At 35.2% G+C, this 72,089-nt stretch overlaps 2 protein-coding genes across 6 annotated transcripts; both read left to right on the forward strand.

The window, feature by feature from the left end:
* Positions 1-5,417: 5,417 nt before the first annotated feature.
* Positions 5,418-7,636, forward strand: LOC115987394. Of its 4 annotated transcripts, none has more exons than XM_031110923.1 (4): positions 5,418-5,452; positions 5,791-5,833; positions 7,065-7,289; positions 7,396-7,636. In XM_031110923.1, the coding sequence occupies exons 1-4, from the start codon at positions 5,436-5,438 to the stop codon at positions 7,417-7,419; spliced, it is 309 nt and encodes a 102-aa protein (XP_030966783.1). In that variant the 5' UTR covers positions 5,418-5,435; the 3' UTR covers positions 7,420-7,636. The 4 variants fall into 4 exon arrangements, with proteins under 4 accessions (XP_030966783.1, XP_030966780.1, XP_030966781.1 ...); XM_031110920.1 differs by having other exon boundaries at positions 7,406-7,636; XM_031110921.1 differs by lacking the exon at positions 5,418-5,452 and adding an exon at positions 5,486-5,531 and having other exon boundaries at positions 7,406-7,636.
* Positions 7,637-13,861: 6,225 nt separating this feature from the next.
* Positions 13,862-47,287, forward strand: LOC115986652 (carnosine N-methyltransferase-like). Of its 2 annotated transcripts, XM_031109878.1 has the most exons (18): positions 13,862-14,139; positions 15,036-15,108; positions 15,660-15,703; positions 27,957-27,999; positions 29,250-29,474; positions 29,590-29,706; positions 32,359-32,430; positions 43,829-43,873; positions 43,972-44,051; positions 44,223-44,287; positions 44,372-44,438; positions 44,615-44,728; positions 45,895-45,968; positions 46,379-46,476; positions 46,561-46,620; positions 46,743-46,811; positions 46,902-46,955; positions 47,036-47,287. In XM_031109878.1, exons 1-18 carry the CDS (start codon positions 14,018-14,020, stop codon positions 47,105-47,107), a joined length of 1,494 nt encoding a protein of 497 aa, XP_030965738.1. In that variant the 5' UTR covers positions 13,862-14,017; the 3' UTR covers positions 47,108-47,287. The 2 variants fall into 2 exon arrangements, with proteins under 2 accessions (XP_030965738.1, XP_030965739.1); XM_031109879.1 differs by lacking the exon at positions 29,590-29,706 and having other exon boundaries at positions 13,863-14,139; positions 47,036-47,286.
* The last annotated feature ends 24,802 nt before the right edge of the window (positions 47,288-72,089 follow it).

Below are 72,089 nucleotides of genomic sequence, written 5' to 3' on the forward strand. Positions count from 1 at the left end.
CGCATGCACAAGTATGCCTACGCAGCTAGGGTTCTAGAAACTATGTAAGGAAATTTTTTTGCACTTAATTTTGGTTTGGAACAAATCCCACATCGTCTAGGAGCCACCCTACACCCTTATTTTACCACTATAATAAAGCCATAAAAGGTACTTTTTAAATAGAACATAAAATATACGGAAACAGATGCAAGATTCACTAGTGAATCAAAGGGGGAGTTTTTCGAAAAATATCCTTAAGTCAAGTTTTATTTGATTGGGACCTTTTTTGGTCTTGATCTTCTTGTTCTAAAGTTTGCTAATCTATCTAGAAGTGTGCATACACATGCAGTTGGGATGCACACTCATACCCTATGTATGTGCACGCATACTCGTGCCCAGAAACCCTAATTCACTTCTGTTTGTTCTTTCTTTTACATGTTTACCATTTATTCAACCTTGCTTTCATATCCTTAAGTATCTGTCTTTTTGTTTTGTCTTGTTTTGCTTTATCCTTTTGATGTTGATTAAGGCTTGGTTTGTTTAAATACCATGAACATACATATGAACATGAACTTGCATTGATGTATTGGTGTTGTGTTGCAGTGAGTAAGTCATGCATAAATCACATGAACATGCATTCTAGCTTTGAATATAAAGTTATTTAATATGCTTGGTTGATTATCATGAGTTTTGATGTTTGGATGTTTAGATGTGTTTGTTTAGATCTGCTTTAAGATGTTTCTGCCTTTGGTGATGTATACTTAATGCCATGATAGATGAATGCTAGGCTTGGGGATGATATGCCATGTTGTTTGCTTTTAGAGACATGTTAGTGCGTGTGTGAGTTAGAATAACATGTTAAGTATGCCTTTAAAGAGATTAAGACTTGGAACACAATAAATGGAGGCCGACCCACGGGTCGGGTGGAGTTAGGTGCCTAACACCTTCCTATCCCCATACCTAAACTCTGGACACGTGCTCTGGTAAAGATCAGTCCTTCTATAAGGGCACTATATTTATGGTTTTTAGACCTAAATTAGGTGGTGACTCCATTTACACCCTATGTCATGGTCCACCCTAGGTCAAGGCTTACTTCCCACGGATTCTTAGGGTAAACCCCGAAAAAGAGAAGCCCGTCGCGGGTGCTTGCGCCCACACCCATCAATTAAAACTACCCAACAACTCAAAATTTAGAATTGATAAACCCATTAATTAAAACTACTTAACAACTCAAAATTTAGACATTTCACAAAGCAAGCAAGAATTTCCAACCAAAATCCAGAAATTTAGTTACCAAAAGAACCCCCAACAACTTTCAAAGTTGAAAAAAACCAACAAGGATTATAGAGATTATAAAAACATACATCTCAAAGCCAATAATAATCAAAAAAGAAAAATTAAAAGATGCAAGCCACCACTTCTATCAGATTCCTTCAACATACATGTTTCCTTCATATCCCCTAAAACCACGAGCCATCTCTTATTTCTCAGTCTCTACAGCACACCCATACCACATGACCATAGCCCACTAAACACAAACACCTATAGGCACAAACAAACCCACAAGCCGCCGACCATCTCCTCCTTGCTAAAATCAATAAAATTTGGGGATGAGAGAGAAAGAGGCATCATACCTGAGTCCGTGGGTCAATCTATGCAGTGCAAAAATCTCATTCTTTGCACTGGTGAGATCATTCACCTCCTCTTGTTAAATTGGTGTGAACTTGACAGCTCCATAGTGAAGCCGAGAGAAAGAGAAATGTAGAAAGTGACTGAAGAGAGAGAAAGAAAGGGAGAGAAAAATAAATGTTTTGTTTCCTTTTTTTTTCTCTAGTAAGAAAGAAAGGATCACTAGGTCTAGTGAGGTTTCTCTGTGATGTGAAAATTGTGGGTAAAATATTGAGACTGATGCGTGAATTTTTTTAAGTGTTTACCTATATATTTGCTAAAATATTAAAATAGCTACATTGATGTGAATGCTCTAAATGCGATAAAATTAAAAAATAGGGACCAAAATGAGAATATGGTCAAAATGTAGGGACCAAAAAGGTATTTCTCCCAAACAATAATGAAAAGAAAAAAATAATTTAATAAAATTATTTTTAAAATCAGAAGTATAGAATTTTGTTTTAATTTTTTTTTATGTGGTTTTAAGAAAAAAAATTAAAATGCTAATGTGACATTTTTAAATATCAAATAAAATTTATAATTATTATTTTATTAGTCACGTCAATATTTAACATGCTAACTGTGCACTCTATATACCACATAAGAAATAATTTTCATTACTAAAATAATGGTAGAGACCAAAATGATAACGATTTTTTATTTTTAAGGACTATCATAGACGCTCCAAAAAAAAAAAAAAATAGAAAGTAGAAACTAATACTGAAGTTGACCATAATGTAAGAAAATGATAATAACTGTGCACTCTGTATACCACATAAGAAATAATTTTCATTACTAAAATAATGGTAGAGACCAAAATGATAACGATTTTTTATTTTTAAGGACTATCATAGACGCTCCCAAAAAAAAAAAAAAAGTAGAAACTAATATTGAAATTGACCATAATGTAAGAAAATGATAATAACTTGTCAACTCATGTCATGACCCCACGTCGTCGGGGTGACGTCGGATGGACCAGGTTAAAAAAAAGGTGAAACTACGTTATTAGTCTCTGAAGTTTATCTTATCTGTGCAATTGGTCTCTCAAGTTTCAAGTAAGCGCAATTGGTCCTTCAAGTTTTCAAAATGAGCAATATAAATCATTTGGTTAATTTCCATTAACAGTGTTGCTTACGTGACTAACGAAATAATGACCTTACATTTTTTAAATGATGTGACATTTATTTTTATTAAAAAATTCCAAAATTAAATTTACACATACGAAAGAAATTAGACCCATTCCAATTTAAATATTTATCCTAACTCAGTACAAAAAAAATCTCCATTTGCAATATGATTTACAAACCATGAGAGAGGGGAGAGACAATGAACAGAACCAAGGCCTAGTTGCCAGCGAGGCTGCTGCCCTCCTCTGGAGACAGTGGCCTCCTACTTCACACATCCTTCTCCAACCGACAACCACTAACCCGCCTCCTCCTTATCTCGCATAGCCACTGACCCACCTCCATGATTGATTTAGTGCTGGTTTCCCAAAACACGTCCTCTTCAGCTTGAGTTTTCATCCTAAGCAGCCTTGAGACTTCGAATTGAAAAAAAAAAGCCCATATTGTATGGTGGATGATCTCATAGTTTGGACCGCTTTGAGCCTCACGAATTGCTGCCTGTCTCTATCTTTAGTATAAAGTAGTATTCATCATTAATGATTTTTTCTCCAATGCACATTGCATCCATAAATACCCTTGACTCTTGAAGAAACCAAGTAAAACATAATATGTGATATTAAATATCTAATTGACTTCCATGGACACTTATTTTTGGACTTTGCCATCTTAAGATTCTTGAGTCTCTAACCATGCAATGATTGTGCCATTATGCATTCTCTTATAAGTTTCCCATCTTGTTTAATGTAATTTTTTAGGAGAATCTTTTGAACAAATTGTGAGCGCAAGACTTGCAGGTTGCATGGCTTTTCTCTTTACTTTGGTAGTCACCACCCGGTTTAGGTCCAGAACCAAAATGGAGGTCTACATACTAGAAACTAAATCCAGAGTTAAGGTATGGGGATGAGAAGGTGTTTGTGGGCCAGCCTTTACTAATGTTGATAGGCTACTCTTAATTAAGGATATTATTAATAAAGCCCAAAAATCCAAGATTCTAAGCATGAATTTATTACAATAAAACACACAAGGCAAATATCAAAATATAAAAGGAAACATATAAAAGCAATTAAATCAAATCAAGTCAAATCAATTATTCTTTTGTCTCTTAGAATAGGTTTTTGATTTCTTTATTTCTCTTTGTTTCTTTGTTGTTCTTTGTTCTCTACCGTGAACTCTTTGTATCTTTTCTTCTTTTCTTTAAATAATATTACTTTCTTACCTATCAAAATTTTTTTTTCTTAGCCTAATTAAATAGCAATAAAATCAGACAAATTAATCAAACATTTATAAGGAAACAAAACATGCCAAATATATTTATCACCCTAACCCTAGATATTCATATTCAAACAGAATCATTAAACATGGAAAAATATCAAGGCAAATGAATTAGACAATTATCTTCTCTTTGTTGATGACTCTATAATTTTTTGTGATGCTGATCTTGACCAGTTTTTGATTCTCCATATGGTGCTTGTTTGGTTTGAGATGGTTTTTGGTCTAAAAATAAATCTAGGCAAGTCATAATTGGTTCTTGTGGGAGTAGTGCATAATGAGTTATTATTGAATGTTCTTGGCTGCAAGCAAGGTACTCTTCCAATGAAATATTTGGGTCTTCCTTTGGGTGCTAAATTCAAGGATATGACAAAATGGGCATATGGATAATTGTTCCACATTGTTTAATGTGGTGTCTTTGGAAGAAAAGAAATAGTAGGTGTTTTGAAGATAATGAGATATCCATTCCAGACCTCAAGTTATTTTTCTTTAGAACTTTATTGGATTAGTTGTCTGCTTTGCGAAACCAATCATTCTCTTCTTTTCTTGATTTTCTTATTTTGGTAATTTTTTGTACTTGATTTGTTGACCCTTGTACACTCCCTGTGTACTGGGGTGACCCTTTTTTGATATCAATAAAACTTATTACTTATCAAAAAAAGAAAAAGAAAAAAAGAATTCGGCCTTTTCCAAATTCTATCAAGATAGCTTCAATTACCCTTCGTTGACATATTTCAAGCTCATCATTAGGGCAAGGACTAAAGCTTATTAGCCGTTACAAAATGAGGTGTCTACACACATCTTGTGTATGAGGTGCCAATGAATTATAGCTCAATTTGCACTTCCTTCTCCCATAGTAATAAGATGGAGAGTAAGATTGTGGGTTCAATACCTACTAGGTGCGTGTGTAAGTAACTTGCCGATCAAATAAATAAATAAATAAAAAAGAGAAAATCCTGTGCACATGAGGTCTCTACTCCATTGTAATATGATAATTTATTTATTTAATTTATGAAAAATAAATTACCTGTCATATTTTCGACTTTTTAATTTTAATAAGAGTTTTTAATTAGTTTCCAATTCCATAGGTCTTAGTTTATTAGTCAATTTAGAAGTCCTAATTTGACTAGTACACTAGGCAAGGAATTCCATTTACATACGAGGTCAATATACTCAAGAGATTCATACTTGATTAGTGAAGGTATTCCATTAACAAATGAGATCAATATACTTTGCTAGTAATACTTTATTAGTGGAATATCACGTGTGTTGATTCATACCTAATGGAATGTTAAAGTGTGTTGAAGTATTGGGTCACATTAGCTTAATGTCTCCCTCTCTTTCTTGCTCTTGCTCTCTTACCCTTTTCATCTTCTTCTTCTTGGTGCCCTGAGCATGTTACTGTTCATAAGGTCCTGGAACATCCACTAATTTCCTTTTCTTTATTCCATATTAGCAAAGAGGGCTTGCGACTTACTGACATGCTTGCTGGTTTGAGTTATTTTTCTTGCCATTTCTTTTTAAAAGAAACTATTTTGTATCTTGTATTTTTTGTCATTGCAGATGCAAATGCTTAGCATGCTCCACCAACTAATAATGTTCATTAATTTGATGTGGGGTGGCCATTATAAGTGCAAGTTTTGCTTTCAGTGGCTTCTCTATAATGTTTTTTATTTGTAATATTCACATATAGATTTGATATTATAACATCTTGGCAGATTTTAAATTAGTTGCACTTTTAATTTTGCAGGTGTGTCTCAATAAATTCATATTTCATATTCAACATGCTTCAGGTTTGTTTCAGCTCCCTGTCTTCTTTGTGATTCATTTCCCCAATGCTCTTTTATTACACTTAGTGCTTTCTTTGCAGAAAATCTTTATATTGATGATGTGTGGTACTACAACCAATGTTTTAAAAACCGTCCCATCCAACCATTATGAGTGGATTTTTTCATACTAGTCACTAAACTGGTACAAACAGCCCTCCAATTCCATTAAAAAAAAGGTCATACCCAATGCACAGAGCTCCCAATTCCATCCCAGTTAAAAGATTAGGCTGAACCACTTTGTTCAAGGTATTTTGGGCTATTTTGGTTCTTCTGGCCAAAATGATTTTAAAACTTAAAAAAGAAAAAGAAAAAAAAGGCCTGAGGTTAAGGTTTGTAGAATGGTGCTTGGGCTTGATGGTTTTCAAAACTTTGGCACCTATGGCTTGGACTAAACATGCTGAATGGTCATGACAATCAGAGCTTCATCTTTGTCTCTTGACAACTACGGCCAGAGACCACCTTTCATGATTTTCAAAAATGATTCTCTCTCTATCTATGAGGCTACACTCATGAAGCTTAAATAGGGTCTTAAATCTCAATGAGAGCTAAGTTCACCCTTTGAGCAGACATTGCAGATTGAAATTGACTATGCTATTAGCTCATCTTGTGTTGGGGTCATGAAGCTCATCTTATGTTGGAAAGACAGAAATGATGGGGGCATGTTTTCCAACGGAAATTCTTAGTGTTTGGTTGAATTCTTGAAAATGCTTCAAAAGACATTTTCAGGCGTTCGGCACAATGTAAAATAAAAAAATTTTCTATTCTTTTACAGGGGAAAAAAAATCACCAAAATATACCTACACGGATGAGACAACTAATGGAGGAAAGACAAGTGTGTGAAATGTGTTGAATGACACTTATAAAAAAAAGAATGTGTTGTGTGAGAATGAGATAAAGATAAGATGTTAGGGAAATCTGAATAACCTATAAGAATGTGACCAATGGCAAGAAATAAAAATAAAGTATGCAAAACTTTAAATACACGGGACACATATACACATACTCATCCACACATATTCGCATACTTACCCACACACATAAATAGCTTGGGTTGTTCACCCTCTCAATAAAACTTTTTCATCATAAAAAAAAAAAAATTCTGAATATATATATATATATTGACTACAACACTTTATCCCTTCTAGTGGGGATCGGATTTTAATTTTTATGAACATGAAGATATATTGCTTGTCAGGAATTTGAACCCCCACTTGATATGAGCCAAGATGTAGATAGTGGTGAAGACTCACTTCGTGAGAATGTCCCAAATGGTCACCTCTTCTTGGGAGACAGGAATGTTCACTCTTGTCAGTTGAACTCGACAATTGGAAGCTTGTGTTTCTCCACATCTGATCAAGGCTGTTCTGTGGAAGGGAGCAATGTGATGTGCAAATCACCCAAATGGGACAATACCAATGAGGTTTCTGCAACTTCTATTTGAACTCAGTAACTTTTTAATACATGAGAATTTAATATATGGTTGGTCCCATATATGTCTTTTTCATTTAGAAGTTTGACCTCTGTAGATAACAACAGGAGATGGAAGCTGAAAGTCATCATGAGCCCATCATTGGGAGGTGTCCTCCAGGCTTCAATTATGATGGAGAAAGAGATAAATGTAGTGGAAATGAGATTACTAATTTGAATGGAAATGTATGTCTTTGTTTTTTTTTTTCCCCATGTTGTTATACACATGTGAACTGTTTTGTGAGTGGTTAGAGTTAGATCTATGTTTCTTGGTTATATAATAAGATTTTGGTGCATCACTCGATTGATTAGATATGTACGATTTAAACCTTCACATAGGGTGAGATGGTAACATCTTTTACTTTTTCATCACTTTCGTTGTTTCCTTTTGACTTGTCTCTTTATTTGTAATTATTTGTGATATAGGTTGTGGACAAAAGCTTAAATGGGCTCAAATACCAATTTTGATTTAGGATCTTAGGAATTCAAAACATTTGATGTCTCTTAACATTTGATTTTTTAAGGGTTTGGGTAGGTTTAGGTAATAAAAAGATTGGATATTAAATTTTTTTTATGGACTTTTGGAGTTTGGTGTAAAACAGTGGATGGAACAAAAAATGAAAGACACGAGGCAACCACACTTTGGTTTTAGAAGACAATTACACCCTCAAAGCTTAAAATAAGCTTTTGAAATTTTATTAAAATCAATCCCACTATGAATGTTATTGACTATGATCAAGCCTTTATATAGGCTGGTGCTAAAATCCTTTCCTAGAAGGACTATGATTCATAAATAACCAATTCCTAGAAAGACGAGTATTACTGATAACAAAGAAAATGTTCTTAAGAACTTCTAAGCCAAATAGGAAAATGACTGAAATACAAAGTAAGACTCATGGGTCTTTGGCATACAGCTAAGGAATGCCCATTCCCGAAATTTGGAAATTACCAATTTAACTGAAGAGAGAGAAAGAAAGGGAGAGAAAAATAAATGTTTTGTTTCCTTTTTTCTTTTCTCTAGTAAGAAAGAAAGGATCGCTAGGTCTAGTGAGTTTTCTCTGTGATGTGAAAATTGTGGGTAAAATATTGAGACTGATGCGTGAATTTTTTTAATCGTTTAGCTATATATTTGCTAAAATATTAAAATAGCTACATTGATGTGAATGCTCTAAATGTGGTAAAATTAAAAAATAGGGACCAAAATGAGAATATGGTCAAAATGTAGGGACCAAAAAGGTATTTCTCCCAAACAATAATGAAAAGAAAAAAATAATTTAATAAAATTATTTTTAAAATCAGAAGTATAGAATTTTGTTTTAATTTTTTTTTTATGTGGTTTTAAGAAAAAAAATTAAAATGCTAATGTGACATTTTTAAATATCAAATAAAATTTATAATTATTATTTTATTAGTCACGTCAATATTTAACATGCTAACTGTGCACTCTATATACCACATAAGAAATAATTTTCATTACTAAAATAATGGTAGAGACCAAAATGATAACGATTTTTTATTTTTAAGGACTATCATAGACGCTCCAAAAAAAAAAAAAAATAGAAAGTAGAAACTAATACTGAAGTTGACCATAATGTAAGAAAATGATAATAACTGTGCACTCTGTATACCACATAAGAAATAATTTTCATTACAAAAATAATGGTAGAGACCAAAATGATAACGATTTTTTATTTTTAAGGACTATCATAGACGCTCCCAAAAAAAAAAAAAAAGTAGAAACTAATACTGAAATTGACCATAATGTAAGAAAATGATAATAACTTGTCAACTCATGTCATGAACCCACGTCGTCGGGGTGACGTCGAATGGCCCAGGTTAAAAAAAAGGTGAAACTACGTTATTAGTCTCTGAAGTTTATCTTATTTGTGCAATTGGTCTCTCAAGTTTCAAGTAAGTGCAGTTGGTCCTTCAAGTTTTCAAAATGAGCAATATAAATCATCTATATATATCTATATAATAACTAACAGCCAAAACGTTTGACTTTTTGTTGACCAGTTCTCATTGCGCCACGTGGCTACATAAATTAATGCCATGTCTACCATTAAAAACACAAAACAATGCATCTTTTCATTTGGTTTTTATACAAACCATTTCAGTACAATTCTTTTGCTATTGTTGCCTGTTGGTGTTCAGTTGCATTGTTCCCGCCAGTAGTTATAAACTTTACACATTTCCTAATAAATTTCAGTTTATATTTCTTGAGACAAAACTCAAAAACTTCAAGTTCATTCTGATTCTTCACCATCTCTCTATGTACGGTAGAGAACCTTTGGTTTTCACAAATATATTTTTGGTAGGTTCTAACGCTATATTCCATTATAGGTTTTTTGGTTTTATCATTTGGATTTTAAAATCTTCCTCCAGAAATCCTAAAGGTAGGTGCTCCACAAATTTTAAACGCATGCAACATAGTAACGTCTTCTCCTGTGTCTCCAGTCCGCTTTCTTCTTCTTAGAAAGTGTTAAATTGCTTTTCTTTCTTCATTTCTTTTTTCGATTAGGTTTTTGTGTGTGGCATATGGGAGATACTTTGTAACCATTCTAATTGGATATTTTATTGTAAAAAATTAGATGGTGATAGGCTTAATTATGTGAATTTGACCTTACAAGAGAGGTTTGTATTTTTCATGGTTTTCTGAAGTTCTATGGATTATATAATATTTATTTTGTTTTAACTATTGTATGGAAAGGAAAGATGTTCCTTATAATACCTGAATGAGGTCTTGAAAAAAAGTCTTCAACTCCTTGCTACAAGAAATACAAACACGAAGATGATGCTATTGAAAATTCGGTTAGCCCTCTCTTTTCAAAATATTTTAATTTTTTCCCTGTTTTTCTATTTTGTCGCTTCTTATAAGGTTTTTGATTGTTTCTAATTTAATTTCTATTCTTATATGTGTTTGAATCATATTATGAAGGTTTAGTGTGAATTATTATTGAGGATATTTCATGACTCTTGGTTTAGTGTGAATTATATGTGTTTGAATCATATTGTCGCTTCCTCCTTCCATATGGATGGTAGGTAAACCTACTATTCAAAACTAAGTGAAGTACTGAATCCAAATATATTTTCACTATATTTATAATTGCATTTAATTTTTCTAGACAATGTCAAACTTTTATATATATATCTGATATGGCTATTTGATATTGGATCTTAGGACAGGGGATATGATTGCTCATGATTTTAAAGGTGATATTGAAGATATAAATCGAGCAGTTAGTATATATATATATTTTAGAAGAAAATTATGATGGAATATGGACTGTATGATTTATTATTTTTGTATGTAGTTTGAATAAGTTGTTAGAAAAACTAACAATATGTTTCTTAAGTGTATAATTTTTTTAGTTTTGTAAGTAAATTGTTTTTAACATTTGGAAGAACGGTTAGTACTTAGTACCACCACTATCATATAAATCCTCTTTGATCCAACATTTTTTTTAGTCTTCATGCTTATTTTAAATTTTTTTTTTATAATTCAAGAAGGGGACATTTGAACCTAACTAAATATAGCTATAATGTTAAATAGATTTTGTAGATATTTGTGCTTTTCCGTGCATCGCACGGGTTAGCGACTAGTATATATATAAAACCGAAACTTTTGAAACTCCCACAATTTCCCACGTCAGCATATCATTAAAAAAAAAATAATAATAAAACATAAAACAATAAATCCAAAACCGAAAAAAAAAAAACGTCATAAACCCATTCCCTACCCGACTCTGATTTTCACGCTTTCCCTTTCACGAAAACTCTGCCATTAGCCCATTACCTTCCTCCCAGCTCCTCCTCTACCAGCTCCTCCTCAATCACACCCACCGCAAGCCAATCAGACCCACGGCAATTCAACACCCAACCCATCAAGCCTACCTTTCCCGATTCTCTGCCTCTCCCTTTCCACAGCAAGACCCAACAGACACAATCAGACCCACGGCAATTCAACACCCAAACCATCCAGCCTACCTTTCCCGATCCTCTGCCTCTCCCTTTCCACGGCAAGACCCCAACCCATCCAGCCTACCTTTCCCGATCCTCTGCCTTTCCCTTTCCACGGCAAGACCCAACAGACACAATCAGACCCACGACAATTCAACACCCAACCCATCCAGCCTACCTTTCCCGATCCTCTGCCTCTCCCTTTCCATGGCAAGACCCAATAGACACCTTCAACAAGGGTTACCAGAGATACACGTATATATTTACAATTGAGAAAGGCTTAAGACAATTTGGTTTTCCTTTGAAGGAAACAAAGGAAAAAAAGTGGGTATGATAAAGAAAGGATCTAGGAAGATTACCTTTTTGAGATTTGGCTTAGAATCCGCAAAAAACAGAGATACTCAACCAACGACAAGCGGCTAATAACTAGCTGTGAGGAATACAAAGAGATTCAGAGGAAAGGAATGATAACGGTTGCATTTTAATGTCTGTTATCTTTAGTTTGATTTGGACGGAGTTATTAGACAGATTTTTGTTTCAACATGGTGGGCCTTTTGAGCCCAATATGGTTTTAGCCTAATGGGACCCAGTTATGGGCCCAAAATAATGAATTATTGGGCCTATCCAACTAGTGTTCATTCTATTAATTTTCTGCTGCTAATCTGCTTTTCAATGGCCGAATAAAATTTAGACAAAATTCTGTTTTTGTGTGTGTGGAAACTGAGCTATTGGTCAATTTGAATTGTTTTTGTGTGGAAACTGAGTTATGATTTATTTTTTACCCCAGCCTATTTTGTATTCTAGAGTTGATTTAATTGTAGTTTTTGTGCACACACTAAGATAATCAAATTGAATATATGTTTTTTTGTGGAAATTGAGCTATTGGTCAATTTGAATTGTTTTTGTGTAGAAACTAAGCTATGGATTTGAATTTGTTTAGTGGAAACTAAGCGAGGTGGAGTTATCAGATTGCTTCCTTTGTTTTTATGTGGAAACTGAGCTATGATTTATTTTTTAGCCCAACCTATTTTGTATTATAGAGTTGATTGAATTGTAGTTTTTTATAGACACTTAGATAATCAATTTGAATATATGTTTTTAAATATAATGAATGCATTGAATATTTAGTGGAAGATGTGAAATAAATGAAATTGAAAAATAACAACATGCTACTAGAGAATCGATGTTGAATTCCAATAGCTAATGTCACATCATTTGGAAAAAATTGATAGCTTTTCCGTGCATCGCACGGGTTAGCGACTAGTTTGGTTAATTTCCGTTAGCAGTGTTGCTTACGTGACTAACGAAATAATGACCTTACATTTTTTAAATGATGTGGCATTTATTTTTATTAAAAAATTCCAAAATTAAATTTACACATATGAAAGAAATTAGACCCATTCCAATTCAAATATTTATCCTAACCCGGTACAAAAAAAAATCTCCATTTGCAATCTGATTTACAAACCATGAGAGAGGGGAGAGACAATGAACAGATCCAAGGCTTAGTCGTCGGTGAGGCTGCTGCCCTCCTCTAGAGACGATGGCCTCCTACTTCACACATCCTTCTCCAACCGACAACCACTAAACCGCCTCCCTCCTTATCTTGCATAGCCACTGACCCACCTCCATGATTGATTTAGTGCTGGTTTCCCAAAACACGTCCTCTTCAGCTTGAGTTTTCATCCTAAGCAGCCTTGAGACTTCGAATTGAAAAAAAAAAAGCCCATATTGTATGGTGAATGATCTCATAGTTTGGACCGCTATGAGCCTCACGAATTGCTGTTTGTTTCTATCTTTAGTATAAAGTAATATTCGTCATTAATGATTTTTTCTCCAATGCACATTGCATCCATAAATAAGTTGGCTGTGGCAGTGGCTTTTGGGTCCAAACCCAGCAAAAAAACAAAAATTTTCTTAATGCAAGTGTTAACTTACAAGTCAAAACAATGCAGATAAATTTATGAATTTGTTCTTCCGCATTGAAAATCATCAATTTAGCTCTTTCACTGTAAATGAAGATTTTTTTGTACCGTGTTAGGATAAATATTTGAATTGGAATGGATCCAGTTCCTTTCTTATGTGTAAATTTAATTTTGGAATTTTTTAATAAAAATAAATGTTACATCATTTAAAAAATGTCAAGTTATTATTTTTTTAGTCACGTAAGTAACATTACTAACAAAAGTTAACCAAAAGATTTATATTGCTCATTTTGAAAATTTGAGGGACTAATTGCACACGCTTAAAACTTAAGGGACCAATTGCGCATAAAGGGTAAACTTCATGGACTAATAGTGTGGTTTGGATTTTATTAAAAAATAACTATAAAACCCAAACTATATTATTAGTTAGGCAAATTTATTGGACAAAATTGAGTGCAGAGAACTTAAATTGTTAGAGACCAAATATGTTTGAAACGTTGCCTAATTAAGAATATAAATTGAGTTTTATAGTTATTTTTTAATAAAATCCGTGTGGTTTTGCCTTAAAAAAAAAAAAATGAAAAAGAGAAAAAGAAACCGGTTTTTAGAACTTTGAATAGAGGAGATGAGGCAACGTAGCCACTAGCCACATCCCAGACCGAAGCCCAAAAGCCTGGTTATTTGGTTTTATACAAATACATATACATACATAATACAAGAATAATAATAATAATAATAAGAGTGTTGAGCAGTTTGTTTAAGAGTTGGAACTGTAGTGAGGATAGTGTTGATCGAAATGTCATTGCGGCGAGTAGATGAGCAGGAAGAAGAGGAAGACGAGGAACGACGTCGTCAGAGGAAGGCTGAAGAAGCCCTCGAAGTCAAATCCCTTCGCCGCATCATTAGCGCCTATCTCAAGTACCTCCTCTTTTTTGTAAAATAATTCCATTCTTCTTTCTTAATTATTTTTGGTTACAAAATTAAAGCTATGGTCGATTTGATTATTTCTGTTACTCTGGGGGTGCTGTGCTTCTAATTGCGATTACTACTACTTTCATAGAATTATCCATAGCTCTAATTAAATTGATTAATGTCTTTTCTGGCTGATTCATCGTATGGGAATTACAGTTAAAAAAGAGCCTTTCCTCAAATTATTATAATTGCTGTAGTAATTGATTTAAGCCCCAAATAGCTTCAAAGTAAGAAGAGTACATCTCAATTACCAAACTTGTTCAGAGTCTGTTCCATAGAAAATTAGTGTCTTCTCTGCAAAGAAATCTCCTAAGGTTCAATATGAAAAAAACTAGATAAGTTTCATGGTTATGACAAAAATATAAGTGGAGGAAGTGAATTTACCTCTATATATTCTCTTAATAGGAAAAAAAACAACAACAAAAAAAATATTTCTCTAGTCTAGTATTGGTATTTCATCTAATTTTGTGTTTTTCGATCACTATATTACCGCTCATTTTATAGCGGGATAATGATTTGCAAGTAATAATGTTGGGATTGATGCTTTGCTCAATCATTTACATTCAACTTATATTTGCAAGTATGTTACATGTTGTATTTCTTCAAATCAGCCATCTTCTTCAACTGTTTCTCTCGGCCTTATTATTATTATTTTTTTAGTATTTACAAAGAGAAAAGAGCATGTATTTTTTTGATTTGTGTCAAAATTCCTCCATCTAGTTTCTAATCACAGAACTTTGCTTGTAATCTATGTGCTGTCATTACTGTTTAAGATGGTGAATCTAATTCCTCTCTCCCTAGTGTTAATACTAGTGGCTTTCTTGCATGGTCTTTTCATACAGCTATCCAGATGCTGCAGAAGAGGATGTCAAAAGATATGAGAGATCTTATAATAAGCTTCCACCTGCCCACAAGGTATTGTGTCTTCTCTTCTTGATTAGCAATTTCTTGTTGCTAGTGAATTCCTGGAGGCTGGAGTCATAATTGTCATACTTAATTTAAAAGAAATCAAACTCCTGTTTAGCTGCATTTTGTTGGCTAAGATTTCTTGTCCATGTTAAAGCAGATGTGCTTGATATTTGATTCATGTAGCATTACTCATCTATTAATCTATTAAGGTTTTTTGTTTGTTTGTTTGTGTTTTTTTGGTTTTCTCTATATCTTCTGATAGCCATTATAGGAGAGAAATAATATTAAATATAAAGGTCAATGTATGTGGAATACTGAATGTTCTAATTAAATTCAATTCAAAATATTAGACTCCTTGTCACTAAAAGTTTGGCCATTCCTCCCCTTCCATATCTTTTTTGGCACATAAAGATTGCTATGCTGGCCTAATGTTTGCTAGAACTGCATTATTACTGTTATGATGTTTATTTTATGAGACATCTATATATGATCGATATGTTCTATCTTAATTTTTCTTTTTGTTTCTCCATTATAACGATCTTTTTCTGCTTTTCTAGGCTTTACTGTCGCATTGCCCTTTAAAGTTTCAAAGAATAAGACGGTAAGTTCTCTGTACTTACTTTTTTGTATTGTTCAATTACCATGATATACTTTACATGAGCTCATCATAATGCAATAAGGACTGGAGATCTTTTCTCAATTGAAGTTGGGTTATTGTGTCGTGAGAAATTAAGATAAACTTAATTCAGGAAGTCAGGTGACAATTTTTTTATGACTAGTAGCTTTTGAGGGACGAATGTACATATTCTAAATTCAAGTAATAGATATGGGATTGAGATTAGGTATGGATGTGGAGTCTAGATGCTCCTTATTAATTATCATATTCTCTTTAATACATGGTTCAAATAGGCTATGAATTTCATGTCTTACTTTCTCTCTCTGTCTTACTGCTCAAAACTTCAAGCCCATAGATTAATAATTACTGCACTTTTATTTTTGAAATCCTGAAGAACTTTTATCATAATTCATTGTCTTCAGCCTTATATTCAGTGTTCTTTAGGGCCCACTCTCACTATTATTTTGGTTACGTCAATTCTAGGGAGAATAATTAGGACATACCAAAGTTTTCATAATACAATGCCAACTTAGGAACCAAGTTTTGGGAAAACTCAATCTTTTTTTTTTTTTTTTTTTGACTAAGGAAAACTCAATCTTGAACGTGGTACAATGTTGTTCACACAAATTTTGGCAATCTGAAAATTCCATTTTTCCCTCTCTTATTTATATCTTTGAAAGAAAATATTCTATGTAATTCTAAAATATTCTATAATTTTTTAAATTTATGACAAAACCAATCTACAAATAAAAGGGTTTTAACTTGAAGCTTGTATGAAAAATTTGCAGAGTTTAATTCTTAGGGAAATTAGTGGTAACTTGACTGAATCAAGATAGTCACCCTCCAAGAAAAGGAAACGACATAAGAGAATAAGAGAAAGAATAGGTGGAAGGAAAGAGAAGTCTATGACCTATTTCTCATTCCTGTTCAACACTATTGACAAGTATTTATATAGGTTGGTTGGGCTCGAGTTCTTGAGTTTTTGGCTCTAATTGTATGTAAGTGTAACTAATTTAATGTAACATCCAACTAACTCACCAACCGACTAATTGTAATAAAACCTGGTTCTTGCATGCAATATCCATTCCAACAATTAGTAGTAGACAATTGGAAGTAAATGTTACAACATTTAGGCTCATTACATCTACCCTCCCCTTAAAGCACCTTGCTCACAAGGTGAGGATATTGTCATTGAAGAGTGTGAAGGAATCTATAAGTAGCATCCTCATCCTGGGTGCTGTGCAACTTAACCAATACTTCAGTAACAACAAAGTTCCCAACTGATTTTTTTCTCTCTCTCACACCTATCTAAATCCTTTATTCTCTATTATCTCTGCACTCCACAAAGAGAGAAAACTGAAGAGAAGTCGATGAGCCCATAAGTGTGGCACTGGAGCATGGGAATTTGATTTGGTCATGGGGGGAGATTTTGAAATGGTGGGGATGGAACTTTTCCATTCCATATCGTACATAATCTATATTGAAATAATAATGAAATGTCAGCAAGGGAATAGAGATGGACTATGGGCAAATAGATGGTGGAGCCAGATCAAGCACCAACTCAATCAAATTCTTCCTTATTTATTTATTTATTTTTTTGAGCACCTTCAAAAGAAAAAAGGAAAAAATGTTCTGTTTTCTTTCATTATCAATTACTGAATATATATATATATATATTTCTTTTTGGAAAACTATTTTATCTTTCAACTAACCAAACAACTTTTATATTTATTCTTAAAGACAAGTTTTTGAAAATAGAAACCCAATACAGTTACCAAACATAGCCTAAGGTTTCGCTGGTTAGTCTTGGAAGATGGACTTGCCTAGTGAACAAGGCCTCCACTTTCCACTACATTGACTAAGGATAGCAGCTTCGTTTCATAGGTAGACAAGTGCAATGCCTTACCCTTCAACACTTGACTATGATAAGCTATTGGCCTTTGTTCTTGCATTAATACCGTCCATTGTTTTGAAAACTGGACCAAACTTGTCAGTCCAACTAGGTTATTTGGGAACCAACTTGAGGACCATTTTTTTAATCGTACAAAACTGGATTTTTGAATAGAATTCAAGATCCGGATGACCCACAGATGAACTGATTGGTATGCACGGTCACAGTTTGTGAGAACCGGTCATAGTTCAGTCATGGTTTGTGAGAACCAGTCACAGTTCAATAACGGCCCAGACCAACCTTTTTGTTCCAAAAAATGAAGAATTTTTTATTGCTAGGTTTTGAACCTTGGTATTGGCTTGCATGCTAACCACTAAGGAAAACGTACTTCTTAATGCTCTTATATTAGCCTATGAATACACCAATGTGGACCAGCTACTAAATTGGAACATTTGCTGGTGAAAGAAATTGCCAGTAGTGAGTGGGTGTTGGTGGAAAGTTGATTTGTTTCCCATCAGCTGACCCTTGAGCACTTCAAAAAGCTAATATTGGAGGGCTTTTGCTAGTATGAACCTTGAAAGAAGATTGAGCCAAGAAACATCACTAGAAAAGTTGGGGAGGATTTGGGTCGGGATCTGATAGAGAAGTAGAAGATACAATGGGTCTAGGCCAATGATATGGGTTTGATTGGCATAAGGAGTGTTGTTTGGGGAGTGATTATAGTTCGAACATCAACCACTATGTCCCAACAGTGTCTCTATTTTGTATATGATGGGAGGGTTAATTTCTAGTCCTCTGATTTGTACTCCTTTGGCAATAGATGTTCTAGTAGTGGTACAATCACTAAATAAGCTAGAAGAGGGTGTATCAAAGATGAGGTAGTTTCAACGTGGGTTATAGGACATATTGATCAACTTAGTCATCTTTTAAGCGTATCAATTTTGGGATTTCATGGGTCCCCTCATGTACGGTGTCAGATTTTCTATTTGGTTGGTGGAATTGGTTGGGGAAGTATTCATCTCACATTTGGAATTTAGTTCCATTGTATTTGATGTGGTGTATTTGGAGGGAACGCAATCGGTGGACGTTTGAGGATTTGGATAGATCTAATGACCAATTGCTTGCTCTCTTTTTTGGTTCCCTTTTTGATTGGGCTAGGGTTTGGGCTTGGGCTTGGGCTTGGGCTTGGGGACTCACATCTAGTGATTCTCTTCCTTTATTCCTTAGCTCTCTTCTTCTTTGTAATTAGTGTTTTTTTTCTTTCTGTTTTTGCTTTTCCATCTTTTTTTGTACTTTTGATATGCTGATGCTACTTTGCATTTAGCAGTTTTTTGAATATACATCTTTCTTACCTATCAAAAAAAAAAAAAAAAAAAAAAAAGATTTGAGGAGTAATTTTTGAAGACAATTGCTAATGGGTTGCAACCAAGGTAAAAAGCTAAAAGGGAGTAGAGAATTGAAAAAATTAGCATCATCCATTAACCAAGATGTTAGGGGAAAAAGGGGGAAAAAGGAGAGGGTACCCTTAGAAAGCATCAGGTTACTAGCAATTTATCAATGATATTACAAATAAATCATTGAATGAAAACATGCTACAGAAATGGATTGGAGATGTGATATGTTTGCAAAAGGCAAAATGGAAAAAGTTACAAAAGAGGTTATGCAAAGCTATGGTAGGGCAATTTTGTAGATTGGTTGTCTTTGAAAGCTATTGGAACTGCAAGTGGGTGTTCTACTAGTGTGGGATAAATGTGGGGCTATGAGAATTAATTGCTTTATGGAGGACCTTTTCCTACTAATTTAGGACAGACATGGTGTGGAGAGAAATTCCAATGTGCATATAATGGTGTCAGTTCACAAATGATGATATAGAGAGGTTGGCCTATAGGAGGGAGGAGTTGAAGATAGCTAGAAGGTGATGGGATGCAGCACAGTTCTTGGGGGTGAATTAATGTAGTGAGATTTCCCAAAGTGAGACAAAACTGTCACAGCTTGTGACAAGCAAGGCTTAATTTCATAGATTTCATAAATAAACTTGAGCAGTTGGACTTTCCATCAGGAGGGGTTTCTTGTACAAGGGTAATAGTTAGGAGCAGCTGATTCTTTCGTATTCTGACTGCTTTTAGCCTAGGTGCCATGCGAAGAGCATTATCAAGATGTAATTCAATGACTACTTCCAGAACCAATGTCAGATCACCCACATATTTTACTGGGTTGTGGGAAATAAGGGTGAAACTAATGCAACCATGGAGGTTTAATTTGTTACTATTTCTCAAATTCATCTATTCAAGATTTATTTTATGGGTCCATGTGAAGTTGAATTGAAGTACAAGTTCTGTGGTTTTAAAGGTTTAGTTCTGTGTGTTAGGGTTGAAACAATTTTATTTTAATTTTTTTATCTGGGTTTTTTTAATAATTTATGGTTCAATTTTGAATTAGGGGCAAAATTGTATTTTTTGTAATCCCTGCAAATTAAGGGTATTTTGATAGTTGAGTTTGGAATTTCTAGGAGATCCTAAGCATCTTATATTTTATTTTCTCAGTTTAAGTTTGTCTGTTATTAGGTTTTTATTTTTCTTGTCAAATGTGGAGTCCTAATACTACTAGTATTAAAAAAGAGTCCTTATATATAATTCTGTTCAATGTACTCAAAGATGAATATAGTTGTTTAATAAAAATATTGTGTTTTAAGCATTGAGGCATGTTGACCTTCATGTGATATTTACTTCATTTCTCTTCTCTATTTTCTTATTCTCTTTCTTGTAGTACTGTTTATGGGTACTATTTGTACAACCCCTAACACCATAAAATTCTTTCTTTTCCTCCTTCCTTTCAACCCCAAATCAAGCCTTTTCTATTACCTTTCAAAACCGTAAAATCCCATGTTATTTCTTTTACCAAATAGCCATAAAGATAATTCATCAGACCACCTTTTGATTCTTGTCAGAACACCATAACACTTTTTTCAACAATTCTGAAACCTAAATCCACAAATTCTTCTAACTCTAACCCCACCACAAGTGCACAACGACAAATACAACTGTTTTTTTCCTATGTCAATTGGGTATGCCAAAATCCTGCCACAAGTTCATCACTGAAATCTGTTCATTCCTTCATATATTCGATCCATATGTAGATATTTTTCCATTTGTAATTCTTTAGGCTAATTTGTGTCTATTTTCGTGAGGGAGTCTTGTCTCAATAAAATTATTTTTACTTATAAAAAAAGGGTTATTTGCTGAAATCTACTTCTGCCAATTGTTAAACAAAATTTCTCATCCAAGATTTACTAGATCAATTCAAGATTGAGAATTGGAGAGCTTACAATCTTTCTTTGCTTTTCCATATTCCACTAATATTAGTCTGAATGGGGAAGATATAATGGTTTGGTTGCCTGCCAGTAATGGTTCCTCCAAAGTTAAGTCATATTTTAAAGTTCTAATGGCCAAAGGATGTCGGTCTTTCCCCTGGAAAAATATTTGGAAGGTGAAAGCTCCTTCTAAGGTATCTTTTTTCACTTGGACAGTCGCCATGGGGAAGATTCTTACATTGGATAACCTGAGGAAGAGAAGTATGTGTTGTTAACTGGTGTTGTGAGTGTAAGAATAGTTGGGAATCAGTTGATCATCTACTCCTTCACTGTTCTTATGCATATAGTCTATGGACACTTGTGTTTAGCGTGTTTGGTGTTTCTTGGTTATGCCTAAACGAGTGGTGGAATTGCTAGCTTGTTGGAACAGGGGTGTTTGTCGGCATCGAACAGCAGTTATTTGGGGCTATTCTGTTGTGTATCATGTGGACTATTTGGAGAGAACAGAACCATTGAACTTTCGAGGGGGAGGAACGTTCCATGCTTGAGTTGAAACCGTTCTTCTTACTTTCTTTGTTTGATTGGATGACTGATGAGTGGTCATTCTATTCCTTCCCTTTTGGAATTCTTAGATTTATGTAATTTTATTTAGATTTTTGTTACCAGGGGAGCAGTTTTTTGTACTTCTTTTTATGTTTTTTAATAAAGATTTATTTACCTCTTTAAAAAAAAAGATAATGGTGACTAACGCAGAATTAGAGTACAAGTTTAAGGTTTATTCTCAAGTGTATGAAGAAACATCTATCCAAAAAAGTGTACGAAGAAACATCAAAGAATATGAACTGATTGTGTGAAAGGGTGTCTTCAATAGAAGCAACGTTAGAAGATTTGTCTACTATGCAAGAAGCTTTGGATAAGCTGGTAGTTGCTAGTTTGGTTAAATAACCTAATAGAAAATTAATATATCAAGAGCTTAGATATTCTAAGTTAGACCCAAGTTTATCCCCACCCTTGTTAGCAAACATTGCACCTTTTATCCATTCAAAATCTTATGGATATGGCCCTGGCAATTTGCTGTGCAGCAACCTTGAGTGTTAGTTCAATGCATCAAGGTGTTACATTGAAGAGCAAAATCCATTCTTGCAAGTCACACTTCCAATTTCAAGAATAGCTAAAAGAATGCATTACTAGGATAATGGAGACTGCAAGGGAGCAAGTTGAGCATACGATTGATCATGGAAAAGTCAAGTTGATTTCATTCCAAACGAACTTACTGATGTGGTGTGAAAGAAAAAATTGTTATCCTAAATACTTTTAAAGATGTTTGATGAGTTGGTGCAACTTTCAAGTTCAAAGGTTCTTATAATTTCTGCACATCAAGAGGTTTGGTCTTGCTGATAAACTGTGAACCCTGTGGCTCCTTCTCCCTGGAATGTGGTGCCATAGGGAGATCAAGTCACAGGTCTAGTAGATGGAACAAGGAAAAGGATCCAATGACTTTGAAAGAATTGAATGAGGAGCTGTATAAGGTGAAAATCTCATGTATGGTTCTGTAGAGTGGCAGTAAGGGTTACTAATCTGTCAACTATCACTGTAAAACTCTAGGCGGATGTGTTTCTAACTGGGGGAAGAATTATGCAAAGATGGAAAATTAATTTTTTACCAGTTCACAAATATTTCTTACTGGGGGAAGAATGATGTAGCGATGGAAAATTAACTTTTTACTACACAAATTTGCCTGTTGAAGATTTATTTTATGGGGCCCATGTGTTAAGTCAAATTGAAGTACAAGTTATGTGGTTTTAGAGGTTTAGTTATGTATGTTTTAGGGATAAAATAGTTTTTTTTTTTGGTTAAATATGGTCAAATTTGAATTTATGGGCAACATTTTATTTTCTCAATCCCTGTGAAATTTTAAGTGTATTTTGGTAGTTTAACTTATCCAAAAAAAAAAAAAGTGTTGGTAGTTTAGTAGTCTTAATACCATGGTTTATAAAAACTAGACCGGACTGGCCGGTTTGACCAGGAATTGAACACTAATTTGGTCTGATTGTTTTAGAAAACCACAAAAGTAAGTTTAACTGGAACTGGATGGTTTGATCGGAGAAACCGTGGATCAGGACAGTTTGACTGGTTATGGAGTGTTTTGCGTAAAACATCAAAATGCAGAAGCCATGACCATCGTTTGCTACTGATTTGAATGATGGGAGTGTAAGAAAAAGAAAAAAAGAAATTAGTTGAGGAGAGGGATTTAATGAAGACACCATCTGAGCAGGCACAAGCATGCTGACCAAGGCAATCAAGTCTAACAAAAGAGAGAAGAAGCAGTTCTAAGTTGAGAGAGAGAAGAAATAAACTTTTAAGGCTTAGAAGAAGTGGGGGGATGACCAATGAGGTATCTGGCGAAAATAACAAAAAGATAAACAAGTGGGGTAGGTGGGGTATTTAATGGCTAGCTAATATATATATATATATATATTTTTTTTTTTTTATTTTTTTTTATTTTCCCTCTTGTGGAGGAAGATGGCTTAAGAATGGAAAAGAGGAGTAGAGACAAATTGAAGATTGAGTTAGAAAAAAATTTTCTTTTTTGGAGGAATCTAGCTAAAGACAAAAATGTGGGGCAATATGCTTTAGAAAGGGGATGGGAATACAAAGTTCTCTCACAAGTTGGCAAATTCCCATGGCCATTTGAACATTATTAAGAATTTTGAAGTGGATGGAATATTGTTAGGGAAGAAAATGATGTCCAAGATGGCATCATTAACTGATATTAAGAATTTGTACAAGGAATCAGTTGAATTGAGTTTGAAGGTTGATGGTATTGAGTTTGTAACATTAGGGGAAGATAAAGAGTGGCCTGAGAAATGGTTTGATAAAGAGCAAGTTCTTGTAGTTGTAAAGCACATGCATTGGGATAATGTAGCAAGTCAGATACCTTCAATATAGCTTTCTACCAAAGGTTTTAGGGTGTGGTTAAAAAGAACATGCATTGGGATAAGGTATCCAGTCAGATACCTTCATTATTTCTTTCTATTAAAGTTGTTAGGGAGTGGTTAAAGAGGATTAGCGAAAGTATTCAAAAAAATTTAATATGGAAGACGATTGAAGAACATGAATTATCTATGAAAGATTCAATTCTTCTATTGGTTGTCCTTGGATGTGGGAACATGAATTATCTTACTTATAAAAACAAAAATGAATTATATATGAGAGATTCAAATCTTGGTTGTCCTTGGATGCTAGTAGACCACCTAGACCACCCACGATACTTGATTTTATTGATTAATTGTATTTCTATTTTGCTGTAAAGAACCTTGGGTATACAACTTTTATACTCCACTAGTTTCCCATGCTTGATTCCTTCTTTGCTAAATGAAATTATTTGTACCTATTCAAAATCAATAATAAAATAAAACCAAAGTCCCTTAATTATTACCTATTACAACAATTACATGATTCTGAAAATACCCTTGACTCTTGAAGAAACCAAGTAAAACATAATATGTGATATTAAATATCTAATTGACTTCCATGGACACTTATTTTTGGACTTTGCCATCTTAAGATTCTTGAGTCTCTAACCATGCAATGATTGTGCCATTATGCATTCTCTTATAAGTTTCCTATCTTGTTTAATGTAATTATTTAGGAGAATCTTTTGTACAAATTGTGAGCGCAAAGGTTGCATGGCTTTTCTCTTTTCTTTGGTAGTCATCACCTGGTTTAGGTCCAGAACCAAAATGGAGGTCTACATACTAGAAACTAAATCCAGAGTTAAGGTATGGGGATGAGAAGGTGTTTGTGGGCCAGCCTTTACTAATGTTGATAGGCTACTCTTAATTAAGGATATTATTAATAAAGCCCAAAAATCCAAGATTCTAATCATGAATGTATTACAATAAAACACACAAGGCAAATATCAAAATATAAAAGGAAACATATAAAAGCAATTAAATCAAATCAAGTCAAATCAATTATTCTTTTGTCTCTTAGAATAGGTTTTTGATTCCTTTATTTCTCTTTGTTTCTTTGTTGTTCTTTGTTCACTACCGTGAACTCTTTGTATCTTTTCTTCTTTTCTTTAAATAATATTACTTTCTTACCTATCAATTTTTTTTTTCTTAGCCTAATTAAATAGCAATAAAATCAGACAAATTAATCAAACATTTATAAGGAAACAAAACATGCCAAATATATTTATCACCCTAACCCTAGATATTCATATTCAAACAGAATCATTAAACATGGAAAAATATCAAGGCAAATGAATTAGGCAATTATCTTCTCTTTGTTGATGACTCTCTAATTTTTTGTGATGCTGATCTTGACCAGCTTCTGATTCTCCATATGGTGCTTGTTTGGTTTGAGATGGTTTTTGGTCTAAAAATAAATCTAGGCAAGTCATAATTGGTTCTTGTGAGAGTAGTGCATAATGAGTTATTATTGAATGTTCTTGGCTGCAAGCAAGGTACTCTTCCAATGAAATATTTGGGTCTTCCTTTGGGTGCTAAATTCAAGGATATGACAATATGGAACCCGATTTTGGAGAAGATGGAAAGGAGATTAACGGGATGGAAAGGTTTGTACTAATCCAAGGGAGGTAGAGTTAGTTTAATTAAAAGCACTCTAACAAATTTACCTACTTATTTTCTATCTCTATTTCCTATCCTTGCTGCTGTAGCTAATCGAATTGCAAAAATTCAGCGGAATTTCTTATGGGGTGGGCCAGGGGATGAACCCAAATTTCACCTGGTTAAATGGGCTGCTGTTTGTACTCCTCTTTCTTCAGGTGGCTTGGGGGTAAGGAAAGTAAGACTTTTAAATGAAACTTTGCTCGAGAAGTGGCTATGGAGATTTGGGCTTGAAAGGAATGCCCTTTGGAGGCAAGTGATAGAGGTGAAATATGGATGTAGATGGGGTGGCTGGTGTACCAGTCTAGTTTCTGGTCCATATGGTGTTGGTTTGTGGAAAAATCTTAGTCGGGGATGACATTTTTTCCAGTTATATTTTGTATGATATTGGTGATGGGTCAAGGGTGAAATTTTGGCAAGATTGTTGGTGTGGGGAGACACCTTTTGCTGTCTACTATCCTAAATTGTTTAGATTTTGCAGAGATAAGAAGGCAAGTGTGGCTGAGCTTATGAAGTTCACTAATGAGGTCTTATTTTAGGATGTAAGTTTCTTTAGGGGTTTTCATGTTTGGGAATTGGAGGCTGTGTCAAGCTTCATGGATACCATATATGGCTCTTCAGTAAGGGGGTTCAAGGAGGATAAAATGAGTTGGAAACCAGATAGAAATAAGGGGTTCATGGTTAATGATTATTATAGTCTTTTAGTGGGCCAAAATGATTTTTGTTTTCCTTGGAAAAGCATTTGGAAGCAGAAGATCCTTTCTCAAGTGGCTTTCTTTGTCTGGACTGCTGCTTTGGGAAAATGCTTAACCGTTGACAATTTAAGAAAAGGGAAGGTTTGGATATTGGATTGGTGTTATATGTGCAAGTGTAATGGTGAATCGGTTGACCATCTCTTCATTGTTTGGTTGCTATGGATTTGTGGTCTATGGTTTTGGGTTTTATTTAGAGTAAATTGGGTTATGCCACAGTCAGTTGTGGGGCTCCTAACTTGCTGGCAAGGTCGGTTTGGTTGTCATCAAAATGGGCATATGGATAATTGTTCCACATTGTTTAATGTGGTGTCTTTGGAAGAAAAGAAATAGTAGGTGTTTTGAAGATAATGAGATATCCATTCCAGACCTCAAGTTATTTTTCTTTAGAACTTTATTGGATTAGTTGTCTGCTTTGCGAAACCAATCATTCTCTTCTTTTCTTGATTTTCTTATTTTGGTAATTTTTTGTACTTGATTTGTTGACCCCTGTACACTCCCTGTGTACTAGGGTGACTCTTTTTTGATATCAATAAAACTTATTACTTATCAAAAAAAGAAAAAGAAAAAAAGAATTCGGCCTTTTCCAAATTCTATCAAGATAGCTTCAATTACCCTTGATTGACATATTTCAAGCTCATCATTAGGGCAGGGACAAAAGTTTATTAGCCGTTACAAAATGAGGTGTCTACACACATCTTGTGTATGAGGTGCCAATGAATTATAGCTCAATTTGCACTTCCTTCTCCCATAGTAATAAGATGGAGAGTGAGATTGTGGGTTCAATACCTACTAGGTGCATGTGTAAGTAACTTGCCGATCAAATAAACAAATAAATAAAAAAAGAGAAAATCCTGTGCACATGAGGTCTCTACTCCATTGTAATATGATAATTTATTTATTTAATTTATGAAAAATAAATTGCCTGTCATATTTTTGACTTTCTAATTTTAATAAGAGTTTTTAATTAGTTTCCAATTCCATAGGTCTTAGTTTATTAGTCAATTTAGAAGTCCTAATTTGACTAGTAGCCCACTAGGCAAGGAATTCCATTTACATACGAGGTCAATATACTCAAGAGATTCATACTTGATTAGTGAAGGTATTCCATTAACAAATGAGATCAATATACTTTGCTAGTAATACTTTATTAGTGGAATATCACGTGTGTTGATTCATACCTAATGGAATGTTATAGTGTGTTGAAGTATTGGGTCACATTAGCTTAATGTCTCCCTCTCTTTCTTGCTCTTGCTCTCTCACCCTTTTCATCTTCTTCTTCTTGGTGCCCTGAGCATGTTACTGTTCATAAGGTCCTGGAACATCCACTAATTTCCTTTTCTTTATTCCATATTAGCAAAGAGGGCTTGCGACTTACTGACATGCTTGCTGGTTTGAGTTATTTTTCTTGCCATTTCTTTTTAAAAGAAACTATTTTGTATCTTGTATTTTTTGTCATTGCAGATGCAAATGCATAGCATGCTCCACCAACTAATAATGTTCATTAATTTGATGTGGGGTGGCCATTATAAGTGCAAGTTTTTCTTTCAGTGGCTTCTCTATAATGTTTTTTATTTGTAATATTCACATATAGATTTGATATTATAACATCTTGGCTGATTTTAAATTAGTTGCACTTTTAATTTTGCAGGTGTGTCTCAATAAATTCATATTTCATATTCAACATGCTTCAGGTTTGTTTCAGCTCCCTGTCTTCTTTGTGATTCATTTCCTCCATGCTCTTTATTACACTTAGTGCTTTCTTTTCAGAAAATCTTTATATTGATGATGTGTGGTACTACAACCAATGTTTTAAAAACCGTCCCATCCAACCATTATGAGTGGATTTTTTCATACTAGTCACTAAACTGGTACAAACAGCCTTCCAATTCCATTAAAAAAAAAGGTCATACCCAATGTACAGAGCTCCCAATTCCATCCCAGTTAAAAGATTAGGCTGAACCACTTTGTTCAAGGTATTTTGGGCTATTTTGGTTCTTCTGGCCAAAAGTTATATCTTGGTCCAAAATGATTTTAAAACTTAAAAAAGAAAAAGAAAAAAAAGGCCTGAGGTTAAGGTTTGTAGAATGGTGCTTGGGCTTGATGGTTTTCAAAACTTTGGCACCTATGGCTTGGACTAAACATGCTGAATGATCATGACAATCAGAGCTTCATCTTTGTGTCTTGACAACTATGGCCAGCGACCACCTTTCATGATTTTCAAAAATGATTCTCTCTCTATCTATGAGGCTACACTCATGAAGCTTAAATAGGGTCTTAAATCTCAATGAGAGCTAAGTTCACCCTTTGAGCAGACATTGCAGATAGAAATTGACTATGCTATTAGCTCATCTGGTGTTGGGGTCATGAAGCTCATCTTATGTTGGAAAGACAGAAATGATGGGGGCATGTTTTCCAACGGAAATTCTTAGTGTTTGGTTGAATTCTTGAAAATGCTTCAAAAGACATTTTCAGGTGTTCAGCACGATGTAAAATAAAAAAATTTTCTATTCTTTTACAGGGGAAAAAAAATCACCAAAATATACCTACACAGATGAGACAACTAATGGAGGAAAGACGAGTGTGTGAAATGTATTGAGTGACACTTATAAAAAAAAGAATGTGTTGTGTGAGAATGAGATAAAGATAAGATGTTAGGGAAATCTGAATAACCTATAAGAATGTGACCAATGGCAAGAAATAAAAATAAAGTATGCAAAACTTTAAATACACGGGACACATATACACATACTCATCCACACATATTCGCATACTTACCCACACACATAAATAGCTTGGGTTGTTCACCCTCTCAATAAAACTTTTTCATCATAAAAAAAAAAAAATTCTGAATATATATATATATATTGACTACAACACTTTATCCCTTCTAGTGGGGATCGGATTTTAATTTTTATGAACATGAAGATATATTGCTTGTCAGGAATTTGAACCCCCACTTGATATGAGCCAAGATGTAGATGGTGGTGAAGACTCACTTCGTGAGAATGTCCCAAATGGTCACCTCTTCTTGGGAGACAGGAATGTTCACTCTTGTCAGTTGAACTCGACAATTGTAAGCTTGTGTTTCTCCACATCTGATCAAGGCTGTTCTGCGGAAGGGAGCAATGTGATGTGCAAATCACCCAAATGGGACAATACCAATGAGGTTTCTGCAACTTCTATTTGAACTCAGTAACTTTTAATAGATGAGAATTTAATATATGGTTGGTCCCATATATGTCTTTTTCATTTAGAAGTTTGACCTCTGTAGATAACAACAGGAGATGGAAGCTGAAAGTCATCATGAGCCCATCATTGGGAGGTGTCCTCCAGGCTTCAATTATGATGAAGAAAGAGATAAATGTAGTGGAAATGAGATTACTAATTTGAATGGAAATGTATGTCTTTGTTTTTTTTTTTCCCCATGTTGTTATACACATGTGAACTGTTTTGTGAGTGGTTAGAGTTAGATCTATGTTTCTTGGTTATATAATAAGATTTTGGTGCATCACTCGATTGATTAGATATGTACGATTTAAACCTTCACATAGGGTGAGATGGTAACATCTTTTACTTTTTCATCACTTTCGTTGTTTCCTTTTGACTTGTCTCTTTATTTGTAATTATTTGTGATATAGGTTGTGGACAAAAGCTTAAATGGGCTCAAATACCAATTTTGATTTAGGATCTTAGGAATTCAAAACATTTGATGTCTCTTAACATTTGATTTTTTAAGGGTTTGGGTAGGTTTAGGTAATAAAAAGATTGGATATTAAATTTTTTTTATGGACTTTTGGAGTTTGGTGTAAAACAGTGGATGGAACAAAAAATGAAAGACACGAGGCAACCACACTTTGGTTTTAGAAGACAATTACACCCTCAAAGCTTAAAATAAGCTTTTGAAATTTTATTAAAATCAATCCCACTATGAATGTTATTGACTATGATCAAGCCTTTATATAGGCTGGTGCTAAAATCCTTTCCTAGAAGGACTATGATTCATAAATAACCAATTCCTAGAAAGACGAGTATTACTGATAACAAAGAAAATGTTCTTAAGAACTTCTAAGCCAAATAGGAAAATGACTGAAATACAAAATAAGACTCATGGGTCTTTGGCATACAGCTAAGGAATGCCCATTCCCGAAATTTGGAAATTACCAATTTTTGCCTTATTCTAGTAGAACTTAATTAAGACTGCACTAGAAACTTTGGATTTACCTGATTTATGTAATTTTTATATTTGATTTGTACACCCTTGTATACTCCCTGTGTACTTGGGTGTCTCTTTTTTGATATCAATAAATCTTTATTACTTATCAAAAAGACTGCACCAGCAACTTTCTAATCTAAAATACATAATACTAACACTCAATAATAAGTAAAGTCATCGAAATGGTTTTATTTGGTCTATCATTCCTCATTGCTTATTGTGGTGCCTTTGGAGGGAGCGGAATAGTAGATGTTTTGAAGATTCTGAGAGATCTATTCCGGATCTCAAGCTTCTCTTTTTTAGAACTTTAAGGGATTGGTTGTTTGCTTTGCAAAATAAATCTTTCCCTTCTTTTATTGTTTTCCTAGACTCTTGCAATTTTTGTATTTGATTTCCTTTCCCTTGCTCACTTCCGGTGCACTTGGGTGTTCTTTTTTTTTTTCAATATATCTTATTACTTATCAAAAAAAAAAAAAAGAAAAAAAAAGTAAAGTTACCTATTAAAGGTGCCAAGAAAGCCCCACAAAAAATAGACCACAAATCTTGAATCTTATGGTGTTTGATCTTGTTTTTCCTTGATCTCTTTATTGTCTGCATCACTCAGGTTATGCTATTTAAATAGAGGGAGTTACTTTGATGGGATGCATCTGTTGATGGTTAGGGAATGATTCTTGTGTCAACATCTCACCTTTTTCCGAGTCTCCAAAACCTGAATTTACCTTATGTATGCATACAGTGAGAGAATGCAAGATTTTCTATGGCCTTACCTTTTAACATCTTCTAAAAGTTGTCATAATTATTTGTCTTCCCTCTCCACCAGTCGTCCCCTTCCTTGAAAACCACACCCACACACACACAGTTAATGATTTTAAATTGTGGTAGTTCCTTCAATGGGATGCATCTGTTAATGGATAAGGAATGATTCTTGTGTGAACATCTCACTTTTCCTAGTCTCCAAAATTTGAATAGGCCCATAATGTTGTATGCTTCCAACGAGAGAAATGCAAGAATTTATATTGCCTCAGGGCAGAGGGCCTACTCGAGATCAGTGACTGGGACCAGAAGCCAATAACTATAGTTAGTTGTCAAAGTGGAAATCTCTTAAAGAGTTGTTTCCAAACAAAGGGAGCAGAGGATTTTGATATGTTTTCCTAGAAAGGTAGATAGAGACCTAATAGTATTATCCTTTCTTGAGTGCTCAGAAAGGGCCAAACCAACTGAAAATAAGTTAATAATCTCACTCCCTCAAGCTTTGCACCTTTTTTTTCCCTTTCAACAGAGGGAACTTCAAGTTTTAGGGAAAAATTCAGTTAAACTCAATGCCTAACCTCTTACTATATTTTTAACTATGCTGATTCAACTACTGCTTATGCTGGAAATCTCTCTACACCGTCAATCCACACCTCCCTTTCTCTTGAAATTGGGAGTTGATGGTGAATGGGAGGAGTGAGGAAAGGTAGTATTTGTTGAAAGTTGAAGCTAATAAAATAACTCTTAATTTTTCTTTAAAAATGGATCAGAACTCTTCAGCCTGTCTCCTCCAACCATATTGGTAGAGACTACTACTTTCTAACTAATACTATTTTATATATACTGCTTTATTTATAATGATTATGGGTTTATGAGATATATGCATCGCATAAAGGAGATGCTTAGCATTTTCACAGTTTCACTTGAATTCCCCCCCCCCCCCCCCTCCCCCCTCTCTCTATTTGCTTGTTTGTTCAAGCAAACACTCATTTATGCATTTATTTATTTATTTTTTCCCATCAATGTTGTTTACTTTAAAAGCTCCTAGAATATGCAATTTTGAATATCTTTCTTGCTATCATTTCAGGTATCCTCATCATTTCATGAGTGGTTGGATCCCTCATTCCAGTTGAATGTTCCTTTAGTTGATGTTGACAAGGTATGTTGGTTTTATTGTTGATAAGAATTGGTTTTATGAGGCTTTTTGTTTTTAGTTGCTAATATTAGAGAATTTTTTTGGTCTCATTCCTTTATAATTTTATATCTACAGCATGCTCATTCGATTTATAGCTATGTTGCTTTTGTGCCATATTAATCAGTCTATGATTTAGAATATGCATGGCGGCATTCTCACTCTCAACAGTTATTTAGAAATATATTTTAGAACAATTTGGACAAAAATAAGATGGATGTGCAAGTAAATACAGGAATGTATTTCCAGAAGAAAACAATAAAGAATTAATATTTAATAATTCAGGACTTCAGGAGTATGGTGGTATCATGTTCAATAGCTTAAAGAGAATGTGCAAGATGAGTTGTAAAATATGAGGGATTAAGGTTAAAGGAGTGAGATATTTGAGAAAAGGTCTAGGGCTACATTAGTGAGTCCCTCATCTTTGCACATATTTATATTAGGCTTTTTATTGCATGATTACGAGAATACCCTTAGGCTAATGTTAAATAACATGCTATTATAAAAAATAACAAGTAAGATTGTTAGCTTGATTTTCACATCTTGGAAGCAGTTAGAGCCATGGCTTGATACTCAACTTCTGCACTAAATGAGCAATAACATTTTTCTTTTTATTGCAAAAAGTAATCAGTACAATAGCCAAAGGTGGACCATCATCAAAATCACTACTAGCCCAGTTGTCACCCTAAAACTTGTTACAGATAGAGAAGTAGAAATAGTCCTTGTCCAACAGCGCCTTTTAGGTAACACAATAGTGAGGGCATGCATATACTGGCTAACCACACCAATTGTATGAGTAATATTGGAACGAGCAAGATAAGGTAAATCAACTTCCCATCTGTTCGTCGATAGAGATTGAGATTAGAGAACAGATCACCTTGCTAACCATCAAGTTTAATAGTAGAGTCCAAAGGAGTATCAACAGTTGAGCACTTGAGAGACCAATCTCATATGGAAGATCAAGAATGTATTCCCAATCTCAAGAAAACGATGAGTGGCAAGGTCCTTGGTGTTGAACTGTTGTCTTCATTATCTTTTAAAACATCAATACCTTTGGAGTCATTTCCAGAGATAATAATATCTTCCACAAATAATCAAGACAAGCAAGTGGCAAACGATGAACAAAGGCAAAATGATCGAAAATAATAACTTCATTGACTTGCCATTGGAAGGGAGTGCTTACATGTGGTTTTGGGATTCAGACATTCCTTCTAAGTTCAGCAGTCTAGGATTGACAGAAATCTGGTTTCAGAAGGTTGGGAGGATCATTATCTGGATGTAACCCATAGATCTCTATCCCATGTGGTGCCTGATCATTGTCCTCTTTTTGTAGAAGTAGGTGGTATGTCTAGGGGGAAATTTTCTTTTAAATTTTAAAATATGTGGCTAAAGGTGGAGGGTTTTGGGGAGAAAGTTCAATAGTGATGGAATGGATATCATTTCTTGGGTCCTCCCAGTTTTGTTCTAAGCTTGTAAGCTGAAAGCCCTTAAAGAGGACTTAAAGCAGTGGAATGAGCAGGAATTGGGGATGTGTCATTTAGGAAAAAAAAAGCTAGTTGACTAAGCTGTTGGGCTTGGATTTGAGAGATGGGGAGCAAGCTTTGACCCACAATGAGAAAACTTGTAAAACTACGATCAAGGCGGAGATTGATTAGTTAGCATTTTTGGAGATCTCTTGGAGACAAAAAGAAAGAGCACTATGGTTAAAGGAGGGGATAATAAATTAATAACTCTTGCTTCTTTCATAGACTTGCTAATTCCCATGGATTGGTTAATCATATGAGAGGTTTGGAGGTAGATGGTGTCTTTTATGAGGGTGAGTCGGATATTCGGGATCATGCGGTGGAGTTTTACTAGAAATTATATCAAGAGACCAAATCTTGGCGGCCTATTGTTGATGGCCTAGACTTTGCTTGTCTAGATGAGACTGAGAGTTTGTTGCTTGAGAGGGAGTTTGATAAGGATGAGATCATTGCAGTGTTAAGGGAGTCGAAGGGTGATAAGGTGCTTGGGTCGAATGGTTTCACTGTGGCTTTCTTTCAAAAGTGTTGAAGTATGCCTGAAGATGTGATGGCTTATTTTGCAAATTTTCATAGACATCGTGTCTTTGAAAAGTCTCTTAATGCCACTTTTCTTTCTTTAATTCCTAAGAAAAATAATGTAGTTAATATCAAGGACTTTTGTCCTATTAGTCTTGTGGGGAGTTTATTTATTGTAAAAGGTTTTGGCTAATAGACTTTGTTGTATTCTAGATAAACTCATCTTTGATTCTCGAAATTCTTTTGTTGGAGGTAGACATATTTTGGATTATGTTCTCTGTTAAAGACGAGAATAAATAATATAAAGAAGCGGAAGCAAGAAAGAGAGTAGAACACAAGGGATTACGTGGTTCAGCCAACGGCCTACATCCACAAAATAAATCCCTAGTGGCTACATCTTTACTATATACTCTAGTCGTACTCCAGTCATCTGTTATAGTGAACCCTTAACAGGGTATATATAGAGACTAGAAGCTAGGGTTAGCCCAATATGGGCTTACAACATAATTGGGCCTCTTGGGCCATTACATCAACATAAACCCAATACTTTAACACCCCCTCAAGTTGGAGCATATAGTCATATAGGTCCAACTTGTAACACACAACTGCCAACTTGCTTGAAGAAGCTAACTATGATGTGAACTGGCCAAAACTTGAGGGAACTGGCCAAAATTGATGCTGAATTGACCAAAAAAAGAGATGAACTGGCTGAAGTTCTTCAATACCAAACAAAACCAAACAAAGATTTTATAGGGATTAGGTTATCCTTATCATGGATAAGTGACAACCAAAACCTATACCCACAAACAAAATCACTAAAAAAATCTGGATAGGGAATAGCCAAAACTTGCACCCAAACAAATCCTTATGCACCAAAACAAATTTTATCCCTATCTAGGATTAAGTTATCCTTATCCTGGAAAGGGAATAGCTCATGCTATGAACCAAACAGGGGTATGCCCTATCAACCCTGACCAACAATCATGTCAACTTCAACCAACAAACATATCAGTAGCCTCAGAATCTGCTGGCAACCACTGCACCGGAGACCAACAAATCTGGCAGCAATAACCAACAAATCCGGCAACAACAGCCACCGAGAAAACCACCCAAGACCCACTGGAAACTACCTAGAGATCGAGGCAAAGCCACCATGATTTTTGGCGAGCTATCTCCATGACCAGAAAGCCACTAGTAAACGTTGAAACTCATTGGGGAGAATCGGATCTGCCAAGAACAGGCCGAAAACAACCAAACAAGAAAAGGGCCACCAAGAAGCATCGAGAACACCAAAAACAACCAAAATTGATGGAGGATGGTTGATAACCACCATTGATCTGTCGAGAACAACAAAAACAAAGGCCAACCACTGAGATCTACCAAGCAGGGTTGTGGTCAAATCTGAATCTCGGGTCAGATCTATATCTATCGATTGGATCCACAACACCAACAACAACAGCAACAAAAGCCACGCAACAACCACTAGTGATGGCAACGAGATAACAAGAACAACCAACCTGCCAAGAACAACCAACAACAACTACCGAGAACAACCAACAAACTTAGACTTGAAGATTGCGTAAGCAAACAGCCATTGACAACCATCGGCTTCGATACTATGTTAATGACAAGAATAAAATAATTTAGGAAGCGGAAGCGAGAAAGAGAGAAGAACACAAGGGATTACATGATTGGCCAACGGCCTACATCCACAAAATAAAGCCCTAGTGGCTACTTCTTTATTGTATACTCATTTCATCTATTTTATTGTATATATAAAGACTAGAAGTTGGGGTTAGCGCAATATGCCATATGGGCTTACAACTTAACTGGGCCTCTTGGGCCATTACATCAACATAAACCCAATACTTTAACATTCTCATAGCAAATGAATGCGTGAATAGTAGAATCAAGATTCATATCCCAGGTGTGATTGTTAAGCTGGATATTGAGAAGGCTTATGATCATGTGAATTGGGACTCTTTGTTTTACCTAATGCAAAGGATGGGTATTGGGAAGAAATGGGGATGTGGATGTGGATGAAGGATTGTATCTCGACATTTCACTTTTTAGTTCTATTTAATGGTTCTCTAGTAGAGTTTTTTGGTAATTCTAGGGGGGCTTCATCAAAGGGATCCTTTGTCTCCACTCTTATTTCTTTTGGTGAAGGAGGTGTTAACTAGGATGTTGAAGAGAACAGAGGAAGGAGGAATTATTTGTGGTTTCCAAGCAGGACTCAATGCGCCTGTGGGGTTGAGCATCTCACATCTTTTTGGATGCTATTTTATTTTGTGATTCATCCAAGGAGCAACTTCTGTACATAAGGATGGTGCTGAATTACTTTGAAGTTGTCTTTAAGTCAATGTTGGAAAAAGGGGGATTGCCCTTGTAGTTGAGGTGGGCAATTTGAATGCTATAGCTAATATTCTATGTTGTAAGATTGAAAAGTTTGCACATGACCTATTTAGGTATGCCTTTGAGGGCTCCTTTTAAGGCTATTTCGATTTGTAATCCTATTATAGAGTTGGAAACACTTATATTTGTTGAAGAGTGGTAGACTTACTTTGTTAAAAAAGTACTTTATCAAACCTTCTGACCTATTATCTCTCTTTGTTCACTATTCCTAAGTTTGTGGTAGATAGACTAGAAAAGATTCAGAGGAATTTCTATGGGGGGTTTTAGAGGCAGAATTCAAATACCCTCTCGTGGTATGGAGTAAGATTTGCGCTCCTTTTGAAGCAGGTGGTTTGGGGATTTGGAGGGGTGGGCTTTTTAATCAAGCTTACTAGGAAAGGGGTTGTGGCGCTTTGGGCATGAAGTTAATCATCTATGGAATCTGATAATTACTTCCAAATATGGTTAAGATAGAGGGGGTTGGAGTACTAGAGTTGTTAGAGAGACTCGAGTGTGGGTTGTGGAGGAGTATTAGAGCAGGTGGTCACTGGTGGTGAGTGTTTCTTCAAGTATGTGTTTTATGAGGTAGGCAAGGGAAATCGTATTTGATTTTGGTATGATCCTTGGTATGGGTACCTTCCTCTAAAGGATCTTTACCTTGATTTGTTTGCGTGCTCTATTTTTAAGGAAACTTGATTTGTGATGTGCTTCTCTCTTCTCTAGATTGGGGGAGTAGAAGCTAGAATTTACAGTTCCAAAGAGCTTTCCATGATTGTGAGTTAGAGGACGTGCTTGCTTTCTTAAAGCTTATTTAATCTAAGTTGCTGAGGGGGGTGGGAGTTCATAGATTGTCTTGGAGTTTGACTAGGGGTTTGTTTGGGATCCGCTTATTTTGCTGAAATTGAAAACTTTTTTGTTGAAAGTACTCTTGAAAAATGATTTGAAGAAATGGAATGTGGAGGTTTTTGGAAATGTTGAAGATCGGGTGAGAAAATTGTGGCAAGAGCTTAGTGATTTAGAGATGATTGAGGATAGTCGAGCTTTATTGGAGGAGGAAAGGTTGGAGTTGGAGAGAGTTCGAGGTGAATTAGAAAAAGTTACTTTGATGGAGGAAATCTGTTGGAGGCAGAAGTCTAGAGTCCTTTGTATTAGGGAAGGAGACAGGAATACCAGATTCTTTCATCGTATAGCTAATTCTCACAGAACATTTAATTCCATTGATAGGCTTATGGTGGATGGAGAATTGTCTTCAGATCCGGAGGCTATAACAGGTTGTATTTCTCATTTTTATAGGCAGCTATATGTTGAAACTGTGGATCATAGACCTTTATTAGATGATGTGGAGTTCTCTTGTATCTCGGAGGAAGATGCACTTTGGCTAGATAGGCCATTTGATGAGGAAGAGGTGTTTGGGGTGATTAGTGATTTTAAGGGTGATGAGGCTCCTGGTCCGGATGGCTTTTCTATGGCGTTCTTTTAGTCTTGCTGGTGTATTTTGAAGGTTGAAATTATGGCATTGTTTCAAAATTTTCATACTCAGGCTGTCTTTGAGAAGAGTCTTAATACTTTTTTCCTTGCTCTTATTCCCAAAAAGGTAGATGCTGTGGAGATTAAGGATTTTCGGCCTATTAGTTTAGTTGGTGGGATTTATAAAATTATTTCTAAGGTGTTGGCCAATCGTCTTAGAAGGGTGGCACATGGGCTTATTTCAGATTCTCAAAATGCATTTGTGAAAGGTAGACAGATTTTGGACTCTTTTTTAATTGCTTCAGAATGAATTGATAGTAGATTGAAGTCAGGTGTTCCTGGAGTGTTGTGTAAGTTGGATGTGGAGAAGGCATATGACCATGTGAGTTGGGGTTTTTTAATGTATATGCTGCAGCACTGTGGGTTTTCTGAGAAATGGAGAAAATGGATAATGTGTTGCATCTCTACGGTTAATTCTCCATTCTGATTAATGGTAGTTCTTCTGATTTCTTTGGTAGTTCTAGGGGGATTCGGCAAGGGGACCCCTTGTCTCCGTTGCTATTTGATATTGTTATGGAGGGTTTGAGTCGTATGTTGGATGTGGCTGCCACTACTAGTCAGTTCTCAGGCTTCTCTGTAGGTAGTACGGTTGATAACTCGGTGATGGTGTCTCATCTTTTATTTCCTGATGATACTCTTATTTTTTGTGATTCTGTTCCTACACAAATAGCTTGTTTGAGAGCAATTCTTGCTAGATTTGAGGAGGTCTCAGGTTTAAGGATTAATTTGGGGAAATCTGAGTTGGTTCCTATAGGGGTGGTGCACAATATGGATGCTCTGGTGGGGATGTTGGGGTGTAGGCAATCCTCTCTTCCATTGAGATATTTGGGGCTACCGTTAGGAGCTAAATTCAAGGAGTTATCAATTTGGAATCCTATTTTGGAGAAGATGGAAAGGAGATTAGCAGGGTGGAAGAGGTTGTATTTATCTAAGGGGGGTAAGGTAACTCTTATTAAAAGTACTCTTTCCTCCTTACCTACATACTTCCTTTCCCTTCTGCCTTTACCTGGGAAGGTGGCAAATCGTATCGAGAAGTTACAACGAGATTTTTTGTGGAGTGGTATTAATGGTGATTCTAAATTACATTTAGTCAGTTGGGCTCAGGTTTGTAAGCCGCTGCAGGTTGGAGGGTTGGGTATTAGACGATTGAGGATTTTTAATTCTGCCTTGTTAGGAAAATGGTTATGGAGGTATGGCATGGAGGCTAATGCTCTCTGGAGGAGGGTTATTGAGGTGAAATATGGGAATGATTGGGGTGGTTGGTGCACGAAAAAAGTGACTAGGTGCTTATGGTGTTAGTTTGTGGAGACATATTAGGAGTGGTTGGATGAGTTTTTCTAAATTACTTCTGTATGATGTGGGGGATGGTACTAGAGTGAAGTTTTGGAAGCATGTGTGGTGTGGAGATCGTACTCTCCAAGAGGCTTTTCCCGAACTTTATTGTATTAGTAGAACAAAGGATTCTTCAGTAGCGGAGGTTTTGTGTTGGTCTGGTGGGAGGATTCATTGGGATGCCAAATTTCGTCGTCCTCCACAAGATTGGGAACAAGAATCCTTTGATCTGTTTATGGATATGGTTTACTCTTCGACGGTACGGGGTTTGGGTCCGGATCAGGTGTGTTGGAAGCCAGCAAGGAGTAAAGGTTTTGAGGTTAGAGGATTCTATCTTTCCTTCTACCCTCCTACCATCTTATCCTTCCCTTGGAAGATGATTTGGAAATCGAAGGTTCCTCCAAGGGTAGCTTTCTTTTCATGGTCTGCTTCCTTAGGTAAGATTTTAACAACAGATAACCTTCGCAAACGACATGTGCTCGTTCTTGATTGGTGCTATATGTGTAAGAATTGTGGGGAGTCAGTGGATCATCTTCTTCTTCATTGCCCCATTGCTTGTGAGTTGTGGTCATTGGTGTTTTGTTTGTTTGGAATTCATTGGGTTATGCCTCAGAAGGTTATTGAGTTGTTTGACTCTTGGCAGGGTAAGTTTGGACGACATAGAAACATAGAGTTGTGGAGAATTGTGCCTCATTGCTTGTTATGGTGTCTTTGGCGCGAAAGGAATGCTAGAAGTTTTGAGGGTTGTGAACGCTCTATGTTAGAGATTAAGTCTTTTTTTTTACACACTCTACTCGATTGGAGTGTGGTTTTTTGTCATTTTTCTTGTTCTTCCCTTCCTGTTTTACTTGATTGTTGTAATCTTGGTTATTGATTTATGCCCCCATAGTACATTCCCAATGTACTCAGGTTGGCTGTTTTTCATTTTTTAATAAAATTTTCGTTACTTATCAAAAAAAAGATAAAGGTAAATGTTAGTTGAAATAATACAGTAAGACTCATAAATAGTACCAAAAAATGCAGTGGGACCTATGAATAGTAGCAAAAATAAGCTGAATAGTAAAATATGTTGGCAAAAAATAAGTTAGCCAAACAGACACTAGGAGTGGTACTTTTGATGTACGCTCCTTTTATAACTGTCTCTGTGGTTCTCTCATCATTTCTATCCCTTGGAAGAGCATTTGGCATTTAAAGGTCCCTATAAGGGTTTTGTTCTTTTTATGGGCAGCTGCTTGGGGGCAGATTCTTACTATCAATAACATTGTTAGGGGTCTCTTCTTCCTAGTTAATTGGTGTTGCATGTGTTGTTGTGGGGAAATGGTGGACCATCTTTTGCTTGATTGCAAGTTCATTCATGCGTTGTGTAGTGAAGTTTTTTGTATATTTGGGATCCAATGGGTGATGCCAGAAAAGGTTGCATCTCTTTTGTTTGGATGGCGGAATTGGTTGGGTGATGTTTGGAATTTGGTTCATGTGGTTAGTTTGGCAGGAATGTAATAGTCACATTTTTGAGGATGTTGAGAAACCTATAGATCATTTGAATTCCCTCCTAATCTAGACTTTGTTTGATTGGTCTTAGATTTGGGGTATTACGTATCGTACTTCTGTACTTTTATTAATAAAATCTTCAATTACATATAAAAAAATAAATTGATCCTTGTACACTTCCTCCTAAAGCTATCCATGAAGGAAGGCCAAAGGAATTCTTTATATCAAGTTGAATATAGAGATCAAGAATGACTAACCACAACACTATGTAGGATCTTGTCAAAATTGAGACGTGCAAAATCTCCAGTTGATTAAACCCATATGTTTATGTATACCTTTTGGCAACCAACCACCCCTCAAGTTGCTCTAGGGGGAAAAAGAAAACCAATGAGATGGTACTTAATAGTGTACACCCAATGACAACCCACTGTTTGTTTTCCAAAGGAAAGAACAATGAGCTCCCAGGCCCAATTCTGGTGAAGAGCACTCATTTATTTACCCATAGCATGTTTCCAGCTAGATGAAGACAAAACTTATAAGATTGACGAATAAAGATGGAAGAGATGCTACATGCAAAAGAATGCAATCGTGGTGAAGCATGATTATAGGGCCAAAAAATAGAGCAATAGGGTTGAGTACAAGTATGTTTACCTCATTGTAAAACAATAGGCAAACCATCAGTGTCATAAAGAAATGAGGAAGGAGCGAGAATCTTAGACAGAGTTGTTGTATTGGGTCTATAAGAAGCAACGTGTCTATCTTAAGATTGTTGATAAATTTGCAAAGGAGGATTAAGTTGGGAAGCTAGAGGTACTGAAGGAGAGGACTTAGATATCAAAAGAGTAGGAGAAGAGAAAACTCCTCACAACTAGGATGAAATCAGAAAAGAAACTTTGACTATGTGAGTAAATGAATGAAGTTGACTGAAAAAAGATAACATCAGCACTCACAAAGTTTGTGAAACTAAAGACTATAACAAGATAGCACTTCTGAGTACATGAGTATTAAAAATAAAACACATTTCAGAGCCTGAGGATATAATTTATCCTAACCAAGATCAAGGACATGAATGAAGGTAACACAAGGGGAAAAGGATGATGATCCGGATATAATAGAGAAAATGGAGACTTATGATGCAGGATAGTAGAGGTTATGCGATTAATTAAATTGCATGTGGTGAGAATATCATCACCCCAATAGTGTTTTTGTACATACATAGAGCAACAAGGTGTGAGCAACATCTAACAAATGTAAATTCTTAAATTCTTGCACTCAGCAACACCATTTTGTTGAGAGGTGTGAGCACATCTAGTTTGATGCATAATATGATCTGCAATAAAAAGAATTCATCACAACTATGCATATCTGATGCATCATCAATGTGTAGAACCTTAATGTGCTTATTTAATTGAACAAAAATTTCATTATTGAATTTAGAAACAATTAGGTAATGCATATCTTTCATAAAAAGCAACAATGCATGTTATATTATTGATTATTCAAAAAGCTGTTAGTAAATGGTGAATTTAATCATTTAATCATAATTTTAACACTTCCCTCATGTGTGGGTCTCAACTCTCCCTTATTAAGTGGGGTCAAACACATGAGATTTTTAATATTTTAAATGGGAGGTAGAGTAAAGTCAAAGATAGAACTCAGGATCTCCTACTTTGATGCCATGTTAAATTACTGATTGTCCCAAAAGTTTAAACTGTTAAAAAATTTTAATTTAATCATTTGAGAATAGTCATCAACAAATATAAAAATAAATAAATAAATGAAAGAAAGAAATCCACTCAAATTAGGAGTGCGAGGATGCTTTATGTCTCTATGGGTTACATCAAATAACTTAGATTGACAACTATGACTGTTACTCGAAAAGGTACTATGGTGATGCTTCACATTCTGGACTATAGGGATGACAGACTTGAGTTTCGCCAAAGACACGGTAGCACTCAATGTGGAGAAGGTGAGAGAGAGCCATCAGGATCAAATAATAGAGTTTGTCCTTCTCATGCCCTAAACCAGTCATCTTATTTATCTGAAGGTCCCAAAAGACATATGAAGTGGGATCAAAGGTTATAGAATGATGCAAATTCTTATTCAGTTGACTAACAGAATGCAAATTAAATGGAAAATCATGAATATAAAGACTAGATGGTAAAGATGATGACTTAGTGGGATGAAGAACACCCTTCCCAAGGATAGGTCGAGAAGAACAGTTATCTAAATGATAAAGTGTTTAATAGGAATCAAATTAAAAAAAGATGATCAAATATTTTTCTCAGCACCAGAATCAAGGACCCATGATGGGGATGAATTGGCCACATGCAACACTACCTAAATTATCTAATATAAGAGTACAACACGGAAGTGCAGTGCACAATTGTTGAACAAGGACGAGCAGTGTGCAATTCAAGCTGTTGAGCTTCAATTTATATTATCAATCCAACAAATACAGCTGAAAACATACTTAAGAGCAATTTGACTTCAATAGGTACAAAAATGAGCAGCTACGAGTTACTGTTAGTAACACATAAGAGAAGGTTTCTAGATGTATTGACATCTTTCTTCTTCATTTTCAGGTTCGTTGTGTGATAAGGAGTATAGTTAGAGACTGGGCAGCAGAGGTACTGCTAGATTTCTTGTTGATTTTGGGGTTCAATGTTATCATATAAAAATTCTGATCCAAAGTATATGTGTCCTACTGTAATTATTTTTAATACAGGGACAGAAAGAACGTGACCAGTGCTACAAACCTATTCTTGAGGAGCTTGATGTCCTATTCCCAAATCGCAAAACGAGCAGGTAACTAAATTTCTTCTTATTGCTTTGACTACATTCAAAGTAGTTTCCTACTGCATCTTGAAATTGTTTATTCTAATGATCAATTTGTCATTTTTAATTTGGCTCATTTGGATGGTTCTTGTGTTTTGTTCAAAAAGTGTATTTTGTACTAAGAAAAAAGATGTTTAACAGCCCTCCTTCCTGTTTGGTTCCTGGTGCTGGACTTGGCCGGTTGGCTTTGGAGATTTCATGTCTAGGTAATATACATAATTGAAGATAGTTACACTTCTAATTTCAAATGTATTTTATTTACTGCCTAATATTTCTCATATCATAAACAGGTTTTATAAGCCAAGGAAATGAGTTCTCATACTACATGATGATATGCTCAAGTTTTATTCTTAATCAGTGAGAATTCGTGACAAATTCTTTCTAATCTTAATCTTATGCATCTTCCAACCATGGTGAATTTATTTATTTATTTTTAACTGGAGAATTAATCATTGTGACACCTTTTTTCCCCCAGTTTTCTTGTTCATTTTCTTTATTAAAATCTTTTCTAATTGGGTTGCTTGATTTATTAGTACACAAACTGCTGGAGAGTGGACTATATATCCGTGGATCCACAGCAATTGTAATTCACTTTCAGATAATGACCAACTTCGACCCGTTTCAATACCAGATATTCATCCAGCTAGGTATTCATACCACTTTTTATCTGAAGTCCTTTTGTTTTTGTTCTTTTTTTCCTTTTAAACCTTTGCAAGTATAATAATTTTCTTATTGTCTTTGAACACCATTGTGAATTTTCCCCATAATCTGATAATTTTTATTCCAAGTTTGCTCAAACAAAAGCAAGTGCTATGTCAGTCTTTTCAAGTTTGGGAACTTATTTACTGGTCTATAAAACAAGAATAAGAATAGATATTCTGAATTAGCCTCATAATATTACGTTTCTAATTTCATATTGTTAGGCATTTTTCCTTGTAAATGTTGTCCATCTTATGTGTTTAAGGGATGAGAATTTCGGATATGAAGGTGTTTCTAAGGGTTCTTGATGGTGGAAATATAAAGGTTGGTGTTTAGGGAATGCTAGGGTTGAATGGAGATGAGTTTAGGGTTTAGGATTTGCATTGAATGGGTTTTGACTTTTTCAAGAGTCACCTTTTACATGATGAGAAAGCTTATAAAAAATCTCTCCTAGAGAAAGAAAGATTAGAGAGAAACTTATACAAGGCAACAACTTGGGATGTGTTCATGTGCATAGAGAGAGAGGGGTGTTTGGGATTTGAGGTGCAGAGATGCACAAGGCAACAACTTCATTATTATTCAACAAGATGTCAATGATGGATCATATGGATCTATTTATTTAACTCATCCTTTAATGTTGGATTGCTTTAGTTCATTAGAATTCGTGTTAGATGAATTCTAACTAGTTTCAACCAACTTATAACAATTTGGCACTCTTTATAGCTCTGAAAAATCAAATTCTGACCTAGAGAAGTTAGAGAAATCCTGAGAGAAGTCTAATATTTTAATTTTACTATTATACCATTAGATAATTGGGGCACTTGTTTTATGTTGCACTAATGTTTTGTTTGATGTAAGTTATTAAAAAAAAAATCTTTTGTATTGATGTAAAGTGTCACATGTAGCTTCAATATCCATGTGCATTCTTTATATATAATAATTTTATTGAGAAGATTAATGCTTAAGCGCACAGGATGTATACACAAGCTTTCCTAAAAAGTTGTACGCAAAAATTAGGCTATTAAATAAAGAGAGCCTGTAAATTCTAAAAGTGAATGTTCAGCACTATTTATTTTTAATTTTTTAAATTATCTTCGACTTTCCATCCATGCAGTGCAGGAATTACTGAAGGCTTTTCAATGTGCGGTGGTGACTTTGTTGAAGTTTACGGTGATCCAAGCCAAATGGGTAAGAGAATACAATGACTTCATTGTATTACATGAGATTATCGTTCAAATACGATTGGTTTTAACTGCTAAGATCTTGAATTAACATTGGATAAGTGCTGCCATAGAAAGTCAGTTGGGGTAGATCACTGAGAGCCTTAGCCGGAATTTTCTATTTACTTCTGTTTATACTAATTAATTTAATTTTCAGTTATTCAATAATTGTTTGAATTGAAGGGATGGATGCACTTATGTTCTACTTGTAAATTGGCCAATAGTTTTGTGTCCCTATTTCATGTGGGTGGATTGGGGATTAGAAAGTTATTTGTTTTTAACTAAGCTTTACTTGGCAAATGGTTGTGGAGATATGTTCCACAGAGAGATCTGTATCTGTAGAACTCTCTAATGGAGCAAATTTTGTGGTACATGCAGGGTCTTGGGATGCAGTTGTGACATGTTTCTTTATTGATACGGCTCACAATATCATTGAATATATTGAAATCATATCGAGGATACTTAAAGATGGGGGAGTAAGTTCCTCAATTTGTATGGAACAATTTCATAGTTTTTTTTTTTTTTTTTTTCCTCAGTGTCTTGATTAATTGGAGTTACAGGTTTGGATAAATTTGGGTCCCCTACTATATCACTTTGCGGATATGTATGGACAAGAAGATGTAAGCTTCTCCCTATGCTTATTATTATTATTATTATTTTTTTTTTTTAATAATAAATTTCCACATGCTCTAATAAATGAAATAAATGTAGAATAAGTTGTTATCATCATTATTGCTTTTAGGAAATGTCCATTGAACCGAGTTTGGAAGATGTGAAGAGCATAGCATTGAATTATGGATTTCAGATTGAGGTAGTGACAGTATCTTGGCCCATATATATTCTTTTCCCTTTTGTATGTGTCAATGAACGTAATTGTATTTGATTTATTTATGGACTGCAGAAGGAGAAGACTATTGAGACAACATACTCTACAAATCCTAAATCAATGATGCAAGTAAGCTTCTTCTCTCTGTGTCGCAGCATTTCTTATAACCTTATTGGTTTGAGTATCTTACAATTTGATTATCTTTGCAGAACCGTTACTATGCTGCTTTTTGGACTATGAGAAAGAAATCAGCAACAGCGAAGGAGGTTTCACTTAATTAATTAATTAATTCTCTGGCTTCAAATTCTCAAGTGTTATAAGACTTACAGCTGGCTTTTCAAGTTTTTATTATTATTTTTATTTACTTATAAAGGGTATATATATCATAGTATAATTTTCAATAATTACAAAATGGAGTCAAAAAGTGTAGGCATGAATGCATCAATTAATTTTTATTTATAATTGTAAGAGTTTCTTAGAAAGGGGGGCAAAAGTGGACGTAACACGTGAAGCATATGTTGGATGAGTAAAAAGAAAATAAAATACAAATAAATTAACGTCCACATTATATATATATATATATATATATATAAAGACTTTTTCTTGATTTCTTATGATGTTCACACGTAGATCTTTAAAAGCTTACATTTTTCTACAGCATTATTTTAATATATAATTTTAATTTAGTTTAAATTCTAAATAGTAGGATAAATATACAAAGATAATCATAATAAAATATATAAAGAAGGGTTTTTTTTTTTTTTTTTGAAAGATAGTGATTTGTTGATTCTAAAAAATAATAATAATATTATTGAAATGATTTTTGCGTTTCGTTTGTTTTGATGAAAAACCTTATGTGAAAATAGTTTTTTCCATTTTTCAATATTTGGTACCAAAAAAAAAAAAAAAAAAAAAGAATCAAAAGAAAATAAATTTTGGTCAATAGAAAAATTTTGATTTATCTTTTTGAGATTTTTTTCCACTAAAATATTTTTGAAAAACAACTTTATCTAAGTGCAATCTAAATAAGAGAAGTTAAGTGTTCTTTTTCTAACTCTTTTAAGATTTTTATCTTTTTTTGCTAATACATTTAAGATTGTTAATTTATTTTTATTTTTTTGAATGTATTTTCTAGAAAAGTCTAAACAAGTAATTTGTAGAATTACTAGTGTCTTTTTAAATAGAAAATTGAGCTAGATTCTCAACAAAATTTTATTTTGTTGAACGAGAGTAGATCCTTTCCCTCCAAAATGCTCCATTAGGCACAAGAAAGGGACTACCTGTCGGATCTCCCCACTATTAGGGTTGCCAAAATTCCGTTTCCAGGATGCCCAAGTAGAATACACTACTTGTGGTTCTCGAATAAACAGAAAACTAAATCCCACTACTTGACTTGAGCGATAGCATAGTGTAATAAAAGATGATCCACATATAGTGTAATAAAAGATGATCCACATACTTGATACTTATATTATATTTGCACATGCTGCAACACTCGTCCGTCCTATCTTTTCAATTTGTAACCTGCTAATATATTTTCACCAACTGCATGTTTCATTTGAAGGAAGCTCTCGTCCCTACAATGGGAAAGAATCAGCACCCAAACTCTTAGAACCTTTTAGCTTGGTAACTAGGAGCACAACCCATGCTTTGACAAAGGAAATCCAAATCCTTCTATCTCTAACCCTTCTCTTTAATCTTTATTGCATGCATCATAGGAACAAATGCATATACATAAAATGTGTGTACCACTAGGGTTGGATGGTCTAGTGGTCATGTTCTCACTCTTAAGGGTTTGGGAGGTGGAGGTTTTAGATTTGAATCCTGCAATGGAGAGCGCCTAGGAAGCATCCTCAATGGGGCTAGGTGTATAGTTTTGGCTCATTTAGATCCTTTGCTCCCGCAGGCCCGGGCCGAGCGGGTAGAGTGTCATAATGGTCACACCTAGGTGGAAGATGCCAACTAAGGTCACCACTCTCTACTCATTTTTTTCTTAGCAAAAAAACAAGAAAAGTGTGTCTAGGGTTGCATTGTTCGCCTGTAAATATTACACAAATGACAAGTTTAGCGTTTGGTCGGAAAACCTGACATCTTCTATCCAAATGCTTTATGTTTCCTTGCCAAAAAAATTTATTTATTTATTTTTAGAAACAAAAACCCACATATGTTGAAGAGGAAAATTGTTTTAACATAAAAATACACAAGAAACTCCATTAAAAAAACCACGGTGACTTTTGATGGAAGTAAGACAAGTTATATTATACACAATACACTCTCTTAAGTAATGTGGGACAAATACTCTTTTTTTTTTTTTGGGAAACACACACACACACACACAAAAACAAGAGAGAAGGAAAATGTTTTAACGCAAAGAAATATCACAAACTCCACTAAAAAATCATAATAACTTTTTATTTTTCCTTATAAAAGCTTAGAGCACTAGTATTGGATTTGCTAAAAAATTGCTACTTTAACACACCAAAAAGTTATTTTATTTATTTAGTATTGCATTTAAGAATGCATGTTACATCCTATTTTTTGTTTTAACATTACAACACATTAAAATAACCTGAAAACTCCTATATTATTAAAAAAAAAAAAAAAAAAAAAAACTCAATTACCCCCACAACCCACCACCACCAAGTCCCACTTCAAACCGATCTCCTTGATGATAGGTAGTAGACTCTAATTGGCCCAAATTTTGCTCATAAATAATTATCTCTATTTATCTATTTTGATAAATATTCTATTTTGATAAAGATAATAATCAACAAATAGTCCTACTATAATTTGTTACTTATAGATAATTATATCTATTTTATTTATTTATTTTAATAAAGATAATTATCCATTAGTTCACCATAGGAAATTTATCTTTATTTGGGGGCCAAATGATGTGGAAAATTTTAATTTCCCAATGTGATATTGACTGGGATGACACATGTCATTATTTGATTTAGTTAATTTAATGACACAAATTTGGAATTTGTCACTAAATTTCAATGTGGCATGTTGTAATTGGCTTAATTATTTTTTTGCCTCCTACAATGTTATTTTTAAATTAAGGTACTTTTGCTAATCAAATGATGTCATATATCCCTTGGAGAATAAAAGTCTGTTTGGATACTGCTTATTACTAAAACCTGAAAATTGAAAACATTGTCGCAAAATAATTTTTAAATATGTAAATAGTGCCGTGAGACTCAGTTTTAAAGAAAAAATTGCTAAAGAAAGGTACTTGTGGGTCCTGTGAACAATGTACGGGACCCATAGGAAAAAACGCTTCCGCTAGGAAATGCGCAAAACGCGCTTCTCAAACGGAGGCTAAGACATAAAGTCTCTCTATTTAAATTATGACACATGTCATAGCTTAGAGTCAATCATGTGTCATTACACCTCTTCAAAACTCTTATAAATAGAGGTCATCGTCAGTCTTATGGAAGCACATTTAGAAGTTTTAAAGCTTTGTCGGAATCAAGCTCCCAAGCCTCCAAAACTTCAAGAACTTAACCCTTCCAATACAAAGAAAATTTGAAGAGACTATAGATTAGTGAAGATCTACAGATCTAAGCCTCTAAAGCCTCGAAGAACTTCCATTACAAATTTTCAAAGACAAAGAACATTCATCCAAATCATTCTTCCCTGTCTTAGAGTTCTACTCAGATCAAGGTCCAAGAGCTCCGGAAACTTGGAGAACTCTAATTCATCAAAGTTTCATCGAATTCAAGCCTCTAAAGTTACGAAGAACTTCCACTACAAATCTTTGAAGTCTGTTAGAAATAGATAGTGAATACAACATAGGGAAAAGGTATTTTATATTGATGTCATTTACATGTACAATATATATAATAAAAGAGACAATAGTCAAATCCATAAATCATGTTATACAGAAAAGGGAAGATCTAATTTGAAGATCTAATTTCCTACGTAACTTAAAGACAATTGCTATACAAAGAAAACTAAATGTGGAAGGAAGAATATTGGAAGCATGAAGATCTGTAATACTCCCCCTCAAGTTGGAGCATGAAGATCCGTAATTCTGAAAATGTTCACGACCCAAGGCTTTGGTGAAAAATGTCAGCAAGTTGATGTTTACTGGGGACATGAGCAGTGGAGATGAGCTGAGAGCACAATTTTTCATGAACAATGTGATAATCAATTTTGATGTGTTTAGTGCATTTATGGAAAACTAGAATTTGAGCAATGTGAAGAGTGACTTGTTTATCACAATAAAGGAGCATAGGTTGAGGACGGGGTACTTGAAGATCATGAAGCAGTTTCTTGAGCCAAGTGAATTCACATGTGGTGGAAGCAAGTGCACGATATTCAGCTTCGGTAGAAGAACGAGAGATTGTGGATTGCTTCTTGGTACACCAAGAGATGGGATTGTTACCAAGTTGGATAAAAAAACTAGTGATAGAATTTGAATATAGAGAATTGTACTCGTAAATTCCTCAATACAAATTTACATTTGTGAAATTATTTCGATTTGTTGTGCAGATAGCACCTCAGGACTCAAATTAATAATAGTAAATAAGCGGAAATTAAATAACAAGCACACACAAAGAACACAGGAATTTACGTGGTTCAGCAAACTGCCTACCTCCACGGAGATGACGGAGAAATTTCACTATAAAAAATAGGGAGATACAATAGTACACAATAACACTCTCAAGAAACCCAAATCCCAATTACATCCTAGCACTCTCTCACAGAAACAATAAGAATAGAAGCTGTCTGCCTCTCTTTTCTCTATTTTCTCTCATGCGGCTTCTGCTCACTAGGTTAATTAGAATAATCTCTATTTTTCCCCTTTTTAACACAAACCTAATATATATATATATATATATATATATATACATGTCATTGGTCGGCTATTACTAGGAATTGTATTCCTAGCTGTACTCGGTCATCCTTGACCAACTTACAAGAATGGGCTTGGGCTTGTGGCAAAATTCAAGCCACACTTCATGCCACATTAACAAATCTCCACCTTGACTTGAATTGATGAAGCTATATGAGCAAACTCCTCCATTGCCTCCACCTTAGCCCTTTAGGGCTCACAAGCTGTAAACACCAATCAAGTCCAAGCAGTGCCTGAACTTGTCTGTTGGAACTGGCTTTGTTAGCATATCAGAGGCATTCTTACTAGTGAGAATCTTCGACAAAGAAATATCACCAGATGAAACCCATTCTCTGATCTTGTGATACCGCATAGCAATATGCTTTGTTCTTGCACGATATACTTGATTCTTCGCCAAATGAATTGCACTCTAACTATCACAATGTAGCACCATGCTATCCTGTTTGAAACCAAGCTCATTAACCAGTCCACTAAGCCAAACAGCTTCTTTTCTTGCCTCTGTCATCGCCATATATTCTGCTTCTGTAGTGGATAAAGCAACTACATCTTGTAGTGTAGACTTCCAACAGATTGGGCCACCAGCAAACCTAAACACATAGCCTGTCGTGGACTTTCTAGAATCAAGGTCCCCTGCATAGTCGGAATCCACATAACCCACAGCTTCTATACTAGCTCTCTGATCAAAATAGGATACCGAAATCACGAGTGCCTGTAAGATATTTGAAGATCCACTTTACTGCATTCCAATGCTCTTTGCCTAGATCTGCCATATACCTACTAACCACACTAATTGCATGAGAAATATCAGGCCTTGTGCACACCATCAAATACATAAGTCACCCAATTGCATTTGCATATGGCACTTTAGACATATACTCTGACTCCTCATCTAAACTTGGACACAACTGTGAGGACAGTTTAAAATGGGCAAAAAGCGGTGTACTAATAGGTTTTGCATCAAGCATACTAAACCTCTTTAACACCTTCTTAAGATATCCCTTCTGAGATAACCATAATTTACCAGCCCCCCTATCTCGGTGAATTTCTATCCCAAGGATCTTCTTGGCAGCTCCAAATCCTTCATGTCAAATTCACTACTCAACAAAGACTTCAACTTCACAATTTCTTGCTTACTCTTTTGCAGCTACTAACATGTCATCAACATATAGAGCAAGAAATATATAAGAGCCATTAGCAAGTACTCTAAAATAAACACAACAATCATACTCACAACGCATGTACCCATGTGTGACCATGAATGAATCAAACCATTTGTACCATTTCCTGGGAGACTGCTTCAAGCCATATAATGATCTTTTCAACAGACAAACATAATCTTCCTTGCCAGGTTCTTTGAAGCCTTCGAGCTGTTGCATGTAAATCTCTTCTTCTAAATCTCAATGGAGGAATGCATCCTCACATCTAGCTGCTTAACTCCATGTCATGCATTGTCACAAATCCTAGGATTACTCGAATTAAGGTGTGCTTCACAACTGGTGAAAAAATCTCATTATAATCAATTCCTTCTCTCTGTGAGTAACCCTTTGCCACTAACCGTGCCTTGAATTTTTCACCTTCCTTTTCTAACAATGCTTCTTTCTTGCGGAATATCCACTTGCAACCAATAGCCTTCTTTCCTTTGGGCAATTTCACTAATTCCCAAGTCTTATTCTTCTGTAATGACTCCATCTCTTCTGACATTGCTACAAGCCATTTATCATTGTCTTTCCTATTTGTAGCCTCCTTGAAAGTGAATGGATCTCCACCGCTGGTTACGAGAGCAAAACTAACCATGTCTTCAAAGCCATATCTCTGTGGTGCTTTGTGAACCCGCTTCTCTCTACCTTTAGCAATTGAATAAGGCTCTTCTTGTTGCTGCTGTGGATCAATCTCAGCATCACCCTTATCATTGGGTGAACTATTCTCATCAAACTCCACCTCAACAGTTAATTTCTCTTGTGGACTATCATCACATGTCTTTGCTTCATTTTGTTTCAACATAAATGTTTCATCAAATATGACATCTCTGCTGGTCACTGTTTTCTTTGAGATTGGATCCCAAAGCCTGTAGCCTTTAACACCTTTTTCAAAACCAAGAAATACACATTTTCTTGACTTCGAATCCAATTTAGAATGCTCTCCACTCTGCACATGCACATAAGCTGGACAACCAAAGATTTTTAGACTCGAATAATCAACTGGTCTACCTAACCAAACCTCTTCTGGAATCTTGAAATCAATGGCTGATGATGGAGATCTATTAATAATGAAGATTGTTGTGTTAACTGTCTCTGCCCAAAACACCTTAGGCAACCCTGCATTCAATCTCATGCATCTGGCTCTTTCTGCTAAGGTTTTGTTCATTCTCTCTGCAACCCCATTCTGCTGTGGAGTTCCTTTAACTGTGAAGTAACGAGTAATGCCTTCTAATTCACAAAATCTTATGAATTTTTTATCTTTATACTCTAGTCCATTATCTATTCTAAGGTATTTTATTTTTCTGCCAGTTTGATTCTCAACCTGTGCTTTCCACTTTTTAAATATGCCAAACACATCAGACTTATGCTTCATAAAATAAATCCATACCTTCCTAGAATAGTCATCAATGAAACTGACGAAGTACTGAGCACTGCTATGAGAAGAAACTGATACTGGACCCTAAACATTTGAATGAATGTAATCAAGAATACCCTTACTTGTATGAGAGCCTGTCTTGAAACTGACTCTATTCTGCTTCCCATATACACAATACTTGTAGAAGTCTAGCTTGCATGTCTTCACCCCTTTCAATAAATTTCTTTTATGCAACTCTAACATACCACGTTCACCAATATGGCCAAGTTGCATATGCCATAATTTTGTGTCGTCAGTGCTGGACTCCACCGGAGTGGTGGCTGCAACTCTTCCTACAACTATGTTCCCAATCAATCTGTAAAGCGTGCTTACTTTCTGTCCCTTCATCACCATCAAAGCACCTTTGGTAATCTTCATGATTCCACCCTTTGATGAGTATGTATAGCCCAAATCATCTAATACTCCTAAAGAAATTAAATTCTTTCTAAGATCTGGAACAAGCCTGACATTACTAAGAACTATTACAACTCTATCAAACATCTTGATTTTCACGGTACCAATTCCAATAACCGGGCATGTAGCATCATTACCCATATGGATCATACCACCGTTGTAAGGCTTATACGTGTCAAACCAATCTTTCTTTAGAGTCATATGCATGCTGAATCTAAAACCCAAGATTCCAATAGAACATTGTTACCTGATGAGACTGAAAGTAAATCTGCACCAACTTCACTGTCATCTGATGTTTCTTCAGCAACACTAGCTGATTCTAGGGGTTTCTTTCCATTCTTCTTCTCCTCTAAATGCTCTTTCAACTCTTTATACTGATTCTTGTAGTGCCCTTTCTCGTGACAATAAAAGCACTCTTGTAAGGTTGAATTTAATCAACCATTTTATTGGCTTTATTCCGTGCCAAATTTGCTTGTATTTCAGCATTTAGTAATCCTGTATTTAGGTGGGCTTGTTGTAAGGGTAGTGAGTGAGATAGAATGAAGTTTGCTCAAGAGTGTGCAAGAAAACAGAGACTCGCGGCTTGGCCTCGCGACTGCAAGCCGCCAGACGCAGCACACGTGCCAAGCATGTCAGAAGGTGAACAGTCATGCTAGCTGGAGCACTACAGGACAAAACAGGACAACTGGCCATACGGTTATCTCGCGACTGGATCTCGCGACTCAGTCAAGTTGCGAGGTCAAGCCGCGAGCCACCCCTATTTTGTAAATCCTGACGTTTCACATTCCTCTCTTACTCCAGTATAAATACCCCTTTTACCCACAAATGAAAGAGTGCTTCCAGAGAGAATTTTAAGAGAGAAACCCTAAAGAAAAACAAGATTGATTCACCCACAATCTATACATTAGAGTCTCTTCAAATTCCTCAACTCTCTTCCTCTCCATTGTCAAATCCTTGAGAGGCATTTTACCAAACCTTGTTCTCACCATATTCATCACTGTGAGAGGGCTGTTTGGATTTCTAGGAAGTAGTTAGGAAGGAACCAATCTACATTGGTTGATGCTACGATCTAGTAGCGGAATCCGGGAAGCAAAAAAAGAAAAAGGTTTGGCGCAACCTCGTTGGAGCAAGAAGCTTGGAGGGCTTAGGTGCACTGGGTAGATTATGCTTGGAGGGTCTTTTGCTGTCCATGTATCCCAACTATATTTTCTAGTGGATTGTTTACCGCTTGGAGGGCGGCGGAGAGGTTTTACGCCGAGGGCTTCGGTTTCCTCTTCGATAACACATCGCGTGTTGTCTTTGTGTTTGCATCTTCCTTCCCTTTTATCTTTGCCTTCTATTATCTGTAGTGGGTTGTGATTTTAATTTGGTTTAGATAGTTTTTCCAATTCCATATTATAGCTTATGTTAATTTTCCGCACACTAGTTGTTTGACATAATGCTTGAATTGGTTAAGTTATAATTTGGGCGTCTAAACGTTCAAGAGTGTTTTTACACATATTTGAACTTTCAATTGGTATCAGAGCGGGTACACTTTTATTGGTTTCAATACCATTATGTGATCTTTGACTCCCTATTGAGATGGATCGGTCTCAATCCCTAAATGCACCTCCATATTTTGATGGTAGTAATTATGCTTTTTGGAAGGTTCGCATGAGAGTATTTCTTTGCTCAATTGATGAATCAGTTTGGGATGCTATTGAGATTAGTTGGACCAGACCTAAGACAGCCAAATCCACATGGGATAAGGCAGCACTCGCTGCATCTAATGCTAACAGTAAAACACTCAATGCTATTTTCTGTGGTGTGTCTCCAGATGAATTTCACAGGATCTCCCACATTACCGTTGCCAAAGAAGCATGAGAGATATTGGAAACCACCTACGAAGGCACGAAGAAAGTGAAAGACACTAAGTTGCAAATGCTGACCACTCGGTTTGAGGAGCTCAAAATGAGTGAGGATGAGTCCTTTGACTCTTTCTATGGGAAGCTAAATGAGGTGGTTGTCAGCAAGTTCAATTTGGGGGAGAAAACGGAGGATTCTAAAATTGTAAGGAAGATCCTTCGATCATTGCCGGAAAGTTTTCGTGTTAAAGTGACAGCGATTGAAGAGAGCAAGGACCTTGATGATATCAAAGTCCAGGAGCTGGTTGGTTCTCTTCAGACTTATGAGATGTCGCTGCTCAATCAATGGAAGAGTAAATCTCTTGCTCTTAAGACCATTAATGAGAAGGTGGAAGATCAAGACTCATCGGGAGAAGATGTGGTTGACAAAGATGTTGCATACCTTGTTAAAAATTTCAGAAAGTTCTTGAAATTCAAAAATAATGGAAAATTTGGTGATAAAAGAAAATTCCAAAGTTCAGGAAGGGAGAAAAGGGAATTCAAAAAGAAAGATGGAAAAGAATCCCAACCTACACAAGGTGTCACTTGTTTCGAATGTAACGGGCATGGACACTTTAAGAAAGAATGTCCGAATTATTTGAAATCGAAAGGCAAAGTGTATGCCACAACATTGAGTGACTCGGATTCATCCGACTCAGAATCTGAAGAAAGCTGTGATGGAGAGGGGAACTACTCAGCTTTTATGACTATTGCTCATGTTGAGTCTTCAGACGAGTTGAATCTGCTTGTACGAGACCTTGGAGAACATAGTGATGAAAGAATCACTGGGAATTGTTGAAGAATCAGATGCTGAAGAAGATGAAAGCACAACCAATCTTCAAGAGAATTATAACTCACTCCTGGAGAAGTCGGGTGAGTACACAAGGGTGGCCAAGGCTGCTGTGAGAAAAATGAAGAAGGCAGAGGAGGACTATAAAAGTCTCCTAATCCGATATAGGGAGGCCAAATGTGAGATAGAGACACTGAATGGTGAGCTGTCAGAAGCTTACACAAAAGTGAGATTTCTTGAGCAAGAGGTTGTGCAAGCAAATGCTAAAATAGAGAGGGTCACCACCAAGAAGCTAGATGATGTTATTTCATCTCAAAAGAGTTTTTCAGACAAATCCGGATTGGGATATACCGGAGGAAGTAGCTCATCTGGAACTGTCACTAAAGAAGTGAAGTTTGTAAAGGCTAAAGATCCAGTTGAAGTTGACCTTACTGCTGAGAAGCTCAAGATGGAGGAGAAGAAGAATGTGGAGAACCAACGGTTGTTGAATCCCCGCAATCAGTATGTGGGCAGGTCTGAATCTCATGCCAAGTCTCGTCCACGACCACAAAGAGGTCCTAGATCAACTTATGTGTGTCATCATTGCGGACTTCAAGGGCATACTCGACCAAATTGCCAAAAGCTGAGAGTAAAGAATAGTGCAACTCCTCAAAGGTCACGAGGACCTAGAAATGATAGAAGAAATTGGGTAGGTGAACAATCTAGAGATCAAAATGGTGATCCCGGAATGATGAACGTGATGAAGATGATTGGTGCATTCACCAACTGCTTGGAAAGCTTCTCACGAAGGTTTGAAAACCCTAACTCCCGTACCCAATCCTATAAGGAAATCACCCCAAACGCAAGTGACGTGTGGGTGAAAAAGGGTACTCATGCATAAGCATTACAACATGTCCATGCATTAATACTTCCTATGCTTTGCGACGATGTTTGTTTGTTTGCTTGTTGTTTTTGCCGATGGTTGTTTGCTTGTCTACTTGTGCATACTTTTGATTTTTTTTGTTTTTGATCAATCTTTTTCTTCTAGTGTCAAAAATCCAAAAATCACATAAAAATTAGAAAATCAAAAAGTTTGATTGACATTGTTGAGCTTTTGTCTCAAAACCTGTTTTGCCTTGTACCTTTGTGCTAATGGCTTTGTGCATTTTCGAGCATTGCTTGTTTCTTTGCACTCATATCACTGTGGGAGAAATCTTGAAATCTATGTGATTGTTGTAAATAGATCTTCAAACTTGTCATGAATGATTAGTGAATGGTTATGATGATCTTGAGACATGCATAGACTTGTGTCTATATATCTTCCCACTCTTTATTTTTCTTTTTGCTAAAAAGAACTCACCAAATGTAAATCTCCAAATGAAAAGAGATATTGAGCTGCAAAAGCCTGTCGCACATTCTAGTATTCGACTAGGAAAAAGGGTAAGCGACCTTATATTAAAGTGAATGTTTATTCAAAAAGCCAAAAGCTAGTTCTTTAAAGTGAAATATCAAATATCACTCTCACAATGAGAGATAATTGTCTCAAAGGATCAAAAAGATCAAATGTTTTGATTAAAAGTGGAGTCAAATGTAAAGCTCCAAGATATGTTATCAAGTTATGTGGGAGGTCATATATACATATTTCTATAATTGAGATAGATCACATGATCTAGTACTAATTGTGTATGCCTTGGTTGAATTGATCATTGAAGTATCACATTAGACTAAAGACTATCTCATTGTTGATATCCACACACAATACACAAGTTTATGTTCAATAAATGCCATAATCATTTGTGTGATTGTATTTGATGAAATGTGTTTTCACATGCTCAATCCTTGTTAATTCAAGCACAAAAAGATTTTTGAGTGTTTTAGGTGTTTTTGGAAAGTATTTTGTTTAAAAAATCTGAAAATTTCAAAAATCCATTTTTGCCCTGTTTTGGCGACTCAGTCGCGGGTAAGTCAAGTCGCAAGCCTTAGTCGCGTCTTCGCGGGTCATTTTTGGCAATTTGTTCGCGAGTGGAAGGTCCAGTCGCGAGAGTTACTCAGAGATTTTCGCGGCTCAGCTCGCGACTCTCTCGCGGGTAGACCTTCCAGTCGCGAAAAACACTTAAAAATTTTTTTCAAACTTTTGTCTTTGAGTGTTTTGGCGGCTTGAACTGGCGACTTTGTGGCGACTCACTTCAGTCGCGAAAAACGCGTGTTTGGCAAAAATAGGGACAGTTTTTAAATCTTTTTCAGTTTTTCTCTCGAACTTTTGTGACTATTCATCTTCTTTCTCAACTGTCTCCTTCCCAAACACTCCGTGTACCCATTTTCAAACTTCATTGGTGCTTCATTTCTTATCCAAATCATCAAGAAAAGGTATGGGTCTTGTTTTCCTCATCTCATTTTCCCTATTTCATGGATGTTTTTCTTACCATTTGGATTGATACTGTGTTTGAAACATTCCTCTCTTTGTGTGATGGGTATGGCTTGTTATGTTTGTTGTTGATTTCATCTGTTTTCATGTTGAGTGGTCACAATGTGTTTTTTCATTGTTCTGATATTTGCCTATTGTTGATTCTAAAAATCTTTTGTTAAATGGGTTTGGTATTTATGTGACTTGCTTCTTTCACTTGTTTGTGTGTTGATGTTGGCTCGCGGTTTTGGTTTACTGTGTTTTATGCTAACATATCGTGTGTGATGGCATCTTCAAAATATTCCTTTAAAACAACTTCGTTTTCTAAATGTTGTGTCTCACTGCCATGTGTTCTATTTTGAATGTTCTAATTTTTCATTTTGAAATTTTATCCATGTTCATATCTTATGTGGTATGTTTTATGATATCCGTTCTTAATGTTCGAATGCTGCCTTTGTATGCATATCATGGTCATGGTAAATTGTCTCATTGACAGTTCTGTTTGAATTTGTGTCTCTCTATGCTCTTTTGCACTATCACCCTTTTGCTGCACCTGTCATATTGTGCACCTTAGTATTGATGGAAGTTTGTTTGGGTTTGAACTATCTTAAGTTTGTATTTAGGTATTAAAATCTCTGTTTTTCACTTCTATTTGCATCGAATCATGTTGATATTTATCTTGTGTGGTACTGTTGTTGGTTCTTTGCTGTGGGCCTATTCTCTTGCAGATGTCTCGTCGATCTTCCAAGGGTAAAGACATTGTTGCTGACGATCCAGCAACACCAGTTGCTAAAAGGACTCGACTCTCATCACAGGCATCTCAAGACTCCAATGAGGAGAGGTTTAGAACTCCGCTTACCTCACACATCTACTCAAATATTTTTGACAAGTCAACTCCTATAGTGGAACGGGTGGTGGAGTTTAACACCTTAGGGACCGCTTTTATCCCTCGAATCTTTGAGCCGCGAGATTGGGCAAACTTGTTTGGGAACTTTGTCGATCCAATGGATGAACTGGTTAAGGAATGCTTCTCTAATGCAAGTGATCTTGGAGTTGAACTTATTTTCTGGGTCAGAGGAAAGGAATTTGGCGTTTCCCCAAACTCCATCACCGAGGTTCTCGGCATCACTAGACCTTAGAATGTGGATCTAACTCCGTACGATGATCGAACTTCAGAGATTCAAGACATTCTACAAATCCTAGGATCTGATCATGAAGTATCCACAGCAGGCACATCCATCAGCACCGCAAAGTTTGCACCAGAGCTGACCACACTGAAGTTGATCATGTTCTCTAATCTCTATCCACTGTCCAACACTACATTCATAAATCTTAGGAGAGCTCAATTCCTTTGTGATAGTATTACAGGAGCCCCCATTGATATCTGTGCTCACATCTTTTACACCATGAGAAAGACCACGGTTCGTACTGCAGCTCGAGGAATTATTCCATTTTGCAGTCTCATCATGAAGCTCATTCTTCGTGAAGGCATTGTTCCTCCTACAGATGGAAAAATGTTGACCCGTTAGCGTCCTATTTCCATGTACTCTCTTCAAGCTAGCAGAAGTCACTCCTCTAAAACTCCAAAGAGTGCACACATCTCTCCGGTTACTCCATCTGCCCCTGAGTCAGAGACACCTACACATACCACATCTACTTCGCATTCTATTCCTAAAGTTCCGCAAACTAGTATTCCGCAAGCACAGACTGATCCTCATACTGATAGAGTGGGCAATTTACTTGAAAATATTCAGAAACGCATTGATGAGATGGTGACACTTCTCTACTCCACAAACAACCATGTTCAAATGCGTCTCGAGACTATGGAGATTCAGCTAGACGCTATTCAACAAAAGTTGGACGACAGCCTTTAGCTATTCGTGCCAAAAAGGGGGAGAGCATTCAGTAAGGGGGAGAAAGCTCAAAGGGAAGTGTGCATAGTGATAGGGGGAGTACACACATACTCTTGTTTTAAGTCTTAACCTTTAAACTTATAGGTTTATATTTTTTTGTGTTTATATGAGTTGATACACTGTGGTTTTGGTGTATTCTTGTTTCTAACTCATAACTTACAATCTTGGTTTCATCTTTTATATATATATTGTTGATGTTTTTCAGGATATATTGTGTTTTGTACCCATGTGCTTATGTAAGCTTTTAGGGTTAATGTTTTTATGCATATTATGTAGGCTTTATGGTTTGTACCTTGCTTAATGCAGCCTTTTATGCTATGTTGAAATCAGTACTTCTATCTAAATGTCTTGCATTTTGATTTATGTACTATCACTCTTGTGCCCTTGTAGGATTGTTCCTAAATGCATATACTTTGTGTATTATGCATTGGTTGAGTGTTGAGCATACAAGTATCTTGCCTTGTTCTTGTTAAGTTGTATGTTCAAGTGTTCATTCCAAGTGTGAATGAGCACTGTGATCACTACCTTGTGGTGATTACTTGGTTGATCAAGCCTTGATTTGAATCTTCACTTCATCTTTGCTTGATCACCTTAAGCTTATTTCATATGCATTTCATGTTTTTCTGCATACAATGATCATGGTGTATTGTTGTGTTTCAGGAGTTTCATGTTCTTATGATTCAAGTGCTTCACAGCTTCTAGAGTTAGGTGTAAGTGAGTTTTGTTCAACTGTTCCCAACTCACATGTTAAGTCTAGAGTCTGTTTTAGGGTTTTGTCACGGAATAGCCAAAGGTGGAGATTGTAAGGTTAAATTTAATCAACCATTTTATTGGCTTTATTCCGTGCCAAATTTGCTTGTATTTCAGCATTTAGTAACCCTGTATTTTGGTGGGTTTGTTGTAAGGGTAGTGAGTGAGATAGAGTGAAGTTTGCTCAAGAGTGTGCAAGAAAACAGAGACTCGCGGCTTGGCCTCGTGGGTGACTCGCGGCTGCAAGCCGCCAAACGCAGCACACGTGCCAAGCATGTCAGAAGGTGAACAGTCATGCTAGCTGGAGCACTACAGGACAAAACAGGATAACTGGCCATACGGTTATCTCGCGACTGGATCTTGCGACTCAGTCAAGTCGCGAGATCAAGCCGCGAGCCACCCCTGTTTTGTAAATCCTGACTTTTCACATTCCTCTCTTACTCCAGTATAAATACCCCTTTTACCCACAAATGAAAGAGAGCTTCCAGAGAGAATTTTAAGAGAGAAACCCTAAAGAAAAACAAGATTGATTCACCCACAATCTATACATTAGAGTCTCTTCAAATTCCTCAACTCTCTTCCTCTCCATTGTCAAATCCTTGAGAGGCATTTTACAAAACCTTGTTCTCACCATATTCATCACTGTGAGAGGGCTGTTTGGATTTCTAGGAAGCAGTTAGGAAGGAACCAATCTACATTGGTTGATGCTACGGTCTAGTAGCAGAATCCGGGAAGTTAGAAAAGAAAAAGGTTCGGCGCAACCTCGTTGGAGCAAGAAGCTTGGAGGGCTTAGGTGCACTGGGTAGATTAGGCTTGGAGGGTCTTTTGCTGTCCATGTATCCCAACTATATTTTCTAGTGGATTGTTTACCGCTTGGAGGGCGGCGGAGAGGTTTTACGTCGAGGGTTTCAGTTTCCTCTTCGATAACACATCTCGTGTTGTCTTTGTGTTTGCATATTCCTTCCCTTTTATCTTTGCCTTTTATTATCTGCTGTGGGTTGTGATTTTAATTTGGCTTAGATAGTTTTTCCAGTTCCATATTATAACTTATGTTAATTTTCCGCACACTAGTTGTTTGACATAATGCTTGAATTGGTTAAGTTATAATTTGGTGATCTAAACGTTCAATAGTGTTTTTACACTATTTGAACTTTCAACTCTACATCTTTCTTTGCACGTGATTTAGACTACGATCTGTTCCTATTTGAGTTTCGTCCTCTTGACTTACTTCTGCCTCTATTGCTTGACTCAGACTTTACAATAAGTCCATCAGCCTAAGAACCATCACTATCTTGCTTCATCTTTATGTGTGACAAGAGAGCACTAGTCACCTCCTTAAGTACTATAGTCTCTTTCCCGTACATCAACGTAGTCACTAGATGATCAAAAGAAGTAGGAAGCGACGCTAATAAGAGTAATGCTTTATCTTCATCCTCATAATTCACCCCAAAACTTGACAGTTGGGTGTTCAACATGTTAAACGTGTTGAGATGCTCCAACAGATTTGAACCTTCCTTCATATGCAAACTATATAGTTGCTTCTTCACGTACAACTTGTTTGTCAGATTCTTTCTTATATAAAGATCTTCTAGTTTTTCCTAAACCTCCTTTGCGGTCTTTGCTTCTAGGATGTTGTGAATGACCTCATCACCTAGGTTGAGACGAATAGCGCTAGCTGCTTTCTCATCCATCTCTACCCATTCTACATCCTTTATCATTTCCGGTTTCTTCTCCTTCCCAAGCAAGGCCTTGTGAACTCCTTGTTAAATTAGGAGATCCTTCATTCGCCTTTGCCAAAGTGAAAAATTTCCCTTACCACAAAACTTCTCTACATCATACTTTGTGCTTGACATCTTTACTGTATTCAAAGGATTGAATCCTAACCTTACTCTAATACCACTTGTTGTGCAGATAACACCCCAAGACTCAAATCAATAACAGTAAATAAGAGAAAATTAAATAACAAGCACACACAAAGAACACAGGAATTTACGTGGTTCGGCAAACTGCCTACCTTCACGGAGACGACGGAGAAATTTTACTATGAAAAATAGGGAGATACAATAGTGCACAATAACACTCTCAAGAAACCCAAATCCCAATTACACCCTAGCACTCTCTCACAGAAACAATAAGAATAGAAGCTGACTACTTCTCTTTTCTCTATTTTCTCTCATGCGACTTCTGCTCACTAGGTTAATTAGAATAATCTCTATTTTTCCCCTTTTTAACACAAACCTAATATATATATATATATATATATATATATGTCATTGGTCGGCTGTTACTAGGAATTGTATTCCTAGTTGTGCTCGGTCATCCTTGACTGACTTACAAGAATGGGCTTGGGCTTGGGCTTGTGGCAGAATTCAAGCCACACTTCACGCCACATTAACACGATTGTTTGATTTTCAAACTTGAAATTTAGTGTTTACAATCTTTGTTCCAATGAATTGAGTGGAATTCTTTCTTGCATTCGGGTCTGCCACAGCAAAATCTCTTCCTTTCTCAACTTTCGGCCAGCTCATGTTCTTATTCTTAAAGTACCTCAAAGTTCTATCGAACTATTTAATCTCCCTCCATATCATCCCATACCTTCCTTCACAAAATGTCCAGCCAAAACACTATTTTGTCATGGCAGATTCTTTATATGGATGTCCATATAAACCCAATTTGTTCTTCTTTAACCGATTGTAATTTCAAGAAAACCACACCCTTTACACTCTATATCAAACCACACCCTTTACACTCTATATCACCAAGATCCATATATTTCTCTTCCACAACCTTGTTCTTGAAATCCAAAAAAAATAAAAAAAAATTCTGCAGAATATATCTAGTTTGTATTTTTGAAAGGAAAAATTTGCATTTGAATTTAGATTTTCAATCAATGAATTTAAAATGCCTTCATTCTAAATTTGTTGATTTTAAAATTCATTGTTTGAGTCCTTTTATACAATGAAGAATTTGAAATTCATCGTTTTAAATTCAATTGTTTTAATACCTAAATTTGGATTTGGGTATGGATTTTTTAAATCAATAAAATATTTTTTCAATTATTATTATTTTAAATCTTTTGCATTTTAGTTTTAGCAATATTTTTAACACATGCATGCTTTGATTCTCAAAATACACACACACACATGTAGGGCATGAAGAAGTCATTGATAATTCAATTGACAAGATGATGACTAAATATCTTCCATCATAGCCAACTAAAAAATGTCTTGCCAACTCTTGAAAACTAAAATGTTCTATATATATATATAGAGAGAGAGAGAGAGAGAGAGAGCCCCAGATACATGATTTTTTCACAACAATATGGATAGAATACCTAGAATATATGCCTTTTACACAACATCCAAAAGAACAAACAAGCACTCGAAATTAGAACTAATGGGGACCAAGTAAAAGCCGCATACAATTCCTTCTTATCATCATCATTTTGAAAGACTTTTCAAATACTTAAAGTCCTTTGCACCTCCATGCATTAGCTTCTTAACTATTTTGAATATTTCAAGCAAGTGACACATTTGAAACCACTACATGCATCTCCTCACCGGAAGTTTGTAATTGCTCTTGATTTTTCTTTGCTGTGAAGTACTGTTGGAGAGGAACAATACTCATTTAGAGAGGAATCAATATGTGCAATAACTTCAACTAGTGGATCTTTCCTACCCCTTTTTCTTTTGAGAGGCTCAGCTATAGAACTTGTTGATATCGAATGTTGATGTGGTTATTGTAAAATATGAGAATTCATCTCATTTTCTTCTTTAGCCGTAACTTCAATTGCCTCTTCCATATGTTTTGCACCAATACTAGTAACTCTATCCCTCCCACACAAGATTTATATGTCCTCTAAATTGTTAATAACTTTGTTTTTATAAGATTCTACTTTTCTTTTTTTTCTTTTTTCTTTTTCTAAGGAAGAAGGGAAAAATAAGAAGCAGTGAGTTAACATAAATAAAATAAATTGGACAATAAAACAAAAGAAAGGGTAAAAAAATAAAATAAAAGGCAAGACATTATGTGATGAAAGTATCGTATTTAGTTGTGATACACTTATGCTTAATAACAATCTATACCCACAACATGGTAAGCACATCAAAATACAAGTTCATATATAAGTATGGGCATAATAGTTTTTTCATTGAAGTTGCTTGGAAAGACTGAACTTCTTCCATTTCAGTAACCAGACAACAGGGTGTTAATCCTACCAGCAAACTGTTAAGTATACCGTATAGCAAATAAATTTCAGGGGAAACAAATTCTAAGCAATAACACCCTAAGTAGACCATTCAGATGCGTAAAAAATGATTAATATAGATCAGATTAGAAAGCAATCAACCACTATTTATGTTAGTGGATCTTTTTCACCTATCAAATGAAAATGAATTACATTTTCCTTTATAAGGTTCCCAAGTAAAATTTAAAAGTTTCTCACGTTGATTAAATACGCTGGAATAATTTATCTCACAAAAGACCACAGCTTAACAAAAAGCTTGTTTCTAATATTCAGGCTGACGATCAGATAACATTCTAAGACATACAACAACAAAATAAATTCCACAATTCTCATAATCTAGAAACATGCTAATGCTCTTCTCAAAAAAAAGAAAAAAAGAAAGGAACATGCTAATGCAATTTGCTCAAGCTTCTAAGCATTCCACACATGACGGTTATTTGTTGTTGTGGACGCCCCTAAAAAGAGGGAGAAAGAGCTTGTTTAGGGCCTTTCTTCCTATTCTCTTTTGGTTTATTGCATATTGGGTCCTAGGTGAAGTGACTCTTTGTGTGCATATGTTTTTAGTGTGAGGTGTGTGTCTCTTTATCTTATTTTTGTTTTTATTTTAGGAGTCGCCATCAACCATTGGTTGTGTTAGGTGTGATTGGTCACCTATTTGTCTAATTCTTTTTAAATTGCCTAATTAACTAAAATCAATTTTAAGGGTTGTTAATTAATTAAGGTAAACCAAAATTCTCGAACCAAAGATTTTGGACTTGAAAGTTAGGTTACGTTTGGGGAAGGGGTTAGGCACCCTACACCGTCTAACCGAATGATAGTACTCCATTTTAATTTTAATTCTAACGTTATCTTTCCGGTGAAAAAATTGGATGCTTGGTATTTTGTTTTTGAAAAATATTTTGTACAAACAATACACACACACATGAGTATTTATTTATTTATAACATAGCATGTGAATATTTATTTCAAAGACTTATTTACAAAAAAAGCATGTTAAATATATGTACATAGCATGTGAAGATTACTACGTTACAAAAATAATACATATAATTTAACATGTGATTATTTATTTATTACATATTAGGATGTGAATATTCACAACATAAAAATAAAAGAGATGGTAAGAAAGATAGCACCTTTTCGTAAATATATCCTCCACGTTTCTCATTTCTCATGCAGAATGGACCAAAACATTAGTGCCAAGTGCAGGGGAAATATGTTAGCTTGATTGGTGCCTATTGTTTCAATGGGATTGAACCATGGGCACAAACCTCTAAAAGAGCTTAAAACAAATAATGCATAAATGTGTAAAGAAACATTGAAAACTTACCTAAAAAGAGTGAACAATTTCCTTAGGGAAAATACCATGATTGTTAAAAAATAAAAGATTGTTTGATATTTTAAAGAAAATGGTTCCTATGGTTTTATTGAAAACCAAGGTTTTTCTTCATTTTTTAGAATAGAAACGATTTGAGGAAAAGTTCAAAAACCATTTATTTTGAGAAAAGAGTTTCCATAATTTTGTTGAAAACCATGGTTTTTATCCAATTTTAAAGAAAAAGATCAATTTTTTGTTTTGTTGTAAAAGATGACGAAAAGGTTTTATTTTGGAGAAGCAAAGCGTTTTGAAATCTTTTTATGAAAAAAGCAATTTTTGAAAGAAAGGATTTAGGAAACGGGTTGATTTAAAGAAAATGGTTCACATGAGTTTTTCTTTTAAAGAAAAGGCTTTAGTTGCAAATACCCCATGGTTTTTATTGAGATGACAAAAGTTTTGAGAAAACAAAGTTTATGTTTAAAACAAATGAATTGAAGACTAGAAAAGAAAACTTTGGAATTAAAGAGATTAAAGAAAAGGATTTCCATGGGTTTTATTTTGAAATAAAAGGCTCTAGGTCCAAAAATCCCATGGTTTTTGTCTTTTCTTGAAGAAAACATAATGTAGAAAATTTATTTTTATCTTGAAAAAGTCTTTTTCTATTTTTTGGAGGACGCCTCTTAATTCAATTTCAAACCTCATCACATACAAGATCATGGGTCTTTTTCCATGAGAAGAATCGGAATCCTTAAGGAATTCTACAATTCTCTTGGAAATATGCTCATATTGCTTAGGAAGAAAGTTCAAAAAACCTAGTTAAGAGGAATTCAAAAAGGGGTTTTAAGGATTTCATTAAAAAAGACAAAAAAATTTATGTTGTAATAATCATTTTTGTAAGAAAGAAAAAGAAAGAAAATGGTTTTTGGAAAAAGGTTGGAAAAGTGCCCCTTTGGAAGGCTTTTGAGGGTTTTAGAAAGAAACTCTTTTGAAAACATTTTTCTTGAAAAATGGATGGCCATTGGAACCATTTTTATTTCTTTAAAAAAGACATTTTTTTAGAAGTTTGTTTATTCAAGCTTTTTATTCTATGGCAATCTAAATTACTCATGAGAAAAGAAAGAGGAAAAATAAGAGTGCATAAAGACAAGAAAACAAAGTGCTTGAAATTTAAGGGAATTTAAAGACAACAAAATAAAGTTCTTGGTATGTAAAGGAATTTAAATACAAGACAATAAAATAAAGTGCTTGAAATGTAAAAAAATTTAAATACAAGACAATAATGTAAAGCTTATTGGAAAATCATTATTTAAGAAATATCTCCTAAATAAGTTCTAATCTTGCCACATCCAAGTCTTATGGGTTCTTTTCCATATTGAGAAATGCAAGACTGATAACGCCTTTAAATGTATACTTGTTATATATTTATGTGAAAGTTATCTCCTTATTATTATACTTAATTTGTATAATTAATCTATGATTTGCATGTCCCTATTATTTATCTTTGCATAATTTCTTGAATAAGATGTCATTCATTGTGTGTAATTTTCTTCTTTCTGGAAATCATGTGAAAAAATGAGTTTACAAGAGTTTGTGAGAGAATGGAGGCTAAACTAGAATTAAAGAGGAGCCAAAGGACCATGCTTAAATGTCTAAGGAGGTGCAGCTGGAGTGCTTTAGTCATTTACCATGTTTGGAGGCTTCAAATAAGGAAAGAAATCAAAGAGGCAGAATCTGAAAAGGAAAAATCATATTTGAGCACTGATCAGTAATCTGGGCATATATCTCTCCTCAAAAATTCAATTGACTCAAGGACAGATGGGTTGGAACCGTGACTTAAATATCTACAACTTTCTTGTATTGAGTTTTTTGAAATTCACAATTTTTAAAGGCCGAAATTAACTCACAAGTTGCTGCTGAAAATCTAGATAAAAGTAAAATAGTAAAAGTTTTATTTTCTTTGGACACTTGGACATTAGGGTTTCAAAGAGAGGTTGTGGAGAACGAATTTGGCTGAGAAAAGACTTGTATTTTCTTTTCTCTAATGGTAGCCTAAACTCTTTGCTAGGTTTAGGGTTATGTTTCTTTTATACGGTATGAATATTCAATGTGATTTTTTCTAACATTTTAGACAACAACATATTTGATTGTTCAATTAGATTTCTTTTGATGTATTAGTTCTCCCATGCTTTCAATAAGTTCAATCATGTTTTTCTTATTTTTTAGGTGAATTTCTAATAGTTTCAAATAGAAATAAGGTTTTAAAGTGAATGGTTTTTTTTGAAAACTATTATAACTGCATTATTAATCTAGGTTATCATGCGTTCTTGAATTGTCTTAGTTCAACTGAATCATAGGTTTTTAATTGTTTAAGAACAATTAATTATGAAATATATATTTTCTTAGATCACAAAGAATTTCATATCGAAATAAGGCAACACCTCGATACCCTAGTATTTACATTATTGATTTAAACAAGTTTTTTTTATAATTATTCTTGTTAACAATCATAAAAAAGTACTTTTCTTCTTCACCTAAATTTTTGTTTAATTATATTGTTTTTGAATTTACCCTACTCCTTGTGGTTCAACCTCGGAACTCAGAGAATTATATTGCTACGATCTCCTACACTTGGGAGTGAGCAAGCAGAGACTTAGAGCCTTCCACTATTCTCTTGGAAAAATCCATTTATGATAAAGTTTTATTTTCCCACTAAGGTCGGTTGTGCGCACGAACTAAACTATCACATACCTTCTAGTAAGGAATGTAAAGATTTATCATAAATGTTGTGGTTACTTTCTCAAGTGACAAGGCAACCAAAAAGAAAATGGTAGAAAACATTTTTTTAGGTGTAGAGAGGGAGAGAAGAACAAAACAAATAAATAGAGCAATATGTAAACACAATAAATAAATAGAGCAACAAGTAAATTGACAAGCATAATAACTAAAAAGCAAGAAAGTACAGAACAAGAATGTAAGTAGACAAGTAAAAGCAAGAGTTTATATATATATGATATGTAATGTTTACAAGGAAATGAGAAAATAAAGGTATAGCTATAGGGAAGCTAACCCATTTCATTACAAGCTTACCTACTTACCTAAGGCTCTTGGAGGTGACAAATGGAAGAGGGAGAGATTGAAATTTTAGCGAGGTTTCCTAAGGGAAGTAAAAAAGAAGAAGGGGTAATCACACTAAGCCCGCCTATGGTTTGGCCCAAAATCACTTTGCCTACTCGTATTTTGAAAAGTGTCACTTAACCCACTTGAGATAAGGTTCGTCTATATTCCGTAACCCACCTCACCCTCTACTATTAGAAAAATACCTTTTAACCCCAAAAACATAACATAACATGAATCAAAACATGCTATTTGAAAATCTTTTTGCAAGAATGAACATTCGTGTTCTTTCTCTCTCGAATCTCCACTAATTGAAGTTGCTGGGCTTGAAGTTTTCAAATTTAGTGAATATTGAAGCTAGGGCTTGTAGTTTTGGTAAAGAAAAACAAGGTATGTGTGTTTGCTCTTGTTTTATGGTTACAAATTTTGTTCAAATGTCAACTTATTGTTTGAAATGGTCCATGTGTATGGTTTTTTCAATTTGAACTTCCCAAAAAGCACATTTTTTGCTATGTCTTCATCAAGTGCTAATTTCTCGGGTCCAAGTGGGCATATGTGTAATGAGCAGACGTGCATTTTGAGAACAAGTTTGAGTTTGTATAATTTTGGGAGGAGATTCTTGGGTTGTAGCCGTTATAAGGTTGGTTCTATGTGTCCTTTCTTTGTTTGGGTGGATAGCCCAACTTCTAGTTGTGGGAATGAAACTACGCCTTTGGTTCTTGAGAGGATATCTAGGCTTCAGAATGTTGTCGAACTTGCCAATGACAAGGAAATGGCGGATGCAACAAGGCAAATGGCATATGAAGCTAGGGAAATGGTAGAAAAAGCTCTATAAGAGGAAGCCAAAACCAAGGAGAGGGAGAGAAAGGTTTGTGTTGTTTGTGCAAAAGTTAAGGAAAAAGTCATGATTGCTCAAAAGAAGGAGAGAATGTGCAAGATTGCATTAATTTTGTCATGGCTCTTTTCTGTTATTGT

This window comes from Quercus lobata, chromosome 4 (assembly GCF_001633185.2).
Source record: "Quercus lobata isolate SW786 chromosome 4, ValleyOak3.0 Primary Assembly, whole genome shotgun sequence".
Taxonomy (NCBI): domain Eukaryota; kingdom Viridiplantae; phylum Streptophyta; class Magnoliopsida; order Fagales; family Fagaceae; genus Quercus; species Quercus lobata.

Excerpts from the sequence above, each read along its gene's own strand:
- LOC115986652 (XM_031109878.1), top strand. The coding sequence starts at position 14,018 with ATGTCATTGCGGCGAGTAGATGAGCAGGAAGAAGAGGAAGACGAGGAA. Across the intron at positions 28,000-29,249 it reads TCATATTCAACATGCTTCAG|GAATTTGAACCCCCACTTGA; the intron begins GTTTGTTTCAGC and ends ATTGCTTGTCAG. Across the intron at positions 46,621-46,742 it reads ATATGTATGGACAAGAAGAT|GAAATGTCCATTGAACCGAG; the intron begins GTAAGCTTCTCC and ends TATTGCTTTTAG.
- LOC115987394 (XM_031110920.1), top strand. Across the intron at positions 5,834-7,064 it reads TCATATTCAACATGCTTCAG|GAATTTGAACCCCCACTTGA; the intron begins GTTTGTTTCAGC and ends ATTGCTTGTCAG. Across the intron at positions 7,290-7,405 it reads AATGGGACAATACCAATGAG|GAGATGGAAGCTGAAAGTCA; the intron begins GTTTCTGCAACT and ends AGATAACAACAG.